Source organism: Rhynchophorus ferrugineus, unplaced genomic scaffold (assembly GCF_030347505.1).
Source record: "Rhynchophorus ferrugineus isolate W39M unplaced genomic scaffold, kcgeb_rfMv2 rfM2, whole genome shotgun sequence".
NCBI lineage: Eukaryota > Metazoa > Arthropoda > Insecta > Coleoptera > Curculionidae > Rhynchophorus > Rhynchophorus ferrugineus.
In genome coordinates this window covers 38,894,881-38,966,969 of record NW_027472581.1, presented here as the reverse complement: position 1 = coordinate 38,966,969, position 72,089 = coordinate 38,894,881, and the positions used below count along the sequence as shown (strand labels likewise).

Genomic DNA, 72,089 nt, shown 5'->3' with positions numbered 1-72,089 from the left:
TGCTTTGCTTCCGCCGGGAGTCGAAAATGCGGCCAACGCAGGTTAGCTGAACACTCTAACCACCACACTATAGAGGGAGTTGCATGCAATAATTCTAGGGCTTCTCTATGATATCGTTAAATATAATTAAATAGTGCTTAAAAAGCAAACTGAATGGCTTTTGCACTGAACGACTTTCGTAAGCAAACCCTTACTAAAAACTCCTCAGAAACTCCACCATCAGATCCTGACTTGGTTCCTATAGGACCTCTGAAGTGCATTCATTCGAATAAAAAAATTATTTTGAAAACCGGTCCGTAATTGACGGACAACTTAAAAACTATATAAAAACATATACAGTCGAAAATAGAACCTCCTTCTCTTTTGAAGTCGGCTAAAAATAAGCAAAATATTGCTTTTAAAATTACGCAATATTAATATTATAAGTAATAATTTAATAATTAATTCCTATTATATTATAAAATATAACCATGAACTGTTCAAGGGATTTGCTATAAAAGTATACAAATAAATATTCTAGCTTTGCTCAATTAACATCAACACACAACAACTGGCTTTTATTCAGTGAATCTATAAATAAATTTCATGCTCTACGAGCTCGCTCTAACATAATTTAATATCTCTTTTATCTTTGGAAACTGCTCGACAATTACACACTCATTAATCGAATCTGTCCGCTGTTTAAAGTGTCCGCAAAGATAGGGTGCGAATAGAGCGCGGTGTCCATTTCATTTTTGCTACATTTTATCGTATCACCTCGCAGTGTCGTTAATAGAAACGTGCTAACGTATATCGGGTGCTTTTGACCGATTACGGAGGGAAGGCATCCATGCAGAAGAACGTGTCTGTGACCCAGTTTCTTTCACTCTACTCTTTTCATTCCTTGAAAAATGTATTAAATAATTTTGAATATTTTATTTATTATTTAAAAGTGGATATGATATTTAGTCATTCGAATTAATGGATTCGTTTCGTTCGAGAATCGTTTCACATATTTTAATTTTTTAATATTTGAGAACAACTAGAAATGAAAGGAATCTAGATATGGTTAATAAGGTGCACGTTGTAACGATATGTAAACTAGATAATTAATCTAAAGCGTTACAAGAATAATCTGAATTTTACGGTTGTAGGTGGGGTTACCAATGCCAATTTGTCAAATTTTCCCAAAACTGGGTAGAAAAATTTGTTGATTCCCCAAAAGTTTCTTTCAATATTACTTTAAGAAATGAAATAAAGCTTCAACCGTTTAAATAACGTATAATTGTTATCTTTTCATAATATGAAATAATGTTATAAATTATAACTTTACACTTTCTTCCATATTTTCTCCCAAGACATTTTGCTTGATGGTTTAAAAGTCGTGACGGTTCCCTGTTTTTAAGTGTTAACTGTTTTTGCGTTTTTAAGATGAACACCTTATCTCAATACTTAATAACTTTCAAAATTATCTTAATGAATTCCGAGTCTATGATGATTAAATTCTAGCATAGCATTCACTCCCCACTCGTCATCTAATGCTTGTGCTGTCACGGTTTTATGAAGCACTAAAAATCGCTTCAGCCCTTGTAGCAATGATTTAATCTATATCTGTTTAAATTCTGATCAAGATATAGCGGTAATAAAAGAAAATAAAGGATGGCTTAAATGATATCGCTTGGTAGTGTTTAACGTCAACATAATATAAAATGTTTCTTCAATCATCTCATCTTTTTTCAAGTTTATCATATCTTCCCTAGAATATTCGTCTAAACCTAGAAAATGTAGAAAATTTTCATAAAGTTAGCAGACAATGTTTTAAAATGATTTTCGACCTCTAGCTTGGTTTGGTAAAAAAGGATGTTTCTGATTAAAACAAGGTTTAATACCTTATCATTAATAGTTTTAATCCATTCTAAATATACCATAGTGATTATTTATTCTTGATATTATATTTATATCATAAATATTACTTTTAAATCACCGCTTTTCTCCGCATTATGGCAAGGTTCAATAAATCAAATAAATCACCATGAGATTATCCACAGATTAGAGAATTCCCAAAAAGTTGGCAATGCTGATGCTAGGGACCCATACAAGCTAAATTCCTTCCCATCTCATGAACTGACGCCAGTTAACAATCGCTGAGCACCAACTCACCACATTCACCACATTTCAATTCAACAACCAATGTGTTGAAAAGTGTAGAAGAGCATACACATGCTTATTCTCTTCCTTTATTTTTCTCTTTTCCTTGAGTAAATTAATTTGCGACGGCTTATTTTGCTTTAAAATATCGAATGAAACTGTTTAAATAAAACATGAAAAATTAATAATTTGAAATATAAAATATTTTTAACAAAAAAATAGAAACGACTTCAAAAATTAATAAGGAACTCACTAAAAAGTAAAAAATAATCAAACTTAGATTTTTCACACAAAGAAGCGTTTAAAAAAATGTATATACATAATAATCGTTATAATAACCAAGTAGAAATAAACAAAAACCCTATCTAATATACGTATTTTATATTCTACTATAAACATAATTTAGCTTAGTACCTACCTAAACCTATATATCTATTTAAAATGTTATTTTAACCACTACTAACTAACCACTTTAAAGTCGGTACGAGCAACAAATTAGATTTCTTTTGTTCGCAATAACTTTCGTATTGTTTGGAATCGTCCCCGACTTCCACCTGATTAGTTGGTAGTAGTTAAAATAATATTGTAAATAGATAAGTGGGTTTAGGTAGGTATTAAGCTATATTAGAATATAAAATACGTGTTAAAGATAATAGGTTAAATAAGGTTTTTATTTATTTATATTTAGTTATTATAATTATTATTATGTACATATTTTATTTTAAAACTTTTTTTGTGTTGGAAATCTAAGTTTGATTATTTTTTACTTTTGAGAGAGCTTTTTATTATTTCTTGAAGTCGGTTCAATTTTTTTGTTCAAAATATTTTATTTTTTCTTTTTACTGTTAGGTATTTGCTCAATTAATTACGCAGTTATTTTGTTAAGTATTACAATGGGTAGGCCAAATAAAGGTGCAGCTCGTATGAGGAAAAAGGGGAATAAAGAAACAATAATTGAAAATAAGGAACGTTTCAGGCCCCGGAGTCCGCTACCTAGTCTAGGTGATTTGACACATGTTCTAACTAAACTAGAATAAAAAGTAATTGTCCCCACCGGGAAATGAACGTGCGACCTTCGTCAGGGACCTGAGCTCTCTAACCATTACACCATAGAAACAGTTGTCTGCTATATTTGGAGCAAGACTCAAACTTCGAGCAAGAATAAAAAAACAAACTGAATGGTTATTGCACTGAACGACTTTCCGATTTTCCGTCACATTAGCTCAGCAATAACATTATACACAAACATCTAATTATTTTAAATAAAAAATATGTGAGAATTTAGTACGTGCTTTTGAAATTTGAGGGTTTCCCTCGATTTTCGCTCCTTCCATCCATTAGATCATGACTTGATTCCAATGGGGCCACCTCAGAAGTGGACTCTTTCGAATAAAAAAAGAATTTTGAAAATCCACATTTAAAAAATATATATATACAGCCAAACATAGAACCTGCTCCTTTTTCGAAGTCGGTTAATAAATAGGTACTAAAACCCATCACGTTAACTGTTTGTTTAGACAACTTTGCTAAAGTAGTAAAAGCTTTGTTTGTATTCTAAGATTTTGTGTTTCATAAAAAATTAAGTGTTGATCTAACGAAGATTATGCTGATTTGAATCTTATTTGATTATGATAATTATTTTATATCTATTCCTTTCTACAAATGCTTTCGCCTGGCTTTGGGGATAGATGCGTTTTGATTTAACTATTCTTCCGAACATTGGTAGCATTTAAGCAAGCCAATAGATTTGAACGTTGTCGGAGAGGGTGGAATTCATACGGAATTTCGAGTAAAGATGTTCGAGGAAGAACGTCCATAATTTATCTGACAGTAATGTTTTGGGTATATTAGTTTATTAGTAATAATAACCTTAAGTCGGCTCTGTGTGTTGAATCAGTTCTGGAGACATAACAAGTCAATTGAAAAGTTCCCGACCTGAGACATAGATAGCGCTACTGGAATTAAATTCATATATTTTTTAGTTAGCCCTAATCCTCAAAAGATGCGTGTATAAATTCGACAGCTGTCGGATCATTAGTTGGTGAATTATATCATTTTGAGTGAAGCAACTTTTGTTATTGTGAAAAAAATAGAACAGACGCAAACATTAAAAAAAATCCACAAAATGATTTTGAATGACCGCAAAATTGAAATTGAATAAAATAGCAGACACTCTAAAGATATCAACTGAATGTGTACATCATAACATTCACGAATATTTGGGTACGAGAAATCTCTGTACAGTGGGTGCAGCGCGAGCTCACTTTTGACCAAAAACAACAACTAGTTGATGATTCGGAGCAGTGTTTGAAGATGATCAAGCGTAATAAACCCGAGTTTTTTGCGTCGATATGTAACAATGGATGAAACATGGCTCCATCATTTCACTCCAAAGTCCAACTGACAGTCGTCCGAGTGGACTGCACACGATGAACCCGCTCCAAAGTGTGGGAAAACGCAACAGTCAGTTAGCAAGGTCATGGCGTCTGTATTTTGTATTGCGCATGGAATAATTTTCATTGACTACCTTGGGAAAGGAAGTTCCATCAAGTGCGACTATTACATAGCATTATCAGATGCAAAAACCCATGAAATGGGTTTCGAATTGCTTCCTCCTCCAGCGTATTCTCCATAACTGGCCCCCAGCGACCTTTTCCTAAGACGCGATCGCCGAAACGGAGTCCTATTTTGACCAATTGTACTACAAATATGGTATCGAAAAGTTGGTAATGGTATCGAACCCTTAAATATGTTTAATAAAAAAAACTAATTTAGCCAAAAAAATGTGTTTTATTACGGTCGGCCGGGGACCTTTCAATTGACCTGTTAGACTTGCAAAATATATATTGCGTATACTACTGGCCCTATAGTATACTGCTCCTAGCAGGTGTTTGTATAATATATATATATTTGCTAGACATTGCGAGTTTGCTGTTTCTAGTGATGTAGGTATAATGTTGTTTTGTGAGTCCATCTGCCTGATTGCTGATTGAGAAAGACAAAGATATATGGCTTTTTGTAGTCAGAAGATCGCCACTCTTCGATTCTCAACTGCGAAAATAGTATGAAATTCTTATGATGGCAGCGAAAGGCTTGAATTTTCCAAGCTGTTATAGTTTGATATGGATGCTATCGAAAGAAAAGTTACTAGTTATGATGACAGGATTCAACCCGCCACATATATTAATAAGCTATCTATCGAAAAAGAAGAACAAGAATACTAAGTAAGGGTTCATTTACTTCGTCATTTACCCACTACCTCTTTCCTGGTATCACACTTATCTCCTATAAAATGCCACCACATTTTCCCTTGTTATACTTTACATTAGCCATTTTATATTTCAACAACGACATAAAGAACTATGCAAAATTTATTTATCCAGCTCTAGTATCAAAATACCATTTTAGAAAGATAATAGAACAAACTTAATGGTGTAATTTCTTATCTAACGACAAAAGTTATTGAATAACATGTTATTATAGGAATAATCTTCAGTGTTATAGCATCAAATTTCGACTATATCTATAGTTTGTCAACTTTAGTATTATTCATACAAAATCCTTGAGGACATTTTGTTTGCAAATTAAAACCATTTGACTTGCGGAAGAATGATGATAACATAAAATTACCAACAAGGGATACTTATAAACGTTAATGAAATATATATAGTTGTAAGTCTTAAAAGTTATTGGTGAAAGGTGAAATGTAACTGTTTAAAAATCAGAAACAATTAAAAAAATGTATTAATTTTCTTACAAAGATATGTTCTTTTTCATTTACACGGAACACATATAACTAGTTTCCACTATGACAGAGTAATATTTTCTTAAAAATGTTGTTCCTAATATGTTATTATTAACTATCGGATAGATGTACTTCTTCTGATGTAAAATAGTGTAAACAGTTTAGAGTTAATATATATTACTATTAAATGTGTCAAATCGTAATATAAACCGAATCACTCTGAATCCTATAGTTCACAGGAATTTCACCACAATCTGAACTGCGTTGCCAGTGCGAAGAATTTATGAAAGGTGATTTTCAAAGCATGGATGTTTTCTGATTGTAACGTTAGTAATTGTAAGGGTGTCTTTGAGCATCTTTAGTTTACTTTTTGAGCTTCCCTAAACTACGGAAGAGAATGTTTCGATTATCGATTGTCAATCCCACGTTCACCTCTCTTCCTTCTTTCGAAATATATTTCTCTTCTTGATAGGTAAGTTGATTGAATTAAATGAAAGAAAGATATTTATTGAACAACGATCCCAAACAAAACTGTCGGCTTAATTCCATTCATGAATTAAATCTTTTCCTGTATAGATTTCACTAATCAATCAATCACCATTTTGAGTTCTAATCAAGAAGTTTGGAAAGACCATTACATTATAACGACAAGCACAAATCAAGTACTCCTCATTTTCCGATTAACTTCTTTTTTTGTAAAATACTCCAGCTGAACAAAACCAAAACAGTAGATAAATGGACAATAATATTTTGCAAAATGCGTACCTAAACAATTCTCCCCGCTCGTCCCTGATTTACGCTTAATTACACCCATTCTACAACTTTCTGCTAATTAGCTTTGCGCCGAGAAAACAACTAAATAACCGGGACTTAAAAGATAAAATAATAGCTTTAATTTTATGATTAGGGCATTAAAAATGACGGAGCTTGGGTATAATAAATATCATTTTTGTATTAACCCTTTAGCCCGGCGTTTACGTAAATATTTATGCAGATTATTTACGAGGCTTTTGTTACCTTCATCGACATAATTGCTGATTATAACATAACGCGGTTTGTTATGATGTATGTTTTGTCCAAGTAAGGTAATATATAGGAAAACAATGTCAATAATTAATCGCAATTTTTTTCCTTATTTATAGTTCCACAACAATTAAAGCCAATGTGTTGTCCATCTTCTAGACTGTTGAGAGTCTTCCATAATACTTGAAGTTATAATTTATTACCTTCCATTTTACAGTTCGCACACCGAGATCCAAATACATATAACAGGTCAATTGAAAACTCACCGGCCTACCATAGAAAAACACATTTTTTTGGCAAAATAATTTTTTTATTCAACATAATTCCCTTCAAGGGTGATACACTGATTATAGCGACCCTCCAACTCTTCGATACCATTTTTGTAGTACGATTTGTCCTTTGCTTTAAAACAGGAGCCAGTTTCGGCGATCACCTGTTCATTCGAAGAAAAATTTTTCCCAGCGAGCATTCTTTTGAGACCTGGGAACAGGAAATAGTCGTTGGAGGTCAGATCTGGAGAATACTGTAGATGAGGAAGCATTTCGAGGCCCAATTCATGGATTTTTGCAATCGTTTTCATTGACCTGTGACACGGTGCATTGTCTTGGTGAAGCTCCACTTTTTTTCTTCAAATGCGGCTCCTTTTTGGCGATTTCGTCCTTCAAACAGTCTAATGTAATAGTAACTGTTGCTGGTCCTTGCCTTTTCAAGGTAGTTAATGAAAATTTTTCCATGCGCATCCCAAAATACAGACGCCATAACCTTGCCAGCCGACTGTTGCGTTTTCCCACGCTTTGGAGCGGGTTGGATCGATTGGACTTCGGAGTAAAATGATGGAGCTATGTTTCATCCATTGTCACATATCGACGCAAAAACTCGGGTGTATTACGCTTGATCATCTTCAAACACTCCGAATCATCAACTCGTCTCTGTTTTTGATCAAAAGTGAGCTCACGCAGCACCCACTTTGCACAGAGGCTGTGTGCCCCTGGTTAGTTACTCCATTAGTTAGTGGATGAAACACAGTACTCGGGAGTCAGCAAAGGTACTGGCTTTCTCTTTACTTGTTAATTAATCACAATCATTTTTGTTGAAAAGAAATTCCAATTCTGTTATTTGAATAATTTTTTGTATTAATATAATTTGAATTATTTTTAAAGGAGAGCTTATTACTAAAGAACATTTAATTCTCTCTCCACACAACGTTTTGCAAGATAATTTTTTTAACAAGTAACAGAATACATACATTTTATTGAATCATGCCTATTAAATTATTCATATTTAAAATTGAGAACGGTTAAAATTGGGTGGTGGAAAGGATTTTAATTAGGAATGTTGATGACATGTGAATGCTGATGTTTTTGGGATCACATTGTATCAGATACGGAAGAAAATATTAAGTTTTGCACATAAAATTCTTAATTTAATTGTGAGTAATTGAAATATAATGTCAATTTTGAGATTTTCCATTTTATAATAACTTTAGTAGGTAAAGTAAAAAATTTGGGATCCACAATTTTTTGTCGTCACCGTCAGATTCGGATCCTCAAAAACTTTAAATTTTTCATTTCAGGAACGAATGCTGATGAAGTTCTCGATGAATATGTCAAAATCAATTCGGAAGTGCCACAATTGTGGATGTGCATCCCCTAATACTCCTAATCTTGATCGATGCTACTAACGGGCGGGAATGATTGCTCATTCGTACACCGCAGTCTTCTGAGAATAGCATTTCCATTCACCCGAAATTCAATTGCTGCAAACCAGAACAACATTATTATGAAATAATCTAAAAAAGGGAAGACAAACTTAGTTTGTATATATATTAGATATTTAAGGAACAATAGAAATTTGTCATACATTAGATTTTTAGTATATCGAAAAATTTGAAAATCATTAAATTATCGGTAAATAGGGTAATTAATATCACTTTAAACGAGATATTTGTTATTTTGTAGCTCTATTGGGAGCATGGATTGAGAGCAACACAAACACATGGAGCAATCATAAAAAATATATTTCCATTACAAATAAAATTTATGGTAACAGAGTTTTATGTAAATATAACTTAAAAAATGATCCATGTGATGTATTACTTCAAACACGTAATGTTTCAAATTCATCAACATTTCAAAAAAAGCGTATTACGTCATTTTAAATATATATCCCTCTTTATAGTTGCGTGAAGAGCCTTTCAAATCCCCTTAATGCATTATTCTCTTAAAATAAAATTTAAAGGAGTTATAAACTTCTCCATTTATCAGAAGTCTTAAAACGCGTCCCTCTAATATTCAAGGTAAAAGGGTGTAAACGATTGTGAAATCAAGTGTAAAAAATGCGCAACGAAGGGACTCTGAATGTTTGCTGGTTGATTGAATATTTTCATAGGAAGAAGATCCGCGATTTAGACGTTAACATTTACGACATGTATTCGACGATATTTTATTTACCGACATCTGTATAAAAAATGAATTCTATATGAATATAACATAAAAATAAATATTCTGATAATGTTAACTTTTAATAAAGGATACGAACATTTACTAAGTTATGCTATGAATTATGCAGCACATATAGGAAAGGAGAATTAACCAAAATGTAATATATATTGCAATGATCTGGAAAATGGTACACTCGCAGCCGTAGTTCACGCCATATTAAAAAAGGATATCAAAACGAAGAGTTCATCATAACTTATATATAGGGAAAGTACCTAACGATTAACAATAATATTTTTTTAAATTTCATTTTAAATAAACTATTTTTTACTAAAATCTAACACTACTAACTAATTCAACCACCTAACCGATGCAAGGGGACCTGTTTAGAAATGAGAAAATTTATGCATCTATATTAAAACAGTATAATATAATTGCTGCATTACTTATAATTTTCCACAAACTAAAATATATATTATTATCACACAAGGGCCTTAACCTATATATCTAGTGATTGTACATAGCTGGCATTCTATAAGCACAAAAATTGGGGAAATCACACAAGGCTTTACTTAACTAGCACAGGATGGATATTGCTTTGATGTGTTGATTAATCCCTTCCCTTAATAAGTCCCTTAAGCCTGCAATAATCATTGACATAAAGATATATTCTGATATATTTCATAAAGAAAAGATTTCTATTCATTTTATTTCATTTTTTTGGTATATAATCAGATCTTCTGAGTTCACGTAGAGAACTCACATTCACCTTTCTCTCTATAAAGAATACAAGCTTCGGCAGTCTACACATTTTCTTCCAATTTGAAGAATCCTCAATTTTAATAATTTTTTATTTTCTGAAACCGTTTCTTCTTTCGAATTTTAGCTCTAACTATTTTCTTTTTGGATAATATTTTAACTCTACACTTCTGAACACATTCGTTTTTTCTTGCTGTAAAGCCTAGCTGTAAAACACAGCCTAATAACCACCACTTAGCAAGCGTGTCGGTAATTAATTTCCGATTTTGTCGCAAGATGACATTTTATTTACAATGTTATTTTAGGTAAAATGTATTTTTTCAAAATACTGGCCATTTTATTCTGTACATTTTGTATTGCGTAGCGGAGTTTCACTAATAATTTTTGTTCTTATAATTACCTGTCATTATTGTGGTAGGTATCCATTTTCCATAATTAAATTATTCCACGTTCAACTTTTCTGTCAGTGGTTTTGAGTTTGTGTTAGGTTATCTAATAAGTACAGCTATTTTGCATTTTCAAATGTTTTCGGCTTACCAGGCCATTCATTATCTTGAACGTTTAAATCACCATCCTAAATTGTCGAAACCACGTTTCACAAGTTCTTAAGGTTGGACCATGCTTACTCTATCAGCAAATGATGATTTTCAGCGGTTCAGTTCCAGTTTTTCATTCTATGAAACAAGAAAATTACGCCTGCGACTGACTTTTGCATGCACAAAACTCACTATTTTACTCGTACAATTATGAGTTTGATATCAGTAGAATAAAATTAAAGGTGTATCAAATTATATAATTAAAAAGTAGTATTTATTACATTGTTACTAGTCGTTGGCGACTAATCTTTTCAATGTCTTAAATCTAGATATACATCTAGAAGGATCCAACTTCTGGTGTCCAATCCAAGTCTCTGGTGTAATAATGTCCATGTATTAACACTGCATTTTTTTGTTTTTGTTTCTGATTTATGTTACTACGATATTAACATGCGAGTAAAGTCTGTACTCATGTCTCATTACAATTCTTTTGTTTTCTTGTGACATGACTGTCGATTGGTGCAAATATGAGGTTGCACTAAAATTTCAAATCAGTTAGTCATACAGCGCTGTCAAAACAAGGTTCTTCGATTAATTACCAATGCCTATCGCTATGTAACCAATGAAGAACTGCACGATGACCTGGAAATCAAATGGATTTGCAAAGTTATGCAGGATTCCGCCTTGAAACATGAAGGAAGATTACTAGATCATACTAACGTGGAAACAATACAACTGCTGGACAGCGCGCAGGATATCAGGAGATTGAAACGAACAAAACCATACTTGTGTGAACATTTAGTGTGTAATATTAGTGTAAACTATAGCTATAAGTTAATAATTAATAAATAATTATAATTTTATAATTGAGGAATACATACTGATGTATTTTCTCGCACTCGTCTTGCTTGTTAATTAATCCAAGTACATAGGAAAAGTAGTAATACATTAATTGTAATTAATTTTGTACTAAGCGTATCTAATAAAAAAAATGACTGTCGATATCCGAAAGTATCGGTGTAAATAATCAGTCCTGTAGTATATCGATGCACCTAAAATACTTCGTTCTGGAAAACTTGCATTTATATTAATTTTGCGGAGCATATCCATAATTTAATCCCATATGTCTCTATAGGTTTCAACGCTTGGAGAACAGCAATTTATTATGTACCGATAATCGTGATTTTCTTCCAATTAATCTAAAATTTTCGTATTTTTTGGAATTAAAATTGAAATGAAAATAAAAGTTTTTTCTCTTTCTGTTTTACATGTTTCTTCCAGCGAAGTTTTTCATCAAGGTTCATTCCGAGATACTTAGTGTTGTTGCTATATGGAATGATAGTGTTGTTTATTGCTATTAGTGCTTGTGAAGTCTAATTATACGCGATGGTACAAATACAAATTTACTTTCGTTAATTTTTAATTTCCATCCATAATTGCAAATTCTATATCATCATCGCATACTTATGGCTAGTGAGTTATTTTACAAAAATCGAATATACATATATATATATATATATATATATATATATATATATATATATATATATATATATATATATATATATATACTTGGGATAAAGCGTAACATTCGAATGAGTTAATATTTAATAAATTTAATCCTTATTAATAAAAATATAGTTACAGCAATATATCACGTATATATAACAGTTACACAAACTCTCCATTATAGCCAGTAATGTCAGGCTACTTTATTAGTATAACAGTTCTAGGTTGACGGTTACATATATATATATATATATATATATATATATATATATATATATTATATTGTAATATATATTGTTTGTATAATATATAGTGTATGTAATATATATATTGTAATTGTGATTGTTATAAATAATATATAAAAATGGACAAGAAAAAATTTACATGCACATAGATCCACCCATAGCATAAACGATGTTGCTTATCCAATAGTGTTCTAATAGAAATTAAAAATTATAATAGCGTAAGTATTTATCATCACTTCTTGATTGAGAAATATCGTGTGGACTTAAATTAACCACTAATAAGAAGACCTAGTATCATAGCTTAACATAGTTAAAACATTTAAAAAAAACTATCATTTACTGAAAAACTATTATAATATGTGTGATTGTAATTCAATCGTTGATTTAATACTTTCGAAGAATGATTGTGTTTCTTGTAAACTATATAAAACATAAAATTAACTCAAGAATTTGAATATCTATATAACTTTTTAAAATACTTATTTTTTGGTTACAGTTAGAAAAATTTATTTTCCCTTTTGTCTCTTTCCGAAGCCAAACAATAAATAATCCAGCCCAAAGTCGTTTATCTTCATTCGTTTATACAAACGTTTTCTTTTTCTGTATAGCGAGCCCATTAGGCAACAATTCTTTTTATTCTTTCACGGACTTTACGAATTTTGAGACAAATATTGATAGCGCTGAGCCAAATTTGGCTTTGTTCAATTTATACGGTTCTCTCGATGATTTAAAGAAAAATTTAAACATGTGACAAAAACTTTAAATAACTGCATCATTTTTTGAAGTATTGGAGTTTTTATAATGTTACATTTTGTATACTCTACTTTTCATCCATTCTCCCATATATTTACATTATCCATTATTCACACTTTGTACATATACACTATTATATACATTTAATTACAAGGTGTCCAATAGGAAAGTTTACATTTTAAGTCTAGATTGCAAGGAAATATTAAAACGAACTTGCGGTAATGATCTACGGGTAAAAATGTTGTTCCCACATGCTCAAGGCAAACGTGTTTGTACTATTGAAACATATTTTAAAAGTGCTGAATTCTAGTGAATTTTCCCATTCACTAAAACAAACAATACTTAATTAAAATTACCACTTAGTTCTTGGTCTTCTGGGTGTGTTGTATTGCTTGGTTCTTATCTGTTCTTGTCTGTTTCAATAGAATTTGTGATACAATACTTTCAATTTATTTTGTTGGAAAAAAATATTATTACCTCTAACTTTGTGGATTTTCTAATACCGTCTGAACAAATTTTGTGGATTTCAATATTGACCGTATATGGCCATATTTTATTGTTCGATGGGTTAATGTAATGGATCTGCGAATAAATACACATAATGCATTTAATTAAATTATATCTCCATCATAATGAGAGATATTATCATGGTTAAGGAAGTAATGTTCGAATTACAATCTATAATCATCCGGTCTAAAACGCAAAAAAAACAAACTTTCCTCCTGCAAGTTTCATGTTGAAGCTCATAAGAGATTTCATTGACTATAGTTTTATTTTCGTTCAAAAGCATATCTGGGCGAAACCAGGATCCTAGAAAAATAGTACATGCTATTTAAATCTTTATATACAAGAACATAACACTTCATTTCATTTTTACATTTAAACTAATAATTTTACTGCGAATGTTCTAAAAATATTGTTATAAAAATGTTCGTTGACTATGAGATACCTTCAGTATTAGTATTGAATAAACCAATACCGGGGCCTACTCTTACAGTTTCAACTAAAAAACATTAACACGAACCAGTTCGGCCTTATTAATTATATCAAGGTCATCCAATGTTCATTCAATTTTGAAGAAAAGTTTAATATCTATCGATAAAACTTTAATTATGACATGTTTTTATGAAGATTAAGTTTGGTTTAAGAAAAAACTTTTGCTGTACGAATCGTGGAAATCAGTTGGTGGTACCGCAGACTAAGTAATGTAATTTTCATTGACGAAATCCATTTAAACAAGCAAGTTAGCAATAGCAATAACTGCAGTCATTGGATTGTACAATTTTGTTTTTCCTAGAAAAGAAATAAAATATAATTGTGAATATGGCGAACTATGTAAATGTTTTCAAAATTCCTTTCTACAATTTTTTTTACCCAGCAATCCCCAACATTTATGAAAACGAATTAATTAATTGTTTACGTAATAATCAAAGAGCGTATGGAAAAAATAACCGCTCTACAATCAAGTGAATATTAGGTCAAGGAAACGACAATCCCGATATAATAATACAATCATATTTAATTTCTCTGAGGTAAAAGTGATGTGATTATGAGATACAAATGACTAGAACTTTGAGAAAATGGGCGCTAGACTTTTGGTATATGACAATATTTTTTTAGATTTAAAAGAATAATTTTTTAAAATATATTCAAACATTTTCATTTCAAAATGGATTCTATTTTTTTTCTGTCGCCAAAGTTTAATTTTTTTTTATTAATAATCACGGGGTTTTTCATTATGATTTCTTTCGATCTAGCCAAATTCAAGTCGTTTGAATGAAACTATTCTTTCTTTCATCAGAATATATATTCTTTTTCGCTTGATTTAATGCTGAAATATATAAGCAACAACGAAAAAAAAAAGAGATGCGAGAGAAACAATAAAGAAATGACTGTTAAATGTTGGCTGATATTATTTGAGAGAGATTACGATATTATTTGATCATTAGTGTACTTAATCTATATATTAACAAGCTAAGCCAAACCTTTTCTCCCCTTTGTAAGAATATAACGAGCACACAGTGAGATTTCATAAAGTTAAAATTTATGCTGAAATGCTTATAGAGCTAAAATTTATATATAATATGTACTAAAAATAAGAATTTTTTAAATTTATTAAGCAATATGGTTGACATGTTTGTTTTACTTTAGATTATTCCAGTATTATAGGAAAAATGAAAAAATAAATATAGGTTAAAATTAAAAAAGTATTGTAAATGGTATAAGACCGTAGAAAGTTTTTCTATTTATATATCCATTATGTCAAAAGCTATTTTCAGCTGTGACAATAAAAAACTACATATACTAAGGTTTATCCTGAAATTGATTAGCAAAATTTGAAAATCAACCACTCGCCATTGTAATCGTAAATTACTCATTGTAAATTTTCTCGCCCATTTTAGTTTCCACAAGCTCTTTCAGGTTTCAGTAATTACTTTAAATAATAAACACATTTTATATAAATATTTAATGTCTGAAGATGCCTTTATATATTTTGTATATATGTTACAAATGTTGTAACAGCATCAAGTTTTGACTATATTAGGCGCAGAAGTTGTATTGAGAGTTTAAAATATAACCTTAGATAGACAGATAGACATAATAAATGCTAATATTTAGGAAATACATTGACCATTACCTGTAAAATATTATTTCAAAAATGCTTTAAAAAATGCAAAAATGCCGAAAATGCCATTTTTATACGATACGTATTCCTGTAGTATATTTTTACAGTATGTGTTCTTTAGTTAAAGTAAACAATCGGATATTTTCAAAAGGAATATTTCCTACTTTATACAGAGTTCGAAATATTAATGATGTTTAATAAAGTTTAAAGAATATAATAAAATATTAAAAAACTACAAATCCAAAAAGTTACAGGCTGATAAACTGGGGGCTCTTATTGACATTTCCGAATTTTAGTGCGAAGTGCTAGGTGTAGCAAAAAACACATTTAAAGTTTTGCTTTTCAATTCAAAAATAATTTAAATTTTGAAAAATTCTCTTAGGACCTTATTCTTAAAGGTTTAAGCTATGAAAATATGGAAAAAAATCGAATTATCAAATTATTAGACTGGAATAATAACCCCTAATATAATGTGCTTCACAGGGGCCACCCAATGTCCTGAGTTACTGTCTAGAAATTTTTTTATTTTTCATATCTGACAATTCTTAATTAACAGAAAAACTATCGCAGTATAGTGAGCAATTTTTATATATTTGGAAACATTGCTTTGGAAGTTTGAAACCAATATGGACAAATAAATCGCAATATTTTCGTAAACTTAATGTTAACTGATTCATTAGCGAAACAACATTAATCATAATTAATTTACAATGTAGAAGTACCACAGACAAATACTAATTTCATTATGATTAATGTCCAAATATAAGTTCCTAGAAACACTTATAAAATTAATTATACATCTGTGGTTGTAACACAACAAATTACCGTTCAAAATAAATAAATAACTGAAGCGGATCGCCCCGATGTTGTCTTGTACGTCTCTGACTAAAAAAAGGGAATTAATGGAAGCTTTATAAATTGCTCTTCAAACTTTTCGGAATGGCTCCGAAAATGCCGTTAGCAAATTGACGAGGAAAATTGTTGTAAGGGCCGTAGAATCCGAGCCGTTCTCGATGGAATAAATGTCGTTTATCATGCATAAGTCACGGGTGGAATCCAAATTTCTATTACTGGAAAATGCAAACAACGTTTTGAAGTGACGAACTAATGTAATGTATTTCGGTACGCAAATGTTCAGTCATCAACGGAGAAATATTGCCTTGGGTAATACTTGAATAAATATAACATTTTCTCAAGAAGCAAAATTTAGTTATTTAATAACTTAATAACTTATAAACTCGGCATCAAGCCAAGTTTTTGCTTCAACTGTATATTTTCCCTTCAAAAAGCAATATTTTATCAACACTCGAAATTCCTTTTTATCCATTTTTTTCACAATAACAAAACTTGCTTGAGTCAAAATGTTATAATTCACAAACGAATGATCTGACAGCTGTCAAATTTATACACGCATTTGAGGGTTAGGGCTAACTAAAAAACATATGGATATATTCTAGTAGCGCCATATATGTGTCAGGCCGTTGACTTTTCAATTGACCTGTTAAAATGGTTTTGACATTTTTCTACATAAAACAATGGTGATTAGTATTAATGATTTATTTAATACACATAGACGCTAATCATGGACCTATCATCAAACCCTTTAAGAAAGCTGTGATTACTGTCATATCCCATTTGTCGGTTTTTAATTCAAGTCAAAACGATAAAAATGCCTTCAACACAAATTGACAAAAAATATTATTTCGAAACCCTTCAACATCACGGATTTATGCCTGTCACATGAAAAAACAGTTCGGTTGCGTATTCGGTTGCAAAATGTATTGAGTTAATCCAGGAAAAACATCCACATCTACACCTAAGCTGTATATTCAAGTATTGTTGTGCTTATGGTGAAATCAGCAAAATGCAATGATTTACTAAATGTTAAATGCGAATGTACGAATGTGTACTGACATCAATAAAGCAAACCATAGGACTATGTTTGCAGATCAGATCAATAATGTAGGGTCCTCAAGTTCTCCTGTATCTCCAAATAAGAAGTTCTGCTGTACCCAGCGTCTGACGCACTGATCAGATATAGCGCCTTCTGAGCATGACTTGACCGTTATGTGATTTCGAAATGTTGAAAAAGTGCCAAAAAGGGATTTAATTCTAACGAACATTGTATTTTTAACACGATATCGCCATGTTGCCAGAAAGATAAGAAAAACTTTAAGAAAATTATGGGAAATAATTTGGAATAATATTGTGTCAGTGTTTATCAGTAAACATCTCATTAAAGCGAAAATGTGGTCAGAGTACATGCAGGCACCTAATAAATTATTAATAAGAAGAAAATCAATAATTTAATAATGGTCGTTCGAATAATACTCTTTCTTCTTGCCGCTAGTTATGTCTAGAATTAAATTAAATAATTTAAAAAATAATAATTTAAAAAACTAAATAGTCCAATTAATTAATTTAATTAACATTTATTGTGAAATATGAAATGTGAGAATAGAATGTCGAATTGCTGGTATACGAGTAGATTGCAGTGTAAACTTTATAAACAAATACAATGAAATGGATGAAATAAAAATGAGAAGACTTGTCTGGTGATTATACAAGAAGCAGGGTTCATTCAATAATTTTAAAATTTAGTTTCACATGTTTTGATATAGCATATGTAAGCGAATATTGTTATGTTTTAAATCACTCGATTGTTTTTAATTGCACAAAGCCCTTCTCTTTCCAATATATGGCTAAAATTCAATAATTGCAATCGGTAATGGTCTCTTTTCGTATTATAAATGAAATAAAATAGCTCATAATAAGCTACAACCTGTTAATAGAACCAAATGCAAAATAAAAGTTTTTAAATCGTTCTTAATTTTATTAAATATTTTTAATATATTTGATAAAGATTTAATGATTTTGTAGACTGACTTGGCATAACTTCTGATGTCAGTTATTTTACTTTATTTAAATTATTTTACCTTATGCCGTTAAATCGCATTTAACTGAAGAATTAAATGCGAATATAAAATTAAATATATTTAAAATCAGGTCATAAAAGACCAGATCAGCATAGTTCATTAGTATATCATAAAGATAACTTTTGATACTTAACGGTATATATCCGGCAAAAGCACTAACCCCTTAATCTGAATATAAAACGCATATATGAAGGCCCTTTATATATAACACAAAGGCCTTCAAAATGATACCTTTTAAGACTGTGAAAGACCTTTTCGGATTGCACTAAGGGTAATATATCGACACAATCTGGAAGGAGCTACGATATATTACTATCCTAGAATAAAATAAAAGAATATTTTCCATTATTTAACGCCACTTTAAACTACTGGCGATCACGAACTTTCGTGCGCTTCTGTAATATTTTAAATAGATTTTATATATGGAAAATAGAAACGTTTTACTAGAATTGAGAGTAAACTACATACTAACATATTTAAAACCTTCTTTAAACATTCCTTAATAAAAATCATTAATTTATATAGAACGTTTTTGAATTAACAATGTATAACCATTTTAGGCTATAAACTAACTGTATAATCTAACACATACGTTTTTTTTAATAAAAAGAATTTTGAAATTTCTGAAAGCCAGAATACTTGAATGGTTAAAAATTTACTATACCTAATTTTAAAGGTTTTGGTAATTAAATTTTATTCCGGGGTATATTTGGGACCTTTAATAATTAAAAGCCATAAAATATTTAGAAAATTAAACCTTTATGGCAATGTAACATAAAATGCAACATGTAACATAAAATAAAATATGAATATAATTAATTAGATTTTAAAGAAAATGTACATGTACACGGAGCAAAATTTATAATTTTTAGCCCACGATTGGTGACATTTAAAGCCGCATTCCAATACGATTTAGTTTCATTGTTTAAATGTATTTCATTATGGGACTTCTTCAATTTGAATTCCAGAATATCAGCCAAAATATTACACATATTGCCTAGACAGTTTTCCTTAACGATCAACATAAAATAATAAACAACGCCATCTATTATCAATTAAAAAACTTATTAAACGACATATTAAATGTTAATATTAAATGCCGCAGCTGAAACTTTAAAATATGCTGTTTGTAATGACATGGGAAGAATCTCGTTATGGAAGCAGCACATTAAAAAGAAAAGAAACGAGCGGAAGGATGTTTCGCGAAAATCAACATAATTAAAATTGTAAGTGTATACACCGAAACCTTTAAGTTACCTTAAGTGCATGATACAAGTCTCACTTAGGAAAACAAGAGTTTCGCAAAGAGGCACGATGAGATACTCTCATGTTAATACCAAAATATTTGAACAACCATTACAATTATTGTATAAAATTCGAGCAGAACTCAGACTCAAGAAAGTCAAATCATTTGATCTTGTACAGTGAAGTTAAGTGTATTTTATATAGTGTTAATTAATACATGAACATGAACATGCCGTCTTGGATGGCGCTGTGGTCAGGGCTACAAATAAGCCCTCTTGCTGTTTCAATAAACGATAGTTAGATTTCTGTTTGGATATGGTAGTAATTTTATGTTTGTGATTGTTTATAATTGCGACTGTTCATAAGACAAGATTGCAGAATCATGACAAGACAAGAAAAATAATCTCAGTCACTCCAGTGACCGATCTACCGCGCCCATATTAAGCAGTAGGACCATTCCATAGAAAAGCTGGTTGGTAAAAAGGAGACGAACTTTTTTGTGAACTTGAACATTACTAGTAGACACAAAATAAGGTAATGTGTTCTCCTAGATGAACAGAAGGTTGTGAAAATATACATTTACTGCCTCTAAATTTCTTCAGTGGATGCCAGGCGGTTTACAGCAACAAATTCCTTTAAATTTGGGATCAAGGGGTAAAGCCTCAGGGTATCAAATTTGAGAAATAGTGGATTGGCTAATATATCTTATCCCAAATCTCCACGTTTTGTGATCTGTCTTCCTCCAAATTCGACAGTTTCAGGTCTCTTCTCGCGTACTTTGCTGGTTAGAACGCATCAACTAATATTCTCCATTCATTGCTCTAGCATTCTCAAGGTAATTAGTTAACAAAACTCCTTTCGCATCACAAAATACAGTACATGCCCAACATATACGATAGACTTTGTTTTCTTTTCGCTTTTTTAGCGTTCAACCTGCTACGACTGCTATTTACCTTTCGGCGTGTCCATAATGTACTGAAAAAATCGTTTTTGAGTATTTGCTTCTGATTTTTCTCATTCTTCTGGTTTACCCATAGCTTCAGCTATCACATGCACCTTCATTCCCTTATCGTCAGACATGATATTATACGCTTTTCCATTATTTCCAGTGTGCTTACAATTTTTCTCCGTGAACTTTTATCAAATTCGTATGAATTTTTTTAGGGGTTAATCCATCCAAAACGAAAATTTTTCTCAGCGTCCAATGTTGCAATTTATCCGTTTTAACGAAAAAACACGAAAGACACTTTCTGCAAAAATGTGTATGGACGAACTATTTGAGATCATAAATTGAAACTTGTTATAATAAATAATATGAGCAAGCAGTCTTGAAACATAAATTTGGTAACCGGAACAGCTTCTTAATTCCAGTCAGAGAAATTTTCACATTCCCCGCATATATTAGGTTATAGTAAACAAATATTTAATATTTACACTAAAATAGGCTAACTTTAATTTGATCGTATAATTTAATTAATTATTTGAATAAGAATATAACTGCACCTGAATATTAAACGTTTTTACGTTTCTAAATACTATATGTTAATAAATGTATGGTGCAAATGTTTAAGAGGTCATTCTGAGTTAATGTTCATAATAAAGCGCACTTTAATTAGCGCATTTCTCGACGTTGCTTTGCGTGTGCTAATTTTTTAGCCTGTAAAGGAGTGGGTGAGAAGTTATAAATGTCTACAGAGATTTCTAAAGCGGATATTAAACACGTAGAAGATATAAACCAGAACGAAAATAGTATTAAGCTAATTTTAGACGTTGACAAAATGGTATTATACTTAATTTAATGTATAAATAGTACGGTTATTAAATAAATGTTTGAAGTTTTATCGTCATCAGAACGTCTATAGCATATATTAGCAGAAAAACATAATGTCAGAAATGTTATTGTTACCTTCTAATATCTATTTTTAACAATTTCCTGACAATTTAATCAATATATCAATATATCAACTCAAGAAAGTAGAGAGAATTGCTACTCATTTTTATTTAAATTTTATAATTGACGTAACAAATTTTATTCAAATGTCTGTAATTGTTAAAATGCTTAACACCGATATGTTAAAGTCGAATTCGTAGCGTTTAAAATTTCTTATAGTGGTTACTACACAATTGAAGTGACATTACACGATATAGCTTTGAATGCTGGACGAATGAAAATATTTTCAATAGATGAAGAAAAAAGAATACTACCTAATACAATGATTTCAATTAAACTCGAAATACTTAGTTTGAAAAAAATTAGTGTCATTATTCGACTTCGAATAAGAAGGAGGATATATATATACTATATATATATATATATATATATATATATATATATATATATATATATATATATATATATATATATATATATATATATATATATTTAATGTATGTTCGCTAATTTCCCCGTAAATTGTGATATGGTTCCAACAGATCCATATCAGGATCTGTTGGGAGGAATGGGGGAAATTTTTATATATTTGTTATCTAAAATAATCAGATATTGGTGTATAATGTTAATGCTGAGCTGATGTGACGGAAAATCGGAAGTCGTTCAGTACAAAAGCCATTGAGTTTACTTTTTAAGCACTAACTATAGGATATAAGACCTCGTAGAAATATTGTAGACAACTGCTTCTATGGTGTCCTATGGTGGTTAAAGCTTTTAGCTCCCAAATGGAGTGTGCGGGTTCACGACGAGGACAATAACTTTTTGTTGTTGTTTAGTTAGAACATTTGTCAAATCCCTTAGGTTAGGTAGCGGACCCCGGGACCTGAAGCGCTCCTTATTTTCAATCATTGTTTCTTTATTCCTATTTTTCCATACTGGCCTCATCTTTACTTGGCCTACCCATTGTAGTATTAAATAGAATAACTGCGTAATGTATTGGATAAATATCTAACCTTAAAAGGAGAAAAAAAATTTTTTTGACATTTTTGACAAAACATCTTAATATAAAATACGTTCATAATAATTGTTGTAATAACTATATAAAAATAAACAGAGACCTTATTTAACCTATCTACTGCACATATTTTATATTCTATACTATATACTATACTATACTATATACTATACTATACTATATACTATACTATACTATATATACTATATACAGACAATTTAGCTTAATCCCTACCTAAACCTATTTTTCCATTTACAATATTTTTTTAATTACTATCAACTGACTAACACTTTCAAGTCGTTGGCGAGCCCAAAACAATATAAAAATAATAATATAATTTTGTGACATATACAAAAAAATTAATTAATTATAAAAATATTAATTATATATTATATAAATTAATAATATAACTGGGTTATTGGAATATTTTTTAATTTTTAGTGAGCTCCTTATTTATATTTTGAAGTCAGTTCAACGTTTTTGTTAAAAATATTTTTGTTTGCTTCCTGCTACCAAATACTTAATGATTAAGCTTCTATAATCAAATCAAATGAGTTTAGAAACAGTTAAACTGACAACTTTTCGAGGTAGAACATATAAGAGGAAACTCTCAATGATTGAACTAGTTTTTATATTTTAAAAAACTAGGCGCACTTGTCAACGATTCATATCGAATAAAAAAGTTCTTTTCCAAATGCTTACATCGAAGAAAAAGTTAGAGAATTGGTTGAAAAATATACAGTAAAAGGAACAGTTCATAACATCGTTCGTTTCCCTTTTTTAACTTATTAAACCACTTTCATATCCGTTCTCGTATTTTCCGTTTTGATGAATCTATCTGGTTACTATTTATCATTTTTAAAGAGGGACTGCAGAGTTAAATCATTCAATGACGGAATGAAAATCTACAGAATGGATTATTAAAGTATCTGTGGACCTGTAAATATCTTGGAATTCGATACTTGTTGTATCTGCGGATAAAACCACAATACTTTGACATTAGCAGAATACATGTGTTTTTTTTTTAATTATTGGTAATGATTCCAAGATATTGCTACATAATAAATGTTCTATAATCCTCCTCTCTTATTTGCAGTTTGAGTTATTTCTAATATCTTAATAATATTAGTTGAGGATATGTAAATTTCGGGTTATCCAATTTATAATAATAGGTAACCAATGAAGTCATCCTCTAGCAATTTGATGTTAACGATGCACCAGGCCTTGGTCTAGCAAGTGTTGAAAGTCGAAGAAATTATTAAAATTATTAAACAATGATCAAAGGAGACAGATATTTTTCCTTTCACTATATTAACCATAAAACAGATGAATAAAACAAGAAACACACAATAGTACAAATTAATTGCATCGAACTTTAATTTCTGGTATTTCTAATTACTGCTTAAAAGAAACGAAATCGAGCAATTTTTAAAATGAATTAACATGGGCGACAAACAGTAAATGAAGCACGACACCAAACATGAAAAAATATCGTGATTGAAGAATTTACTTGTGGAGAAGGTTGAGGAAAAACCTCACAATCATGCCTCATGAGTTTTTCGAGCTTGGCCAAACCATTAATTCGACACTCTACAGCTCACAACTAATGCAGTTGAAGTAAGCTATTAAAAGATGGCTCGAATTCATCAATAGGATATATATATATATATATATATATATATATATATATATATCACTTTCATAAATATCACTTCATAAATATTTCGTGATTTAGAATATCGCACCTTCTTCGCAAAATCGATATAAGAGTCACGCACTGTAATATTGAAATTTATTAAAAATTAGCTCTACCATGCATTGCTAAGCTCGGTTCAGCTGAAGTAAAAATAAATAAAGAATCGCATATCGCTAATTGCTTATTGTCATAATTATATATATATTCTTCACAATTTGATATCAATAGAGAAAAATACATATCATGCTTACTTTCCTTAAAAAGTAGACTTTAGTGTATAACCTTTTCGATTTGATTTGTTTCGTTATTTTGTTTGAAGCGACCAACAGAAATTACCTATCATATTGATATTCTATCGTCCCTGGTATCGTTCCTTCATTTCGCTTATGTCCTGAGAAAACTGCTCTCGTACAGAGAGTCAGATCGTTCAGAGCAGAGATCACCTAAGTTTGTACGAAAATATCAAGTTTGTGATGCAAGAACTACACATCAGGCAGATAAAATAAAAAAAAAGTACTTTATCATATCAGTTACTCTTGGCATCCCATGAAGATCCGGTCACAGCATTAATAAACCTACAAACCCACATGGAGCAAATACAATTATGGTTGAAGACATGGCGCATTAAAGTTAATGAAACAAAATCCACCCATGTAACGTTTACCCTGCGTAGAAGAACATGTCCACCAGTGAATATCAATCATCGTCAACTCCCCCAAGCAGACCAAGTTAAATATTTTGGTATGCACTTAGATCGATGCCTAACCTGGAAGAAGCACATACTCTATAAAAGAAAACAACTTCGACTGAAATTATATCAAATATATTGGTTCATCGGGCGCAAATCCAAGTTACCATTAGACAACAAGGTGTTGCTGTATGAGTCTATACTAAAGCCTATTTGGTCATATGGAATCCAACTATGGGGTACCGCTAGCAAATCTAATATATCCTTCATTCAACGGTTCCAACATAAAGTGTTGCGTGCCATTGTTGATGCTCCGTACTATATTTCAAATAAAGTGATACAACGCGATATACCTCTAGAACCTATAACAAGTGTAATTGCGCGTGTTTGTGTGAATTACTTCGAAAGAGTGTCAGTGCATCCCCATGTACTCGCTAATTAGCTAAATATGCGACGTGATAGTGAAGTGCGTAGACTAAAACGTTTAACACCACCTGATCTGATTACTGGACACATATAAACTTTAGAATAAGACTAATTAATTAAGATAATATTTTATACAGAAGATCGCTTAATGAAGTGATTTTCTGCATGCCATGTAAATATAATATAGACATAAGAAATACTTATTGCCTATAGGGCAGATTGTGGAATAACAAAGAGTAAAAATAAAAAATAATAATGATAAAATATCTGTTACGATAGTTTCATAGTTAGATGAGTAAACATGCCCAAAAACCTAGTCAAAATTTCTTTAAATTCTATACAAGCATGCTTTCTCTTTCTACTTATCGTTGAACTAGTAACTTAGAACTAGAAATCGATTTACGAATATTAGATATAACCAAAATCCTTAAATTTCCAGTTTAGCTGCCCAATATTTAAAACATAATCATGTTTTGGCAAAGTTTGTAGAGATTGTAGAATTGAGTTTAATTTAAGTATAACGTTAGTTGGAAAATCTTTTAGTATTCTTCTAAAATCATTTGCAAAATGTTGTTGTTGCCGGTTGGCTGTGTACTTAATATTGCCTAGAATTTGGTTAAAAATTAACAAAATTACAAACAAATTAATTTGTTATAAATCAGTCTTTCATATGAACTGTATGAGCAACAAACAATGTAACATGTATTTTTCCATCGATATTAATGTTAATATCCTTACACTTTAAGTAACAACTTGATTAATTGAAGCTAATGTGATTTTTTAATTAATTTCGGTTTTAGAGATAGCATTACTGGGCAATTAAATTTATTCATTGCTGGGATATGTATTTTTTGGAAACAAGGAATTACATGTTCAACCTTTATGACGACTTTGTAGTAATTCATACTTAAAATACATATACGTAAAATATACCCAAAAATATGAAATTTGCTTTAAAATATGCTCCAATCTCAAATAAAAATTATATAAAACATTAATTTGTGTTTAATTTATAGATTAAGTAAAAAATATAATTATTAATAGTTTATATTTCATATAAGATGGAGAATGAAATAGAAACATCAATTCCAAAACTAAATGCTTTAATTAGTTGTCTAGAGTTCAATCATATATTAATAGGTTTTGCAAAAAATATGCAAAAAAATTGCATGTTTTCAAAATTGTTATTCAATAAGGTTTTCATTATTGATGTAACGAATATGAGATAATGTCTAACAGAACTGCTTAAAGAGTCTATTTATTACAACGCAATATTCATTTGGATTGTTTTTCAAGTGAAGTATTAAATATTACATTTATTTTTTAAGCTTCTCTTAAACTAATTTAATTCTTAATTAAAAATTGCTAAATTGACGAACTTATATATATATATATATATATATATATATATATATATATATATATATATATATATATATATATATAATTAAGAGATTCATATATATATATATATATATATATATATATATATAATTAAGAGATTCATATATATATATATATATATATATATATATATATATAATAAAATCGAGTGCTGATCAAATACAGGAAATACTATAACGTCAGTCGAAAACAACAATAGGAGAAGTGTTAGATCCGATAATAAATGGACTGTACCATAAATCAAGAGCATCTAATGTTTTTCTAGCAACATCCATCTTGAATTTTCTTTTACGAGATTTCAACTACTACGTTAGTTTTTAATAAATAAAGTTATATAGCATGGCTGATGCGACCCTGGTTATTTAATACAAAACCATATGTTTAGTCCAACTGTGAGAGTAATGAGTGAAATATTTAAAATTAAGAGATTCATTTATATTACAAAATATTTTTAACAAAAAAATTGAACCGACTTCAAGACATAAATAAGGAACTCACTAAAAAGTAAAAAATAATCAAACTTAGATTTTTAACACAAAAAATATTTTAAAATAAAATATGTATATAATAATCGTTGTAATAACTAAATAAAAATAAACAAAAACCTTATTTAACCTATCTGCTACACGTATTTTATATTCTAATATATACACACATTTTAGCTTAGCACCTACCTAAACCTATTTATCTATTTACAATATTATTATAAATACTACCAACTGACTACTTTGAAGTTAGTGATGAGCAACAAATCAGATTAGTTTTAGTTCGTAAAATAATTTTAAGAGCCCAACCGAACCCAAACAGTTATATTAATTTAGATTTACTTTGTTGGTAATTTATTTTTTGTATATGTCACAAAACTATATTATTAATTTTGTATTGTTTCAGCTCGGCAATAATATTATACACAACTATCTGATTAATTTAGATAAAAATATGTGAAAACTTTGTACGTGCCTTTTGTGTGCCTTTGAAATTTGAGGCGTCCGCCGATTCAAACCACTGTCCCGACTGGCAATTGATCCACTTAGAAATAATCCTAAGAGCCAGCCTGGACACTGGCGTGAGTTTTTCATGCCGGATTTTATGTTCCTGTCAAATAGGCAATTAAAATAACAAACATAAATTTACAACCATTCTTCAGCAATACTCAAACCCAACAATATCGCAACAATAGGAGGCCTGCCCTGTCACTTTGACCACTGTGCCAAATAAGCTGGCTGAATTCTGAATTCAGACTTATCTATAATTAGAGTTAAAGAAAATATCTGGATGGTTGTCCAATTTTCTTCAAAAGTTAGAATACAATGTAACTCTGTGGTATGATATAGGAAGAAAATAGTGAGCTATTACTGTATATGACATCTCATAATATTCGTACTTTCGAATCGTGATTGTTGGAAATATATGGGAGCCGCAAGTTCCTGTACGAATTGAATAGACGAAACCACCTCAACAAAAGTTGCAACCAACAACCAACCAACAAATATTGAAATTAACCAACTGCTTCCAATTAGGAACTGGATATCTGAATATATACAATTTTTTGTATATGACATTTTTTGGTCTTGCTTTTGTGGATTCGCGAATTAACCGGGCCGATAGGTAACTCTGCGATAGGGTTCAGTATTGTTAAACTTACTTTAAATATTTTTCCATCATAATAACTTATAGGAACAAAATCAATAACTGGGTATTATTTTGATCTTGATTTATCCAAATAAAAAGCCAATGTTCCAGCATTACAACCTCTGTTGGATTCGCTAGTATATATATTTAGAATACTTTTATGTTAATTAAATGCATATTTTAATATCACCCAATGTATTGGTATAGTGATAGGACTGATGAAAGTTACTGACTGAAAACTGTTAAATTATTGAACTATCTTTATTATATATGGTCCTTAAATGATCTAAATTAGATTAACGTTAATGATAACTATTTGAATATTTAAATTAACATATTAATTAATTGATATCAAGCCTTACATGTGAAGTACAAACCTTTAAATAGTTGTAATCATGTTGGTACTGTGGCCGAAATTCGAACACAATATGTTAAACTAAGCATGCTTCTCTTATAATACACTAAGGAGGATAATTTAAAAATAGATGCTACTAAAACTTGTGTTCACAGATTTTTCAATATAAGAAGAAAGCTATTTGAAATATAATATTAATCAAAATAATAAATGTCTGTATATTAAAACACATTAAAATATATGTAAACTATCTCAAGAACTAACACTCTCTGATATATTTAAAATTTCATTTAATTAAATTTAATTGCCATTAACATTCAAGAATCAACAAAGTATTAATAAGGGTAAATTGAACATTAACCACTGAAAATTATAGTAAAGTATCATAAGTAAGATTATATTCAGAGCTGGAATAATTTCGGAAAATAAGTATACATGATCTTTCTTTAATTTTATATTATAAACATAAGTATGGAATAATAAATAAAGTAATAAATGTTTGTATAATAAAATAGAGAATATATGAAATGAACAATTTTGAAATTGATATTTGACTTTAATATTTATATTAAAACATTAACGAAAATAATTAGGTAGTTTATTTTTTACAATTTAGAAGATCTGGAGAATACCGTGGATGAGGAAGTAATTCGAAGCCTAATTCATGGATTTTGCCATCGTTTTCACTGATTTGTGACACGGTACATTGTTTTGGTGAAGAAGAACTTTCTTTTCCTTCAAATGCGGCCGTTTTTCGTCGATTTCGTGCTTCAAACGGTCCAATAACGCTATATAATAGTCACTGTTGACGGTCCTTCCTTTTTCAAGGTAGTCAATGAAAATTATTCCATTTGCATCCCAAAATACAGACGCCATAACCTTGCCAGCCGACTGTTGCGTTTTCCCTCGCTTTGGAGCAGGTTCATCACGTGGAGTCCACTCGGATGACTGTCGATTGGACTTCTGAGTGATCGAGCCATGTTTCATTCATTGTCCATATCGACGCAAAAACTCGGGTTTATTACGCTTGATAATCTTCAAACACTACTCCGAATCATCAAGCCGTCGTTATTTTTGGTCAAAAGTGCGCTCGCGTGGCACCCACTTTGCACAGAGATTTCTCATACCCAAATATTCGTGAATGATATGATGTACACGTTCAGTTGATATCTTTATAGTGTCTGCTATTTCATTCAATTTCAATTTTTTGGATTTTTTAAATGTTTTCGTCGGTAACAACATCTTTTGGGCTTCCACTTAGCATAGCGGTCCTTGATGGTTGATTTTCCTGGGGTAGTATCCGAAAACTCGGCATCAAGCCAAGTTTTTGCTGCAACTGAAATTTTTCGCTTCAAAAACCAATATTTTATCAACATGCCAAATTCCTTTTTATCCTTTTTTTTTCACAATAACAAAAGTTGCATCACTCAAAATGCTATAATTGACAAACTAATGCTCCGACAGCTGTCAAATTTATACACTCATCTTTTGAGGGTTAGGTCTAACTAGAAAACATATGGATTTAATTCTAGTAGCGCCATCTATGTGTCAGGCCGGGGACTTTTCATTGACCTGTTACATTTCAATACATCGATACTATAGTGCATTTAGTAACAAATATTTAAGAAATCTCAAAATGCGATGTAATTAGAATATTTTATTAAATTCACAGTCTTTACCAAACTGTGCGTATGAATAGAACACGAAATCGATACCTATTATACGAAACATGAGGAAATTCCTGACCGTAACGAAAACAAAGTTTTTCGGCATCTCCCTTACCACTACACGTATGACAAGCTATTAAGGGAGTGCGGTTTAGAGATAATTCGGACGCGGCCTGCGGCTCGTCCTAACTAACACTTCTGATTAGTTCCGCAAATTTTCATAGCGGGAGCTGTTATTAATCTCTGCATGAACTTTCGGATGTTATAAAGTGTAGACAAGGGAGCGTCATTTGACACTTCACACGGGACTTGTGCGAGAACAAATTTAAAATGTCATCCATTAATATTTATATGACAGCTCATTACCATACCTCTCAAAATAAATATAAACATATTTTGCATAAGAGTAGTCATCGAGGTAATAATTGAATTACATAATTAACATAGAATGTAAATTTTGAAACTGATTAATAGTTGAAAGTGTTGATTGGGTTGGAAAAATAATAACGTTTTATAAATAAAAGCGGCTGACATTTCGTACATACGGATTGCATCTAGAGAGTGGCAACTTTGATACTAATGTTCTCATCATTAAGCCATCCTATTTAAGTAGATGTCTATCAGAGCTAAGAGATCCTGCTTGTTTCATGGCTCGTTTAATTTAAAAAAATAGATGGTATGCTAGATAGGATTGGTATCATGGTCTAGATTATTTTAGTACTTATAAAATTCAAAACTCCCTTGATGTTTTTTATCTTTTTATCAAAATAATCTTGTGTAGTGGCTAAAGTCTCGAAATTATTGAAATGAATGATGTAACCAATGTTCATCCTATGCACTTCATACTGACGAAGACCTTTTATACACTTTTTTAGCGCCTACTTGTGGCTGGGAATTGAGACACCTTCTATTGTGGTTAGAATATAAGTTGAATATTGTGTTTTAGTATGTTTTCTGCGGTACCATTTTCAAAGTTATATGTTGTTTCTTGAAGGAATGGAATAAACTAATCATGTTTCTCTTATAATACACTAAAGAGGATAATTTAAAAATAGATGCTACTAAAAGTTGTGTTCATAGACTTTTAGAATAAGAACAGAATATAAGATAAGAAAGCTATTTGAAATATAACATTATTCAAAATAATAAATGTCTGTATATTAAAACACATTAAAATATATGTAAACTGTATAAGGATTGCATCTAGAGAGTGGCAACTTTGATACGAATGTTCTCATAATTAAGCCATCCTATTTAAGTAGATGTCTATCAGAGCTAAGAGATCCTGCTTGTTTCATGGCTCGTTTAATTTAAAAAAATAGATGGTATGCTAGATAGGATTGGTATCATTGTCTAGATTATCTTAGTACTTATAAAATTCAAAACTCCCTTGATGTTTTTTATCTTTTTATCAAAATAATCTTGTGTAGTGGCTAAAGTCTCAAAATTATTGAAATGAATGATGTAACCAGTGTTCATCCTATGCACTTCATACTGACGAAGGCCTTTTATACACTTTTTTAGCGCATACTTGTGGTTGGGAATTGAGACACCTTCTATTGTGGTTTGAATATAAGTTGGATATTGTGTTTTAGTATTTTTCCTGCGATACCCTTTTCAAAGTTATATCTTATTTCTTACTTTAATTATAGTTAAATCCGTTTTTAAGAAAAACACATCTGAGATGATTAAGTTCATATAAGGTCTTATAAATAAATCAATGTAGAACAGATAATTTTTGGAATGGATGACGACGTGACGGGGCTTGGTATTATCTGTCTCTATGTGATTATTTCCTGTAAACCTGTTATCCTAGGTTGACCATGGTTTTATCATCTACATCAAAAGTGAAAAAAAACTGGGGATTGTTTTAGATTTCTATAGCGTATTGATGATTAATATAAATGAGGTTAATCAGGAACTGGTTCAGTCGTGTCGTCTATATGTCCAAACAAAACAAAAAGTTTTAGTGGGAGCCTTGATATTTGTTCACAACATTTCAAAAGTCATCTGAAATTTTATGACGGCTAGTTTTAGAAGGAAATTTTTGGTCAATATACATGGCTCCAATCCGGAAGCCAATATTATAATATAATTCTGATATAAGTAATTTTCTGATCATTTCAGTTTAGTTCCAGCGCATTTTATATTTTAATACTTATTAAAACCTCACCACTGTTTATCACGAATTAGCTTCTAGAGTCTGTTTATACTATTAGCGCCAAAAAGTTCCAAATATAACATATAATGTGCCTCTATTTTTGTCTCCAAAATCTATTACAGTTTTAAATGTATGTTTTAATTATACATATACCATATATACCATACCTCTCAAAATAAATATAAACATATTTTGCATAAGAGTAGTCATCGAGGTAATGATTGAATTACATAATTAACGTAGGATTTAAGTTTTAAAACTGTATTAATAGTTGAAAGGGTTGATTGGGTTAGAAAAATAATAACATTTGATTTTTGAATTATTGGCTTAGGTGTTCTGCAAATAAAACCAGCTGACATTTCGTACATACGGATTGCATCTAGAGAGTGGCAACTTTGATACTAATGTTCTCATCATTAAGCCGTCCTATTTAATTCCTATGCACTTCATACTGACGAAGACCTTTTATACACTTTTTTAGCGCATACTTGTGGTTGGGAATTGAGACACCTTCTATTGTGGTTTGAATATAAGTTGGATTGTGTTTTAGTATGTTTCCTGCGGTACCCTTTTCAAAGTTATATGTTATTTCTTGAAGGAATGGGGTAGGCTTTTATTCTTCTGGTCATTTGGAAGATCTTGCTTTAATTATAATTAAATCCGTTTTTAAGAAAAACACGTCCGAGATAATTAAGTTCATACAACGAAGGTCTTATAAAGAGATCAATGTAGAACAGATAATTTTTGGTTCAGTCGTGTCATCTATATGTCCAAACAAAATAAAAAGTTTTAGTGGGAGCCTTGGGATTTGTTCATAACATTTCAAAAAGTCATTTGAAATTTTATGAAGGCTAGTTTGAAAAGGAAATTTTTGGTCAATATACGTGGCTCCAATCCGGAAGCCAATATTATAATATAATTCAGATATAAGTAATTTTCTGATCATTTCAGTTTAATTCCAGCTCATTTTATATTTTAATGCTTATTAAAACCTCAATTAGCTTCTAGAGTCTATTTATACTGCGCCAAAAAGTTCCAAATATAACGTATAATGCGCCTCAATTTTTGTCTCCAAAATCTATTACAGTTCTAAATGTATCTTTTAATTATATATTATCATGTATATATATATATATATATATATATATATATATATTATATTTGTTATGCTCTTAGCATTCCACATCTGGCCAGTGGGCAATGAATATTTGATGAGATAAGGTTGGATGGTAGTAAACTTTTTACGCTTCTTTCAGAGTACTTTGCACTGGATCTTCGGATCACACTCGTTGTGGTGTCCAGGGGGATATCGCGCTCAATTAGCTTGTTACTGGCATAATATTGGGCGTCAACGATGGCATATATAATTCTTTATTTTAGAATCTCTGAAGAATGGCTAATAATTAAATAAATAAAATGGCTAAGTTGCTGGTTGTCACATGGGCTTAACCTTCGTATAAATCTTAAGTTGTTTATGCTTTATTAGTACATATTCCTTCCATTTTAAGCGCCGATCCAGGAGCATGCCCAGATATTTAACATTATCTGCTTGCCGGAGTAAATGATTGCTAAGATTTACCGGAGGAGAAGTCCTTCTACGCAGGGTCAATGTCAGGTGAGTAGATTTCGTTTTATTCATCTTGAAACTCCATATTTTCAACCACAAATGAATTTTGTTGAGATGAAATTAGAGGTTCCTAGTAGATGATATTGGATCTTGAAAGACGTGAGATCAACAGCATATGTTGCCACAGTAGTGGTTTTTGATGTACGGCGCGTCAGCTGTAAACAGTATAGAGGAACAATGGTTTAAGGACACTGCCATGAGGAGCAACTGAATATATTGGATAGTTCAGTGTTTCACAATATCTGTCTGTGAGATACGCCTTTAATAGTTGATAGTGCGGATGGGGTCCAGCGTGTCACTCTTTATCAAAAGCTTGAAAACTACTGAGGAATGCAGCCGAGCAATATATTTTTTCGTTAAAGTTTTTATTTGTTTGATTGACTAATCTAAGTGCTAGGGAAGTAGATTAGAGGTGGCATTAAAAATAAATGTTATTCACTTGAAGCGCTTTTGAGACAGTTCTTGTAAAATTATTCGAGTTATTAAATATATACCAGGATATTTTTTGGTATTAGTTTCGTTTATTTTGTTCGTTTGGCTTCGCCAACAGTATTTTTTTCGTGTGGTGAATCCCTTTTATATGAAGTGTTAAGAGAGTCAGTTTCCTAATTGTTAGTTGTTGCAGATTATGATGTTTGGGCCTTTTGATGATTCTTGTTCTTTTTCAGGTTAGTTGACGTTAGGTTTTCTAAATATTTTATCTATTTTTTGGTTTTGTTCAGTATTAAATAGCTCCTTAATTTTTTTTTGATTTGTTATAATTTTCAAAGAAAATAAAAGAAACTACGCAGAGATCTAGTGCAAGAACCAGGAGAACCGAGGAGAACTTAATATGTTAAATCATGTCTAAACACAGATTTTTTAAAGTACTTGAAGTTCTGTAGTTGCACATGCTTATAACATTGTAAAGCTATTACTAAAACGAACTTCTATATCCTAATATCCTAGGAATATCCTTTATTAAATGTATATAAAAGAGAAAAATAAAATATTTTCACCCAAAAATTGAACCGACTTCAAAAAATAAATAAGGGGCTCATTAAAAATTAAAGTATTAGCGTAAAAAACATTTTCATATAAAATATGTACGTAGTAATCGTTAAAATATCTATACAAAAATAAACAGAAACCTTATTTAACCTATCTACTACACGCATTTTATATTCTACTTTATACACACAAATTAGCTTAATACCTACCTAAAGCTATTTATCTCTTTACAATATTATAATTATTAACAATTTAAAATTATTATTAACAATATATTATTACAATATTATTAACTATTATTAACTGACCACACTGAAGTCGGTGCCGAGCACAAATAATACAAAAATAATAATATAATTTTGTGACAAAAATTAAATTACCAACAAAACAAATCTAAATTAGTATAACTGCTTGTTTACTGCACCGACATCGATGTAGTCAGTTGGCAGTAGTTAGAATAACATTGTAAATGTATAAATAGGTTTAGGTGGGTATTAAACCAAATTGTGTGTATATAGCAGAATATAAAATACATGTAGTTAGTAGGTTAAATAGGGATATGGTTTTTTTATATAGTTATTACAACGATTATTATCTACATATTTTATATTAAAATGTTTTTTTGTGTTAAAAATCTAAGTTTGATTATTTTTTAATTTTTACTGAGCTCCTTATTTATTTTCTGCAGTCAGTTCAAATTTTGTGTTAAATATATTTTATAATCTCTCTCTATAGTATATTATTATTATTAATTAATATTGTTTGGATTTTTTATCATCTAATCAATTTATATTGCAATTGAAATACGTGGTACAGCACAGCCCGATCTTAAACATTTGGTACAGTTCCTAATTTTTGTCGAACGCAGACATTTCTTATTAATCGTCGGATCTTGCGGCGTTCAGTTTCGTAAACGAATTCCTATTTCGAAAACTGCCAGGAGCATAAACCTTTGGCCATCGATTCCGCTTTATGGAGGCACAACAGATTTTTATTGCCGAACGAGCTCGGCAGGCCTGCGACCGGGAAAACATACAAATGGTGTATGCCTGATAGTCATTTGTTTTGCGGAAACTCAAGACCACCTGTGAAATTTTACTGCGGGCCCGTTATCTTTCGACCGGCGTTTGTTTTGCCACGTCGGATCGGGGAGTTAAATTTGTTGTACGGGTTGTTTTATGGATATGCGACATGACATTATTTTTCGAATCGGGTGCTATGAAAGTAACCCTGCTGATATATGGGATGTAAAATACTCGGCTATAAATTATGGTTATATACATTCATATACAAGGATTATATGTTTGAATAAAATAAATTACGCAAATGTTTGGATAGTGTCAATCGGATATCATCAACTTTGCTGCATTCAACTGCAATGTTTATATAATCGACATCATATCATAATATTATATTAATTTTTATTTTGGAGGTTTATTCTGGAACAATTGCCTTTTCATTATGGGCAAATCCAAATACTATCAACTACTGAAGCTAATTTATTACTTGCAACTACATTTGACGACAAGAGTCTAATGATAATCTATATAAAATCTAAATAATAACTCTAATATAATAAATTTAATATGGGCAGCCTTTTATAAACCTATTATATAAAATAATAAATATAATTTATCAATAATACACACAAATGTGGGTACAATAAACTATTTTACATCCACCTATGAGGTAGAGTTTTAGGAACAAATATTTTTGTGTTGCCATTTATCTTCAAAATCACACAATAATATATACCTTTGATACACTTAAACATACCAGACCGATTACACTCGAAAAAAGTGATTATATTTTTAATAAGATACAACAAAAAAAACGAGAATTTAGTTCTTTTTTCAATATTATGTTTCCAAACCTCAAAATCTTCAAGAGACAGTATGATAAGCAAGATTATTTTGATAGCCATAATCATATTTATCTGAACTTTTGCTTTCGAATAGTCAATCATGCCTAAAATAGATGAATTAATTCTAATGAATTAATTGATATCAATGAATTAATGATAATATAATAATTCTTGTAAATGGTGTCGAAAAGCCTGGCGGAAACTGTTGAAGTTTACCGAATACCGACTGGGATTATCTAGAAATAACTACTTTTATTCTGGGTGCATAGTCTAATTTGCAGCATTCCTAGCTGTAGATTGTCATCGAATAATGAAATATTTAGCTGTAGTTATATGACCTTTTTTCAAGATGACAGTAATAGTACTAATATAAATTATATAGTATAAACAAAAGTATAGTGTGTATACACATTCATACTGTGCACTGGGGTAAAATCTCAAAAGTATTGTTTTAAAACAGTGTAAAAAAATTAAATAGGTTGTAGAGAGGTGGTTATATAATTATAATTTCCGATGCCATCATTCAAATAAACAATTCACATTTAACATATGAGTTTGAACATGTGCAAGTAATCACTACAAACAATATATCAATTAACAATCTAATACAAGTAATCTTTAGTTATATTAGTTATATTATTTATAGAATAGTTTATATTATTTCTTGAGATGACGTAAGTTTGAAACTTGATACTACTTTCTGTTCGAGCTTATTACTATCTTTTGGTAACTACTTTATTGGTTTGGTGTCATAACTTTAATATATTATCTGTTGATATAATATATATAATTTAGTAATATGAATTACTTTGTTCTTAATTTTAACTGTAGTCTAAATCAGCCAATGCGCGTCGTCAAAATGTATGACGTCAGCAAGTCCCAATATTGCCATATTAACGTAGAAGGTTGCTTCAGAACGTTTGCTGGTTTATAAACTCTGATTATTATCAATAATACTTTGAGGAATTTTGTTGACATTTAACAACAAGTCGCGCTGAGTTTAAAGCAAATTTTATATTTTTACAAATTGCATTTTGCAGTATGAGGTCATCTATTGCATTATATATAATATAATATTATATTATATATAAAATATTATATTATATATATATATATATATATATATATATATATATATATATATATTATATTATATCATATAAAATATCAACATTTATGACGTCAGCACGTCCCAATATTGCCGCATTAACGTAAATTTTTGCTTTAGAACGTTTGCTGGTTTGTAACCTCTGATTATTATCACTAATACTTTGAGGAATTTTGTAGACATTTGAAAACAATGTCCACTAGTTCCAACTAATTCCACTAGTTCCAACACAAATAAAATTTTATAGATAAATTCGGTTACATGTTCCAAAGCACCAACATTGTGTTTTTGTTTGAACTAGGGTAAAATGAGAAGGAAAAAGTCGCTCTGAGTTTAAAACAAATTTTATATTTTGACAAACTGGATTTTGCAGTATATTGGAGGTCATCTATTATATTATATATTATATAATATTATATATATATATATGTATATATATATATATATATATATACATATATATATGTATATATATATAATATAAATAAATATATATATATATATATATATATATATATATATATATATATATATATATATATATATATCGCATCATTATTACTTTCGTTAATAAAGAGTAAATGTTTGTTAAATGTATTTTGTTTTTAAGAAATTTGAGATAAATTAACGCTTTTTCCTTTCAGGTTTCCTTCAGCTGTTTGAAAATGCCGCCTTCATCCGGTACTGCCATACTCACAGCGCAACTCCTTCTAATTTTGACGTTTGCCTTACCGGCACTTCTCCAGACAGTTGTCAAAACAACCAAATGCAAAATTAGCGAATTTGCCTGCACCAACGGACGCTGTGTTCCCTCAAACCGTTATTGTGATAACAAAAACGATTGTGGCGATTCATCTGATGAACCTAGATACTGTACAAGTAGGTTTAAACATATTTATTACACTTTAAATTTCAGTTTCGTCACTTTAGACATATTTAAAAAAAAATTCGTTATTCGTGCAAATAATAAAATAGATGGTAATTTGATCGCCAATCGAAAAATTTGATTAGTTCCGTGATATACTACTGCAAAGAAAATATTTTCTGCTAAATTATTTGAAAATGCCTTACACAATGTTTACAATCTGATATATTTGATAAATCATACTTTATTATTATTAAGTTCATTAATTCCAGATCTAATAGTAAACTGAACATCCTTAATGCAACCAACAATTTCAAATAGATCGTTAGTTATTATATCTAGTTATGATATCTCCGTTAAACCATTAGGATTATCTCGACGGAGAAGAACTTAAACGACTATTCGAATTTGCGAGGAATTAACAAAACAGTATTTAGAATCCTGAAGAATTCCCTGGTTAAGCTTTTATCCCAGGTCTTATCACATTATTAGTATAACGGGTGACTGTTTCGGTAGCCTTATGCTGCTGATATTTCACAATCTGATTCAGCAACTGTTTAATCCAGGCTTTCCGGTAAATTCCTGCGTAAAGAGATAGTGGTGATAATACGATACTGGTCGTACTATGTTGCACATAATGAAAATATATTTTTTTACGTCGTCTATATAATTATGAATATAGTAACGATAAGCCAAAACGTATTTTATTTTCATTTAAACCTAATTTTTAGCCGATTTATCAAATATTACATCTAATTTAGTAATTAGAGATAATAAGAAACTTCCTTTTAAGAATCAAATGTTATCGTCATTAATTTATTACTTGATGTAATTTAGTTCAACAACCTGTTACGCTTTCTATTACATGAATATTAAGTTTACTACTAATTGAGTCAGATTTTTAAAGCGTTTGGTTCTTAAAGATGTTAGTAAGGCTTCGTCGGTTTGACCTACTTCTTAGTGTCAACAGAAACGCTTCTATTGTGTTGCTAACAATTTACCGATAATACAGCAATCCCTAAATGCTATTAAGAGTTCAGGGCGTTATGAATTGATTTATTTTTTATTTTTACTTTCAGCTCTTTACAGTTATATTAAACCGAAATAAATATATAAATGCTTTTTCGATTTTATATTAAAAATTAATTATGAATAAATTTTATTTAAATCTTTTAATTTAATATAAAAATCATTTAATTGGAAAAAATTAAAGCTAAGTATTAAGCTAATTGTTATATCCATAGAATTCTTATTTGATTAAAATTCGATATATTGTTTATTTAGGTTTAAATGATTATTAGGAAATCTGCCACCTATTAAATATAATACAAATTGACAACAAAGTTGATTATAAAATACAAAATTATACGTATTATTAAATATTAAAAGTTTTCTAAGGAACCTATCATAGGACGGTTAAGAAATTAAGAGGACAAAAAAGAAACAAAAATTCGCCTATTCGTTAAAAAACGAGAGATTGGCAAAAATATATCAAGAATAAATGAAATTATTTGTTGAATGCTTATCAAGTTATAGTCTCAATAACCTAAAAGGAAATTGCTAACAAAATTCTGGGAAACCTCATTGCCAAAAAGGCGCCAGACTACCTTTCAAGAAATGGCCAATTATTTAAATAGCTGTCAAAAAGAAGGCATAATAGAACTGAAATCTGATACCAGTCATATTCAGACAGAAAATGTTCTTAAAAACGATCAAACTAATTATTGTAGACAAATAACTCATGTAAACTCATCTGTTTGGATTTAGAAGTAATTATTTGACTATTGATTAATAGTAAACAAGAAATATTTGAAATGAAAAATAAATTTGTACAGCTGTATTTCTAGAAAAAACAGGCCAATTGAAAAGTCCCCGTCCTGACACATCGATGACGTTACTATAATTAAATCCATATGTTTTTAGTCAGTCCTAACCTTCAAAAGATGGGTGTATAAATTTGACAGCTGTCGAATCATTAGTTTTTGAATTATAGCTTTTTGAGAGAAGCAACTTTTGTTATTACGAAAAAAAATGGATAAAAAGGAATTTCGCGTGTTGAAAAAATATTGATTTTTGAAGGGAAAAAATACAGTTGAAGCAAAAACTTGGTTTGATGCCGAGTTTCCGGCCACTGCCCTAGGGAAATCAACCATCAAGGATTGGTATGTTAATTTTATACGTAGTAAAATGAGCATAGAAGACGGTGAACGCAGTGCACGCCCCAAAGAGGGTGTTACTGACGAAAACATTTAAAAAATCTACAAAATGATTTTAAATTATCGTAAATTGATACTCAATGAAATAGCAGACACTCTAAAGATATCAACTGAACGTGTACATCATGTTATTTACGAATATTTAGGTATGAGAAAGGCCTTTGCAAAGTGGGTACCGCGTTTCGAGCTCACTCTCAACGACATGTTGATGATTCGCAATAGTGTTTGAAGATGATCAAGCGTAATAAACCCAACTTTTTGCATCGATATGTGACAATGGATGAAACTTGGCTCCACCATTTCACTCCGAAATCCAATCGACAGTCATCCGAGTGGACTGCATACGATGAACCCGCTCCAAAGCGTGGGAAAACCAACAGTCGGATGGCAAGTTTATGGCGTCTGTATTTTGGGATACGTATGGAATAATTTTCATTGACTATCTTGAAAAAGGAAGGACCATCAACGGCGACTATTACATAGCATTATTGGACCGCTTAAAAAACGAAATTACCGAAAAACATTCGCATTTGAAGAAAAAGAAAGTGCTGCTTCACCAAGACAATGCACCGTGTCAAACATCCATGAATTGGATTTCGAATGGCTTCCTCATCCACCGCATTCTCCAGATCTGACCCCCCGTGACCATTTCCTGTTCTCAGATCTCAAAATAATGCTCGATGGGAAGAAATGTTCATCGAATGATGAGGTGATCGACGAAACTGAGGCCTATTTTGAAGCAAAGGACAAATCCTACTACAAAAATGGTATCCAAAAGTTCGAGGGTCGCTATAATCAGTGTATCACCCTTGAAGGGAATTATGTTGAATAAAAAAATCTAATTTTGCCAAAAAAATGTGTTTTTCTATGGTAAGTCCAAGACTTTTCAATTGACCTGTTAGTGCAAGACTTCAATAAAGCATGGGATAAGAGTCTGCAATTGAAGTTAGCAAATAAGTTACCTAGGTAAGTAGGCTTCTTCTTCTTCTTCTTGTCATCGTCATTAGAGAACAAAATACAATGATGAAGTTTCAGAATTAAAATCCATCTCTGCAGAGGCACCACAAGATACTGGCCAATATTGTAACTGTCCTATAATAGTAATATATTTAAATGTGTAAATCTTTCGTATATGAATAGTTACAGACATTAATAACATCACAGTTGTAAAAACATTGCATTATCACGTTATTACATTTAATATTAATACCAATTGCGCCTAAAAATTGCTAATTAAATTAAATCTCATGAAATCTGCCCATGTAAATTTCTCTTATAAAAAGACAGATACATACCAGTGATAACTTTTTTTTAGATAGACTAACTTTATATGCAAACACAGCAAAATGCGCGAAATTTTGTATAATGGTAAAAAATTTAGTGATTACTTACGATAATTTGAAACATGCACAAATAATTCCAGAGTCAATATAATATTAACATATCAAAGTAAATTTCTTGAAAGTATTGACTACACTCCATGGTAGATTAAAATGAGGATATATACAACAATCTATATACCTACGATAAGTGAATAAATTTGATGGCACTAAGTATTGTAATAGAACACGAGTTTAATAAAGATACAGTGTTACAATTACTCGACAGCAGTGAACTTATTCGAAAACTACATAATAGAAAAGCTATAGTTAAGTTAAATTATGGATGAGAAAGTGTCAAGCTTTAAACATATATGGAGTAGACTTATGGGAGTATACCGATCAAGCGTTGTTTAAAAGGTTGGATTTGAGACTGTAGATCTGGACGTAAACGACATTATAAATACAAAATTACTAATGTGAAAACGATCATAATATATGTGCCGTGTGGGTGTAATAATGAAATCAAAATAGAATTCAACCTCTATTACTATATCTTGTCTAAAAAAAGTCTAGCCTCACTTAGTTTCCAAAATGTTAAATTTTGTATAATTTACTATGGCCACGAATTAATTTCTAATAGTGACATCATAAGGGTATGTTATAATTTTAGAAAGATTTAATTGCCGATAGTTTGAGTTTAAAATAGATGCAAACAACCTGTCTTCGTTGTTGAAGAATATCTTTAAAATTATGAATATCACATTATCCTATTCGCTATAGCACATTCTCAACTTGATTGTAGTTATTCAATTAGTAACGAGTTCATTAAACCTTTTTTAACTAATTTATATTTTCACGTACTTATTTACTATATCAGGCTTAAAAAAATTTCGAAGCTGGCTTGATGGCGCAGTGGTAAAGGTGACAGGATGGTCCTCCTATTGTTGCGATAGCCGCGGGTTCGAACCCTGTTGGGGTAAATTTAGTCGTAAATTTATATTTGTGATTGTTGAAAATTTGTGATAGTCCTAGGAAAGAGTGTAAAATCCAACAAGGAAAATGATCCCAGTCACGCCAGTAACCAGGCTGGGTAAGACTGGATGTCTTCTGGGATGATTTATAAAGTTGGTCACTCGCCAGTCGGTAGGCCTAATGCTGAGGACCGTGGTTCGGAGCCTACGTTAAACTGTAGGTCCAGTCCAGATAAACCCATAGTTGGTAAAAGGAGAAACAAAGTTTCGAGAAATAAGTTTTAGATACCTTCTTTTATGAGATTTGATTTTTTTACGATAACTGGCAATATCTGATATTTGACTAAATATCAGATATTTGACTAAATATCAGATATCATGGAATAAATTGATTCGGTATTTGTAATAAAGACATAATGGTTAACACAAACATGATTTTAATGCCGTGTTAATGTTTTGATGTCCGTTAAGTAAAATATTCACTATTACAGGTAAGATAGTGATTCCAATAAACGAGACTAAATGGTGTTTGTTCATCAAACATCCAAACAAATTTGGTCAACAAATATGATTCTTTTTTCAAAAATAAATATGCTAAAAATTATATAAGCTGCTTATAATGTCGTGTTATATATGTGTTATTTTTATTTTTAAAATCTATAAAATGTTAAAATGTAAAAATAATAAAATTATCATAATTGTTTTGTCTATGACTCACCAATTCTATGTTAGGATTATTTAGTTTAAAACCCAAGACCCATATACTACAGCAATAGGTATAAATATTGTGGTGCCTTATATTTCGGAATTTCTTATCAAAAACTATTAAAGAACTTATCACAGTTTGCAGTAATGCTCTCAAAATATATTTTCATATGAAAATATTTAAAATAGTTTGTACATAAGAGTTTATATCTATTTCTGTTTCAACAACTAAGTTGCAGGATTTATAAATTACTAGCTGATACCCGCTCGCCTCCCTGACCACAGGATAAAAGTTGATTATTTCAAAATTTTAATTTCAAAACAGTAATAAAGATTCATTCAAACTTTTAATATATTGATTGCATATAATATAGCTAATGCCTGTTTAGTTGAGCGTAACATAAATCAAGTATTACTTCTGGATTGGAGACTTTGAAAATAAAATATTACCTTTTGTTCCGAAAGGGTTATTTGAAAACATGCATTATATTTACGAACCGTATATAGAAAATGTTATGAGAGCAGATCCTGACGGTTAGGAAGATAATTGGCAAGTTAAAATTCTAAATAATAAGAATTTTACTACCATTACAACACATTTCTAAATGTCTGTTTCTTAATTTTAAATCACGAAACCAAAAACAGGGCAACCAATTTCTTGTACTTACAATTTAATCATTTGAATACTTAACTTAAATTTTTCAATGTAGTTCACAACGACATTAGCTATATTTACAAAGAGTTTCTTTATTTTCTCTCAATGTACTTCATGATGACTCTATAAGGTATATCTTCTAGTAGCTTCTCTCTTTAATTGCTTATTCTTAACTGTCCTTTTAATTCCCTTCCTTTTTATGCTTTCTTTTTTCTTATGTGAGTAAATATGTGAAATATTTAAGTAGTAATTAATATGACTAATGATAAGCAGTCTAATCTCGAGTTTGAGGGTATATGAATGTATTTTGCTTGCTTCAGCTGATATGTAAGAATACGTGTTATCATATTAAATTTGTTCTATGTTTTTTTAATTTATTTATTATATTGTTACTATTCGTTGCCGACTAAGAAACAATTTATCTTTACAGTTACTTAAATTTAGTGATATATCTAGAACGACTCACCAACCCTATTTTCCTATTAAACGCACCCCACTACAGTACTCTATACAAGATTAAATGGTTTGATTCTTTTGAGTCTGTGTCTGGTGTTATCCAAGAGTTGTATTACTTCCATACTGACATCATCATGGAGTATCTCATCATGTCTCCTCGCGAAAATCAAGATATTTCTTGAGTGACAGTCGGTATCTGAAAGTCTAGGTGTAAGTAAACAGGCCTGCAGTGTCTAGGTGTACCTATAATACTTTTCTGGACTTTATTCTAGAAAATGTTTATTGTATTTGTATCAATTTTCGCGGAGCATCCCGATATTTGAATTCCGTATGTCCATATAAGTTTCAATACCATAATATATACTGACAATTGTAATTTTCTTCCTATTAATCAATATATTTTCTTATAGTTGAACTCCAGTTCTTTTCTTTCTTTTTTGATATTTCTGTTAGCAGGTGTTACGAAAAGATTCATTCCGAGATACTTAGCGTTCTTGCTATATGAAATGAAATTATTATTTATTGTTATTTGTGCTTGTGTGATTTGATTGTACGTGAACTGCACATTCACACATTTTCGTTAATTTTAATTTTCACGGTTTGGGTCCAATCATTTATATTGTCAGTAGTAGCTATCGTGATTATTTTCCATACATTCATACGCATACATAGTGTAGGTAAATAATTGGCTCCCATTGTGGTACTTTTTTAGTGTAGTATTTGACCTCTTGTTTAACTCTAAACATTCTGGCTCTAATGTAAGATTTTAATAGTTTAATGTGTTGCTTTGGTAAAATTTTCTCTAACTTATAAACTAGAACGATATGAATATGACAGTCTAAGAATATAGTTGAACATACCATTTTACCTCCATAGTCTTTTTTAATGACTTTTCTCTTGTCTTTATCTCTTATTCTATGCACCTGGTCAATAGGGGAATTTTTGTTAATAAATCCAATCTGGTGTGTAAGTATTAGGTTCTTTTCATCAGCAGTTTTTCAAATACCTTAGATATTGGTCCATAGGTATTATTTCATTTGGACCATAAGTTGAATTAATGGTGTTCCCACTAATATGCGACAGCCAATTTGTAGTTCCCAATAAAAATCTACATATTACCAAGAATAATCAATAATGTATGGACGTTGTAAAGAAGTTTTCAACTTATTCTATTTATAGCCGAGATTAACCTTTCCTTTATACCTTTCATTTGCTTTCTTTAAAGTTTCTTAATTGTAACTTCTTAGTGCTGTTTAAGTTCCATTTTTAACGCAGATATGTAAATACAAAAAAATATAGAATGACAGTTCCATTGCCGATACATAAGAATTTTCTTTAGTTTGCAAATAAAAGCAACCAATTTAAATATAAATGCCTTATCACGGAGTCTTTATTATGGAAATGACGCCAGCGGGGGGCACTCAACTTTTCTTTTTCGGTAATTTTTATTCGGCGGAGAATTTTCTCTTTTTTGTCCAGTTAATGTACCCAACAAAATTAGTTTAGGAACATTGATTTTTTCTTTTATCCGGCCAGATGTTACCTCCCACGCTTAAATTAAACAATCTTCTTTGTTTGTTAATCCTCTATCCAAATTTGAATTTGGAGACTTTTTTTATTAAGTTGGATTACTTGTATGTTAGTGTACTGAGGAGTACTTTATTTACACATGTTCCCAAAAATAATATTATGAAGGAAAATATTGCATATTACAAATTGTAGCTCTGCTTCAATTTGTTAAAAACAATGTTAAAACAAAATACATTAGGCGCTTGCATATATTCTAACCCTTTTTAAATTTTAGAAATGTATTTATTGAGATATATTGATTAAGCAATATATTTTCTGTTTACAATAATTTTCTACAATCTTCCTTGCCAGCTAACTCTCCAATCATGGATTCTCGCGTTCTTCAGAAATTCATTCATTCATTCAAATTCATTCGTTCTCGCGTTTCTTCAGAATTTTACAACCGTATGCCAGCCAAGCTATGCTGTATCGATCTGAACAAATAGTAACCAGAAGGCATTATGTCTAGTGAACACATTGAGTGCGATAGAATTTGATATTTGAGCTGCTGCTGAGAATATCCTTCAACTCTTGCAACATGTAACTGAGCTTCTTCATGCAAGAAGATCATTTTTAGCCTGTTTGTTTGTTAGTTACTCGATAATGTTGGTCTCTTTTGCATGAATATGTCAATCAGTTTATTCATTTTATATAGTTGGACATCTGGAATAAGAATTTTAACAAACTTTTCATTGCCAACCGCAATACGCTGCATAAAATTGTTCCTTTTTTGTTTAGCAAGCAATAAAATAACAATGTTGAAACGCATGTGAACGGCATTTATATTTCTTATACTCTCTAGAATTTCCCTATTTTTATAAGTTATCTCATCACATGTACATATTTGACAACAATTGATCCATCAACTGCTAAGTTGTCTGAAAGTTCTTGAAACATTTTGGCTCGATTGTCGTTCATTACGTAGTAATTCATTGACTTGAGACATTTTTGGGCTTCCAAGCTACTCCTTTCATTGACGTTGAAATCCGCACATATACATCGCTAAAACCACAATCGATGACTAGGATGCGATATAACAGCTTCACTGTAAATGTTTAAAAGTATATAGCTCCTTTTTTACTAATATTTGGTGCTGATCAAAATACCCGTACATGCAAGTGCTTAATATAAACACACTTTTTATATAAACAACATGAAACAGAACTATTTTATAGCTGTCTATTAATTGTTATACTAAAATATAGTACATGCTTCTGAAAGTCTGAATTTAATGTATGTATAATAGTTGTGTTTATATAAATGCAAAGGCGTATTAATAGAAATACGAAATGTACGAACCCAAAATTGAAATATTGGTCTTAAGGTATACTTGTCTGAATCAAGTGATCGAGCAAACGACTTAAAAAAATGTTGAGGTAATTAACATGTATAGATAATGAACTTGATTAAATCTGAATTATGTATTTTCCTTTTTCGCATTTAACTAAGGCATATGCTTCTAGTCAAGAGTGTTGGAATATACTATAAGCCACAAATAAAAGAAATATTTGAACAACTTTCATGATGTTTATAAGATTCTCCATCATAAGGATTAAAATAATTTTAAGAAAAAATTGAATGTACTTAAGAAATAAATACGGAACTCAATAAAAAGTGAAAAATAATCAAACTTAGAAATACACTAATACTAATAATTTTACTAACTAAATAAAAATAAACAAAAACCTTATTAACCTATCTACCCCACGTATTTTATTTTCTACTATATACACATAATTTAGCTTAATACCTATCTAAGCCTATTTATTTATTTACAATGTTATTTTAACTATGAACTAATCACTTTGAAGTCACTACGAGCAACAAATTAGATATGTTTTGTTCGTAATTTAATTTTGTGTATAAGTCATAAAATTATATTATTATTTTTGTATTGCTTGGGCTTGGCACAGACTTTAAAATGATCATATGTCGCAGTAATCTTTGAAAATTGAGTGTTTCCCTCGATTTCTCCGTATTCCATCATCGGATCCTGTCTCGGTTCTAAGTGCACTCTTTTGAATAAGAAGAGAATTTTGAAAATTGGCGCATAACTGACAGAGAAATCGGTGAACATACATAAAAAATATACAGTCAAACATAAAACCTCCTTTTTATGAAAATAGAAAGTATAATTGGGACTACACTAAATAAACAATATCTTAAATTTCACTTTATAACTATTAGGGTTTTTATCATTAGTGTTGTTATTATCTATGGTCGTTGTTAAAATATTTTACATGTTCACTGTGATACCAGATTGTGTTTCAAAAATATATCTATTTTTTATTCGCTGTCTACAATTTAGTACAAAGGAAAGAAACGTTTTTCCTTCTAATCTTTCACAAATCACACGTTAACTCAAAAATATACTTTTACCTTTATACACATATTCAATCCTCTAGATAATTAGCGATGTTGCACACCAAATCAAAGAATACCTAATTTGTTTTTGTTTTAGACATTGAACTAATGCGTAGTTTTTTTTCAGGCAAAGGATAATTTCCCAAAAATATATTATTATAGAATTGTTGATCGCTGGCCATAATCTTTTACATAAACAACTCTTACATAAACTAAGACCCATGTAAGTAATGTTGATTGTTCGTCCTGTTCACCCATGATTCTCTACACCTGAATTACTGTAAACATCTATTTTTCAATACAATAATTCTAAATATTCTGAGTAAATATTTAGATATTCATTTCGAAAGAGTTCATCTTAAATTTCAACAAAAATAATAACTGACAGCCATATGCTCACATTTAAGTATTATATATGAACTATCACGAAGAAAAATATTACTCCGCTTGATCGTACGGTTTTCCCGAACAACGACCAGGATTTTCTTCTTGTACAAAATTTACGTGATCCATTGGAAAAATATCAAGCGAAGGAGCAACATTTCTCATTCTTTCGCTTATGTTAGGATATATAGCAGCTTATAGTGTTCACTCAGAGGGTCTCCAGAAACAAAACATCAGGAAACTGAAAAATGTATGCCTGTTTCTACCGAACATGTTAGAAATAAAATATTTATAGAGCTGTAAATATTTAAATCCAACTAGGCGTAGCTTATCCAACTTTTATAGAGGTATTTGTAGGAAAAATAAAACGACATTACCTCTTAGATTTCCCCAAATTAATTCTAAGATTATGTTATTTTTCTTGCTTTTTCTCATATTTTATGAATGCAAATTAAATAAGTATCACCCTTGATACAATGCAGACTTCAAAATAGTTTTTAAATGTTGTTTTTGAAATAGTTTCTAAAGCCTATTTCGATTCGTTTTTAACATAAAATAATTTAAAAAAGGGTTCTAAAATACTTGATGTTAGTTCTCTAGTTTGAGAATAGTTAGTCCAAGTCCTAGAAAGCCAAGGTTAACGTACAGCGATTATAAAATGCTATATTTTGAATATTTTATTAAAAAGCGAAATACGAATGTCGTACAAAAAATTATGTAAGGTGAGCCCACCAGTCCCGCCACTATTTTGATTTAACACTAAGGTGGGGCAAAAGATTCGCAACTACTTCAATTGCGTGCAATCTTGGTTATATGTAAATGTCCATATATTATTGTGGATAAATATACGCCACAAGAACGAGCTGAAATAGTGACAATATTTAGTCAATGGCAGTGGGACTTTGCCCCACCTTATATTATATACATAATTCCCACGTTTTGGGACTTTATATAAATAACTTAAAACATTTTAGTAATATTTTTATCAACATTTAAGTGCCACTGATTAAATTCAAAATGAAGAACCCCACATTTTTTGTTTGTTAATATGTTTTTCTCAATTTCTAACATCAAAGAAAGTAATATGTATAAAAGGTAAAATGATAATATATAAAAAACTTTTCTAGAATATATTATTATTTCTTTGCATAATAATTTTAATATAAAAAATAATTAAGAAATAATAATGATGACAACTGAAACATCAAAAAGTGTTTTTTTTTTAATTTACATAGTGATAGTTACTTAACAATTACAATACAATAACATTTAACAATTTCACATAAAATCAACATTGTATGCCGACTATAATTGTAATACTTTATCGGTTTCAACTACGTTACGTGATCATAACAATGGAATTGTTGATGGTCCTGCTTTAAATGATAATAAACTTTATACGAGTCCATATACTTTTGTGCTAAATTCTTAAAATAGCATACAGCACGCGATTTTATTATTTTAAAAGTTTTAAAAGATTTTTTACACGAATTTAAGTTAATTAAGTTTATTTAATAAAGTAATCTAAAATTAGTTTCATTGCTGATACGCGCAAAGTGTGCGTGGGAAAAATTCATTAGTAACATTGTGTTTTTTTAATAGATCGTTCAGTTTTAATAGAAATAAGTTATTATTTAAAATAAAGTTACTTAAGACATTTTTTCGAAAATATTTTTAAAATATACCCTATTTACACGGATATCAATCGCTAATTGTATTAGTAATTGTATTTAACATTTGGTTTTTTGCGAGATTTTCATTGAAACATTTTATAATCACACATCAAAAGATTCATTCGACTCTAGCTTATTAATAATTATAATAAAGAATGTAATATTTTTATAATTTAAAAATCGTATCATATGACAATAAAATACGATACTTTCAATTAGTGTTGGGAACTATCGACTAAAAACAGTCGATAGTCGCAAAACAGTCGAAACAGTCGATAATCAAAAAACTAGCGACTTAAAATAGTATTTATTATTTTCAGTCAAATGCACGGTTCGACTATTTTATTCAATTCGTTATGTCAAACGATGTACGAATCCTTTCCTCTATAAATTGTGAGAGACTAAAGGACGGAGATAATTGCTTGAGGTGGTTAGTTTTGTATATATTTTATATATGGTTACATTTTTCAACGGTAGTATAAGCGAGAATGAGATATAGAAATTCCTTTACGAATTAACTTTAAAAAAGAAAAGGAAAAAAATTATTACTGAATACTATTATAATAATAATATATAACATGCAATTTATAATTTAATTTTAAATGAAGTAGAATGTTCTATGGATCTGTAAAAAGGAATGGAATTTTTCTATGGAATGGAATAATACCCCACAAATATTTTATTGTATTTTTAATTTATTAATTACTATTTGTAAATAATATACTATAATAAATATAGACAACATAATAGAACTTAAACAAAACCTAAATACTAAAGATTACAGTAACCATAAATACTATATAAAAATTAAACATATACCTAAACATAGAAAAATAGAAAAATAACTAATCCGAATGAAATGATAAACTGCTTTATTTATTATTGAACCGAAACATTTTTTAACAAAAATCGGGAGAGTAATCGAAATATTACCTATTTTTGCTACAAAAACAAAGTATTTTACTATTTATCATTCCCAATTTTAATCCTTTTTACCCTATTACATTAACAATCTTGATAAATATCGTAACGAAATGCTATAATATTAATATGCAATATATTGTTATTTACAAGAAAACTACCAAAACGATCATAAAACTACATATAATATATAAAAATCTATGTAGGCATAAATTGAGTACATTTTTGTCAAGGTTGTGGCTAGGACGTTAGAGCCAAAACGTTAAAAATCAGTCGAAAGAAACAATTAGAACTAAAAATAGTAACTAAAAGTACGACTTAAACAGTCTATAGTAAATAGTAACAAAATCAGTGGACCGAAAATAGCCACTGAAAACAGTCGACTGAAACAGTCACTGGTAAAAAGTAGTCAATTACTAAACAGTCAATTGTCAAATTTCGATAGTTCCCAACACTTAAATTATAATTAAATAGTTGCAAACTAATAATGCTTTTTTTAACAGAGAAGGTGGTATTTTGGCCAAAGTTACCAAAATTATTATTATGAGTGCTTATAACATTTCTCTGACATATAAATCTTTATAACTTCTATAAGATACTCTCTACTTTTTTACGTCAATTTTTAATTACAAAACACTATCTTAAACTATTATTATCTAATAAATTAAACAAACATTAATGAAGAAATGAATATTCAAGTAATATATTTTATTGTCATAAGTGGGCATATTTACATTTTTTTATTTAGTTCCTTCGTTGCTTTGTTTTCTTGTCATGTTATTGTGATATCATTGTATGTCTCCCTAATACTACCTTAGTATCCTCTGGAGGCCTAATACACCTTACGAACATTTGAATATCCAAGTAATGTACTTTATTTTCATAAGTGGGCATATTTACATATTTATATCTAGTTCCTTCGTAGCTGTGTTTTCTTGTCATGTTATTGTGATATCATTGTATGTCTCCCTAATACTACCTTAGTATCCTCTGGAGGCCTAATACAACTTACGAACAATTGAATATCCAAGTAATGTACTTTATTTTCATAAGTGGGCATATTTACATTTTTATATCTAGTTCCTTCGTTGCTGTGTTTTCTTGTCATGTTATTGTGATATCATTGTATGTCTCCCTAATACTACCTTAGTATCCTCTGGAGGCCTAATACACCTTACGAACATTTGAATATCCAAGTAATGTATTTTATTTTCATAAGTGGGCATATTTACATATTTATATCTAGTTCCTTCGTTGCTGTGTTTTCTTGTCATGTTATTATGATATCATTGTATGTCTCCCTAATACTACCTTAGTATCCTCTGGAGGCCTAATACACCTTACGAACATTTGAATATCCAAGTAATGTATTTTATTTTCATAAGTGGGCATATTTACATATTTATATCTAGTTCCTTCGTTGCTGTGTTTTCTTGTCATGTTATTATGATATCATTGTATGTCTCCCTAATACTACCTTAGTATCCTCTGGAGGCCTAATACACCTTACGAACATTTGCATATCCAAGTAATGTATTTTATTTTCATAAGTGGGCATATTTACATATTTATATCTAGTTCCTTCGTTGCTGTGTTTTCTTATCATGTTATTATGATATCATTGTATGTCTCCCTAATACTACCTTAGTATCCTCTGGAGGCCTAATACACCTTACGAACATTTGAATATCCAAGTAATGTATTTTATTTTCATAAGTGGGCATATTTACATATTTATATCTAGTTCCTTCGTTGCTGTGTTTTCTTGTCATGTTATTATGATATCATTGTATGTCTCCCTAATACTACCTTAGTATCCTCTGGAGGCCTAATACACCTTACGAACATTTGAATATCCAAGTAATGTATTTTATTTTCATAAGTGGGCATATTTACATATTTATATCTAGTTCCTTCGTTGCTGTGTTTTCTTGTCATGTTATTATGATATCATTGTATGTCTCCCTAATACTACCTTAGTATCCTCTGGAGGCCTAATACACCTTACGAACATTTGCATATCCAAGTAATGTATTTTATTTTCATAAGTGGGCATATTTACATATTTATATCTAGTTCCTTCGTTGCTGTGTTTTCTTGTCATGTTATTATGATATCATTGTATGTCTCCCTAGTACTACCTTAGTATCCTCTGGAGGCCTAATACACCTTACGAACATTTGAATATCCAAGTAATGTATTTTATTTTCATAAGTGGGCATATTTACATATTTATATCTAGTTCCTTCGTTGCTGTGTTTTCTTGTCATGTTATTATGATATCATTGTATGTCTCCCTAATACTACCTTAGTATCCTCTGGAGGCCTAATACACCTTACGAACATTTGAATATCCAAGTAATGTATTTTATTTTCATAAGTGGGCATATTTACATATTTATATCTAGTTCCTTCGTTGCTGTGTTTTCTTGTCATGTTATTGTGATATCATTGTATGTCTCCCTATTACTACTTTAGTATCCCCTGGAGGCCTAATACACCTTATGAAAAAATGAATATTCAAGTAATGTATTTTATTTTTATAAGTGGGCATATTTACATATTTATATCTAGTTCCTTCGTTGCTGTGTTTTCTTGTCATGTTATTGTGATATCATTGTATGTCTCCCTATTACTACTTTAGTATCCCCTGGAGGCCTAATACACCTTATGAAGGAATGAATATTCAAGTAATGTATTTTATTTTTATAAGTGGGCATATTTACATATTTATATCTAGTTCCTTCGTTGCTGTGTTTTCTTGTCATATTATTATGATATCATTGTATGTCTCCCTAATACTACCTTAGTATCCTCTGGAGGCCTAATACACCTTACGAACATTTGCATATCCAAGTAATGTATTTTATTTTCATAAGTGGGCATATTTACATATTTATATCTAGTTCCTTCGTTGCTGTGTTTTCTTGTCATGTTATTATGATATCATTGTATGTCTCCCTAGTACTACCTTAGTATCCTCTGGAGGCCTAATACACCTTACGAACATTTGAATATCCAAGTAATGTATTTTATTTTCATAAGTGGGCATATTTACATATTTATATCTAGTTCCTTCGTTGCTGTGTTTTCTTGTCATATTATTATGATATCATTGTATGTCTAACTAATAGTACCTTAGTATCCTCTGGAGGCCTAATACACCTTACGAACATTTGAATATCCAAGTAATGTATTTTATTTTTATAAGTGGGCATATTTACATATTTATATCTAGTTCCTTCGTTGCTGTGTTTTCTTGTCATATTATTATGATATCATTGTATGTCTCCCTAATACTACCTTAGTATCCTCTGGAGGCCTAATACACCTTACGAACATTTGCATATCCAAGTAATGTATTTTATTTTCATAAGTGGGCATATTTACATATTTATATCTAGTTCCTTCGTTGCTGTGTTTTCTTGTTATGTTATTATGATATCATTGTATGTCTCCCTAATACTACCTTAGTATCCTCTGGAGGCCTAATACACCTTACGAACATTTGAATATCCAAGTAATGTATTTTATTTTCATAAGTGGGCATATTTACATATTTATATCTAGTTCCTTCGTTGCTGTGTTTTCTTGTCATGTTATTATGATATCATTGTATGTCTCCCTAATACTACCTTAGTAACCTCTGGAGGCCTAATACACCTTACGAACATTTGCATATTCAAGTAATGTATTTTATTTTCATAAGTGGGCATATTTACATATTTATATCTAGTTCCTTCGTTGCTGTGTTTTCTTGTCATGTTATTATGATATCATTGTATGTCTCCCTAGTACTACCTTAGTATCCTCTGGAGGCCTAATACACCTTACGAACATTTGAATATCCAAGTAATGTATTTTATTTTCATAAGTGGGCATATCTACATATTTATATCTAGTTCCTTCGTTGCTGTGTTTTCTTGTCATGTTATTATGATATCATAGTATGTCTCCCTAATACTACCTTAGTATCCTCTGGAGGCCTAATACACCTTACGAACATTTGAATATCCAAGTAAAGTATTTTATTTTCATAAGTGGGCATATTTACATATTTATATCTAGTTCCTTCGTTGCTGTGTTTTCTTGTCATGTTATTATGATATCATTGTATGTCTCCCTAATACTACCTTAGTATCCTCTGGAGGCCTAATACACCTTACGAACATTTACATATCCAAGTAATGTATTTTATTTTCATAAGTGGGCATATTTACATATTTATATCTAGTTCCTTCGTTGCTGTGTTTTCTTGTCATGTTATTATGATATCATTGTATGTCTCCCTAATACTACCTTAGTATCCTCTGGAGGCCTAATACACCTTACGAACATTTGAATATCCAAGTAATGTATTTTATTTTCATAAGTGGGCATATTTACATATTTATATCTAGTTCCTTCGTTGCTGTGTTTTCTTGTCATGTTATTATGATATCATTGTATGTCTCCCTAATACTACCTTAGTATCCTCTGGAGGCCTAATACACCTTACGAACATTTGAATATCCAAGTAATGTATTTTATTTTCATAAGTGGGCATATTTACATATTTATATCTAGTTCCTTCGTTGCTGTGTTTTCTTGTCATGTTATTGTGATATCATTGTATGTCTCCCTATTACTACTTTAGTATCCCCTGGAGGCCTAATACACCTTATGAAGAAATGAATATTCAAGTAATGTATTTTATTTTTATAAGTGGGCATATTTACATATTTATATCTAGTTCCTTCGTTGCTGTGTTTTCTTGTCATGTTATTGTGATATCATTGTATGTCTCCCTATTACTACTTTAGTATCCCCTGGAGGCCTAATACACCTTATGAAGAAATGAATATTCAAGTAATGTATTTTATTTTTATAAGTGGGCATATTTACATATTTATATCTAGTTCCTTCGTTGCTGTGTTTTCTTGTCATGTTATTATGATATCATTGTATGTCTCCCTAATACTACCTTAGTATCCTCTGGAGGCCTAATACACCTTACGAACATTTGAATATCCAAGTAATGTATTTTATTTTCATAAGTGGGCATATTTACATATTTATATCTAGTTCCTTCGTTGCTGTGTTTTCTTGTCATGTTATTGTGATATCATTGTATGTCTCCCTATTACTACTTTAGTATCCCCTGGAGGCCTAATACACCTTATGAAGAAATGAATATTCAAGTAATGTATTTTATTTTTATAAGTGGGCATATTTACATATTTATATCTAGTTCCTTCGTTGCTGTGTTTTCTTGTCATGTTATTATGATATCATTGTATGTCTCCCTAATACTACCTTAGTATCCTCTGGAGGCCTAATACACCTTACGAACATTTGAATATCCAAGTAAAGTATTTTATTTTCATAAGTGGGCATATTTACATATTTATATCTAGTTCCTTCGTTGCTGTGTTTTCTTGTCATGTTATTATGATATCATTGTATGTCTCCCTAATACTACCTTAGTATCCTCTGGAGGCCTAATACACCTTACGAACATTTACATATCCAAGTAATGTATTTTATTTTTATAAGTGGGCATATTTACATATTTATATCTAGTTCCTTCGTTGCTGTGTTTTCTTGTCATGTTATTATGATATCATTGTATGTCTCCCTAATACTACCTTAGTATCCTCTGGAGGCCTAATACACCTTACGAACATTTGAATATCCAAGTAATGTATTTTATTTTCATAAGTGGGCATATTTACATATTTATATCTAGTTCCTTCGTTGCTGTGTTTTCTTGTCATGTTATTATGATATCATTGTATGTCTCCCTAATACTACCTTAGTATCCTCTGGAGGCCTAATACACCTTACGAACATTTGAATATCCAAGTAATGTATTTTATTTTCATAAGTGGGCATATTTACATATTTATATCTAGTTCCTTCGTTGCTGTGTTTTCTTGTCATGTTATTGTGATATCATTGTATGTCTCCCTATTACTACTTTAGTATCCCCTGGAGGCCTAATACACCTTATGAAGAAATGAATATTCAAGTAATGTATTTTATTTTTATAAGTGGGCATATTTACATATTTATATCTAGTTCCTTCGTTGCTGTGTTTTCTTGTCATGTTATTGTGATATCATTGTATGTCTCCCTATTACTACTTTAGTATCCCCTGGAGGCCTAATACACCTTATGAAGAAATGAATATTCAAGTAATGTATTTTATTTTTATAAGTGGGCATATTTACATATTTATATCTAGTTCCTTCGTTGCTGTGTTTTCTTGTCATGTTATTATGATATCATTGTATGTCTCCCTAATACTACCTTAGTATCCTCTGGAGGCCTAATACACCTTACGAACATTTGAATATCCAAGTAATGTATTTTATTTTCATAAGTGGGCATATTTACATATTTATATCTAGTTCCTTCGTTGCTGTGTTTTCTTGTCATGTTATTGTGATATCATTGTATGTCTCCCTATTACTACTTTAGTATCCCCTGGAGGCCTAATACACCTTATGAAGAAATGAATATTCAAGTAATGTATTTTATTTTTATAAGTGGGCATATTTACATATTTATATCTAGTTCCTTCGTTGCTGTGTTTTCTTGTCATGTTATTATGATATCATTGTATGTCTCCCTAATACTACCTTAGTATCCTCTGGAGGCCTAATACACCTTACGAACATTTGAATATCCAAGTAATGTATTTTATTTTCATAAGTGGGCATATTTACATATTTATATCTAGTTCCTTCGTTGCTGTGTTTTCTTGTCATGTTATTGTGATATCATTGTATGTCTCCCTATTACTACTTTAGTATCCCCTGGAGGCCTAATACACCTTATGAAGAAATGAATATTCAAGTAATGTATTTTATTTTTATAAGTGGGCATATTTACATATTTATATCTAGTTCCTTCGTTGCTGTGTTTTCTTGTCATGTTATTATGATATCATTGTATGTCTCCCTAATACTACCTTGGTATCCTCTGGAGGCCTAATACACCTTACGAACATTTGAATATCCAAGTAATGTATTTTATTTTCATAAGTGGGCATATTTACATATTTATATCTAGTTCCTTCGTTGCTGTGTTTTCTTGTCATGTTATTGTGATATCTTAATATGTCTCCCTAATACTACCTTAGTATCCTCTGGAGGCCTAATACACCTTACGAACATTTGAATATCCAAGTAATGTATTTTATTTTCATAAGTGGGCATATTTACATATTTATATCTAGTTCCTTCGTTGCTGTGTTTTCTTGTCATATTATTATGATATCATTGTATGTCTAACTAATAGTACCTTAGTATCCTCTGGAGGCCTAATACACCTTACGAACATTTGCATATCCAAGTAATGTATTTTATTTTCATAAGTGGGCATATTTACATATTTATATCTAGTTCCTTCGTTGCTGTGTTTTCTTGTCATGTTATTGTGATATCATAGTATGTCTCCCTAATACTACCTTAGTATCCTCTGGAGGCCTAATACACCTTACGAATATTTGAATATCCAAGTAATGTATTTTATTTTCATAAGTGGGCATATTTACATATTTATATCTAGTTCCTTCGTTGCTGTGTTTTCTTGTCATATTATTATGATATCATTGTATGTCTCCCTAATAGTACCTTAGTATCCTCTGGACGCCTAATACACCTTACGAACATTTGAATATCCAAGTAATGTATTTTATTTTCATAAGTGGGCATATTTACATATTTATATCAAGTTCCTTCGTTGCTGTGTTTTCTTGTCAAGTCATTCTGATATCATTATATGTCTCCCTATTACTACTTTAGTATCCCCTGGAGGCCTAATACACCTTATGAACAAATGAATATTCAAGTAAAGTATTTTATTTTATAAGTGGGCATATTTACGTTTTTATATATAGTTCCTTCGTTGCTATGTTTTCTTGTCAAGTCATTCTGATATCATTGTATGTTTCCCTATTACTAGTTCCGTAATTTTTTCTTAATAAAATCAGATTTATTCACTGTGTTCTCCCAAATGCATTTGCTATATCTGCATATTCTATATCTCTTCGTCTTGGTATTGTCAGCATTGGATCATAATCCAATTCTAAATCACTGATCATGTGCTCTTACATGGTGACATAATTCATCGTTCAATACAATCCTTTCCACATATCCAAACAGTTCTTACTTGTATATTTTTCTAGACCTGCATGTCAACAATTCGATTTAATTGAATATGCAGTGATAGGGAAGAAGACCTCACATGGCCATTGTTCAGCCAACTAGTTTGCACATTTTTTCAGACCAATGATCTTTATCTACTAAAATACTACTCTCTGGAAAAATCTAAACCGAAAAAAAATTAGTTAGCATGTAGTAGATAATAAGAAAAAAAATTATTTCACTTTAAAATAGTGGAATAAAACACTCGCTGGGTTATTTTCAAATAAAATATAGCCGGCTTGGTTGGCGCAGTGCTAAAGGCGACAGGACGGTCCTTCTACTGTTGCGATAGTCGCGGTTTCGAAACCTACTGGGGCATGGTCGTAAATATACATTTGCGATTGTTTAATATTTGTGATTGTCCTTAGGCACGAGTGCGAAATTCGATGATTTCTAAGTTGGACACTCGCCACTCGGTAGGCTTAATGCCGAGGACCTAGGTTCAGAGCACCCGTTAAACTGAAGGTCCAGTCCACATAAACCCTCGTTGGTAAGAAGGAGACGAAGAATGCTGCATTGCATTCACCATCTTTCATAAAAAGCCATGAATTAATTCAAACATCTAGTATTTGATATGAATATTCATCCTACACTGTTTGCAATTCTGCATCTTTATTAGCTCCAATTGACCTGAATGCTTTTCCATATTAGAATAAGTAATTCTGAATATACTAAATCAATATTTACATATTCAATTTCACATCGTAAGGTTTAACAAGTTAACGATAACTGACAACCATATGCCTATATTTGAGTATTATATATCATGTAGCATAGTACTGTTCAACCAAATAATGACCAATCAGGCTTTTCTTCTTGTAGAAAATTTACGTGATACCTTGGAATCAAGAGCAACCAATAGATCAGGAAATTAAAGAAGGTGTCTGTTTTTATCGAACAGATCCACAAACAAAAATTCCCTGCAATTTTTTTTGGTTTTTTATTACCTTTTTATTTCTTCATATTCACAAGAAGTAAGGCTGTCTCTCTATTTCCTTCTTTAAATATTCCAGCTGAGTTTCTGAAAATATTCCAGTATTAACTGATCTCATCGAAACTAACAAGGAACCAATTGAAATAAAATATTTTTACAAAAAAAAATTTAACCGATTTCAAAAAATTAATAAGCAACTCACTAAAATGTAAAAAATATTTGAAGGCTCGGCACCGATTTCAAACTGATTTTTAATTAGTTAATACAACGATTATTATGTACATATATTTTAAAACGTTTTTTTTTTTGTTAAAAATTTAAGTTTGATTATTTTTTACATTTTAGTTCTTTTTTTTTTGTATAAATATTTTATTTTTCTCTTTTTAGTATTAGATATTTGCTCAATAAAATATACAGTTATTTTATTAAGTATTACAATGGATATCGCAACTAAAGGTACAGCCCGTTTGAAGAAAAATAGAAATAAAGAAACAATGATTGAAAATAAGGAATGTTTCAGGCACTGGCGTCTATATCGTATATTCTAGGTGATTTGACAAATGTTCCAACCAAGCTAGAAAAAGAGAAAGTTGCTGCTCTGTTGGGAATTGAACCATCTATTACACCATAGTTCGTTTACCATAGAAGGTTCCAACTATTACACCATAGTTGCCTACCATGTTTGTACGACTTCTCATATGATATGGTTAGTGCTAAAAAACAAACTGAATGGCTTTTGCACAGAACTACTTCCAATTTTACGTCAAATCAGTTGAGCAATGACTTTTTATCAAAATAACTGTTTATTGTAGATAAAAAATATATAAAACGTTGTACGTGCCTTGAAATTTGAGGCTTTCTCTCGATTTACCCCCCTTCCCCCAACTGATCCTAACTTGGAGTTTACCAATAGGACCATCTTGGAAGGGCATTCTTTCGAATAAAAGAAGAATTTTGAAAATCGGTCTATAATTGAAGGAGTAATCAGCAAACATAAGTTTAAAACATATATACAGCCGAACCTCCTCCTTTTTCGAAATCAATTAATAATTATAAAATAGTATGAGATATTAAAATATATTAGTTTTTTATTTTCTTATCCCATTTTTTATATCTAAGTTAATAGCACTTAACACTTCCTATTTTAATGTTTCCAAGAATATTTGTATCGGTTTTGCAAAATGTAGATACCATAATGCGGATTTCGGCCATTTTCCGCACAGTACTCTGCTCAAACGTATCAATTTTAGTCGATAGTGATCCCCATTAATAGTTTTATCAAGTAATGTCTTCAAATACTCGTCTTCAATTTTTTTTAGCTGCCTTGAACGCTTTTTTGTCTTCGTTGACAAAAGTTCAGTATTCACATATTAATATCGATGGACCATCATTGTTATAAGTTTCACACAGAGACTCAAAATTCAGACACTTTCAACGCACTAAAAAGCGCTTGTTCAGACTTTGACAAAATGATACATACTGAAATGTGAAGCGTATCGGTGAGGTTTCAACCTGAATTTGGTAACAAATGTATTTCCAATCGCCGTCTCAAAAATGTACAATCTGTGGTAAATGCTCTAAAATTAATTTATAGACCGTAATTCGTCAACACAATTTTCAAATTAACATTTCACTAATAATTTATCTCTATCTATAATGTATCTTTGTATTGAAGCAATAATGATTATTTGTTCAAAAATACGTTTTACATACTTTTAAGTCTCTATGTTAAATATTCTGTGCATTAAGTGGTTATTTCTGAGGTCTAACAGGTACTTTATTTCATGAACAGTTCTATAAAGTTTTCTTTTAAAATTACAACTAGATCTAATAAAAAATGTTAATTAACTACACTTCTGTTAATCGATTGTAACCAGAAAAAATCATTAATTAAATTTAACTGGGGTGGTAACGCTAAATATTCGTATTGAATATTAATTAGATGCAAATGAGATTTAGTGTCTGAATTGAAATATTAAGGAAACAAAGGTATCTGAGCTCAATGGTACTCATTTCCATAATAAAGATCTGGCGACAAGATATTTGAATTAAAATTTATTGTGACTGTTTGCTCACCGGAAAAATAACTTAACAATTGCTTTCGGGTCTCCAAAACTGACATGTTTAATGTTTTATAATTTGCCTTTCATATGCAAATATTTACTAAACAATTAGTAGAAAGGGCAAGTTATGAAATACGAATTCATAACGGTTTAAATCTAAAATGTCTAGAAATTGTTTTGTTGGAAACATTTAAATGCAGATGTACTAAAACGAAGTGTTTTAGCTTTTGGTTACCTTTTGTTTTAGTTTTAGCTCATGGTGTTTTATCACAGTTTATTAAAACTTTAGTTGCTTAATTTTTAATACATGTTAACGAGTACTCCAACTGAGATCAATTTTTAATAAATAAAAAGTCTGTCTGAAGTTAAGTTTAGTTTTCAATTTTGTAAATATTAAATCTTTATGCTTAAAATAACTTCATAGAACTTGAGTTATTTTTATATAAACAATGTTAATTCCATCCCAGACTGTGTAACATCGATCAGAATAAGCTTCAATGCCAATTTTTAAACCCTCGGATTGTTATTCAGAATATTCGCCACTTATACACGAAATATATTCACATTCATTTTTAAGAAGTATTTTTCTTTGAAATCAAATTTCCGCTGTTTCATGGGATCTTGGAAAATCTGGGGAAAAGCCTTTGTTTATACTTCAATAATAAAGTATTGGAAGGACATGATGTAACATTTTACACCGTCTACTGTAAATTTTTAATATTGGGTTGGGAGTAGTTTGATGACGATTATATTAACAATAGATCAGCCCCGGACAAAAGAACTAACTTCAAAACTAATGCAGTATTTGTATTTAAAATGTTTTATTAGGAGTGAATATTATCTATAAAACAAAAATGTCTGAGAATGAAAGTGAAATATAAATTTAATAGAATTTGAATTTTAGAAATTACGGTAATTGGTCTAGGAATGTCGGCCGAGGATAGAAATATCGATATATCAATATAACGGATCTGCCAAAAAATATTGATACCTTTTAAATATTTTAAAACGTAATTCATGTACCAAAACTAGAGGTTAAATGTTTATAAAAAATATCTTTATTTTGATTTTTTAATATTTAAAGTCTTCTTTATACCAATGAGAATTGGTATACCTCTACGGTCCTCCGCATTAAGCCTACCGACTGGCAATTGACCAACCTAGAAAATATCCCAGAAGACATCCGGTCTTAACCAGCCTGGTCACTGGCATGACTGGCATCATTTTCCTTGTCGGATTTTGCACTCTTCCTTAGGAGAAGCACAAATAATATACAATCGCAAACATAAGTTTACCACCATAATGTTTCGGGTATTATCCCCAACAGGATTCGAACCCGCGACTATCGGAACCCTCCTGTCGCCTTTACCACTGCGCCAACCAAGCTGGCTAATTTTCTTTTGCTATCTAAAAATATCGGTCAACAAAAATATCAATATATCGATATTTCAGCATCTCTAAATCATCCTGCAGAGAGGGATTTGAGCCAATCTTCTCAGGAATCAGGAACAAAAAGACTATGTGTACTTCTAATAGACAGGAGTCTTTGCGTTTTACCCTCTTCAATGAAAAAATTAGTTACAATACGTAACCGAAACAAGATTATCGTGAACAGTAGGTTATTCAAGTGCGTAGTTAGAATAATAGTATACTATTTGTAACAATGATTGTAATACAAGAAAGCGCATAGTTTAAGCTACTTGTATAAATCAGGCAGTGAATATGAATAAAATGAGTCATATATCCGCCAAACCATTATAATTTTTAGTTTAAGTTTAGTTCAATAAATAATTGAAAGTATTTGTCATATTTACTTTATTAATCCAAAAAAAAACGCAATCAGACTTCAACAATTTTAACTAAATTTTCAATTTCAGAAATATTTCCTTCTCTAAATTAGAAGATTTGGAAGTAACATCTAGTAAACTAATTTATCTGTACTAGTTAATCTGTAACTATGAGTATAAAATTGTGCAAATCTAGCAACACTAAAATCGACGACAAAAATTATCGAAATACGTTCGTTCACGAAGAACTTTTTGTCTTATTGGTTTTTTTCCATGTGCAGGAAAAACGTTATTACTATAAATGCTATTATAAAAACACCAACACCGAATTATTATAGATGTAATTCTAGAAGAAAATTATCGAGTAGGTATAAACTCTCACAAAGAGACTTATTTAAATGTCATTGATAATATGGTACAGCTTAATTGATGGTACTTAGACTCTACAGACTATTATGCTGAACCCCATTACAGTAATTTTTAATACAACAATTTTGACAAGTAAAAAAAGATGTCTTCACTACCGATGCATTTATGATACCATTTTATAAATATATGCAACCTATGTCTTGGAATCTGCTTTCCGCGTTTTACTAAAATGATTACTTGAGGTGGTTACTCAATACTTATTAAAGTATTTCAACCGAAATATTTAACTGATATTATTGCAAACAATGATGAAATTTTAATTGAATTAGTTTATATCGAAGGCTGCCTTTTGGTTTCATATTGGCGAGGAGCATTTTCTTTTGCCTGCTCAGTTGGTGTTACTCGAGCTTAACCTAACTTAATATCGTTGAAATATATAATTACAGGTAATGTATGAGTAAAAACTGTGAAAAAGCAACTGCTTGTTGAATACTGACTTTGGTTGTGTGGTCTTATTAATGAGTGTACAGTAATATTCAGATAACTGAGCATTCATTCATTATCATGAAGTGAACCCACAGAAGTGTTTATTTGTATAAGGATGAAAGGATACTTCTATTTTAATTAAACGATTTTATTTCATGAATAATTGCTTTGATATGCCATCTCTTCAGCCACAGTTGTATTTTACTACGCGTGTTTGTGTTTGGAGGTTCTTTTATGCTGTTATTGTATCTTCGTGAGATACTAAGATGGCTGTGTCGTCTACATATGTTGCCACAGTACTGATCTTGTTTTATAGTGAAATGCCTATATGCGGATAAGATTTTTGTGACTGAAAATGTGGATAAGGAAGGAGTTTCTTGAGTTTAACCTGCAACTTTGCATACGATTAATTATCAAAAGCCTGAAATATGTCCAATAATACAGTCGATCAACAATTTTTGGCATTTAAGTCCATATTTCTTGTGTATATTCACTTGTTCAAGTGTTCCCTACCTATTATGAAATAAAAATTGATATTTTGGAATAACATTAATTTTTTTCTATTATAATATTAAGCCTCTTTATGTATAACATCTCAGAAACTTCCGAGATTATCGGTAGTAATCTTATAGGCCGTTAGGAAGTAGGATATAGATAATGAAAAGGTAGTAATTATTTTTAACATACTTAAAATATGTATTTTCAAATTATCAATCCTTCTTTGGTAAATACTTGGAGCAGTAAATGTATTTAAATTTAAAAACCTAAGTGCAAATTCTTATTAACAACATTCATACTATTATTAATATAAATTGAATAACATTATATAAGGTATACAAAAAATAATTGTAATAGTTTAGTTAATATATTAATAGTGTAATTGTAATAGTCAATCAATTTTAATTGTTTCAGGATGTAATCGCACATACTTTGGAGTTATTGGAAAAACCTATGATCTAGAACTGCATCGACCCAAGGAGGATAAAATTCCATTTGTTTGCCATCTGACGTTCACGGCGGGAAGTGGTGAATATGGCGACCTAATTCAGGTAAATATGTTCTGCACGCCACACGTTTGCAACATATATAACGTTACGGTATCACGTCATAACGCTCGAACGTCATCTACCTTAAATATACGACCAATTAATACCGGTTATTGGCCAATTTAAAGCGTACCAACATACAAAATTAAATCCATAAATTCGCTTGCAATTCAGAAGGGCTTATATTATTACTGCACCTTGCTTGAGAATTGACATTTTGATTTTTGGCTTCAAATTGTTACCGTAATATTCCGTGGGAAATTCTATTAACTTCGTCCATATGAAAAATTGACATTTTTGACAATTTATTGAATAGGCGAAATATTGAGCATTTAGATATATATGGTTTCAGGTAGAGAATAACAATTTTCTATAAATTGACGATAAATATGACGTCGTGCCATTGGTAAATTTAACTCGTTTTTTCTTGAAGGAATCGCTATAATATTATATTTACACATTTCACTTTGCTGCAACTATCTTTAGAGTTTTTATTTCTCTATTTATTGGTCGAATATTTCGACACTAACAGTCACTTTTTGAACAAAAAATCGACCTCATATTGTTTAATAGATAACACACATATAATCTATGTGAAAAGCTATAGTAAATGATTTTAAGCAAATTAAGATAAGTTTAAATTATAGGCTTGCCTATTTTTGCTTCTATTCTCAATTTTATTTCAACTGTTATTTTCTGGTATTTATTGTGCTAAAAGTTATCAGAAAACCTATATAAAGCTATATAAATAAACAAATATGATAATAAAAAGGAATGCCTTATTAAAACCTGTGAATAATAATATTGGGCTTTTATTTTTAAAATATCCGATGTATAAGAAGCTTTCAAGTACTTGTAGTATTCAATTACATCGCCTTTCAGAAATAACCTGAACATGAAATATTTTTAAAAAAGTGAAAATATTTATATTAGATATGGAATTTCATTAAATTTTTTTTTTATTATTATTAGCCATATAAATATGTTTCCGGGCTTTCTTGTTCTACAGTGTTCGATAAGGATTTATCCGAAACACAATAAAAATAAGCATTACATTAAATGCCACTCAATAGTGGATTTCTAAATATTTACAGATGATTGATTTGAGACTATTCATTATTCCAATATGTTATAAAGTAACTGGTAAACCATAAAAGTGTTATTTGTTATAAATTATTGGAATCATATAAAACCTTTATTAGAGAACATTGCTGTGCACACTGAGTAAACATATTAAAAAATATAAGTAAACGTATACCCAATATTAATAATAATCCCGTGAAATTGATTCACGCGCCATTTAAAACGTTACAATATCAATTCATAACAAACTGTACACGGTAACCTGGAATACGATAGAGCCTAAATAAATTATGAATATACAGCTACTATTCTAAAATTTAAAGCCAACTAACGTTCCAAATTAAATTCATAAATTTACCTGTAATTTCGAAGGGTACGTATGAACAAAGCAATGTTTTTAAAAAAACTTTAATTTAATTATTAAGAAGGTACATCGGTCGTTTAACTAAATAGTATTCTATTGGTTATTATAACCCCTTTTTTTCAATATATTATACTAAATATTATATATGAAGCAAGATGATTAATTTATCTTTAATAATTTATTTGTTAAATGAGGTACAATAATATGTTTTATTTTGTTATTTGTTTAACTAATTGTTAGTTTAACCTTTTGAATTCAAAAATTATCATGTTATTGATTATTAATGTATGAATAATGCAAATGTCCTCTGAATGTTTGAATAATGATAATTACACCTATGTGAATTAAAAAAAATTGTTAAGCCTTATAAGCCTTGTGTTGGACATTTATTTTTTAACTATTAAAGCGCTTGATATGGTTTTTTTAAAGTTATATTGTAATGTTTCTTTTTTACTTAACAAGAAGGCCTTTTAGCTTAACATTTCACCGTTTTAACAGAATTACAAATATGGGGAGTCAACAGTAGGTTTAGTTTCAGTTGTTACATAGTATAAATTAATTAAATGCAGTGAAAGTAAATTAATATGTCAAGTTTGTAATATGACAGACTTAGTAGCAAGAGAAAGAAATATTTCACTACGAGCTTGTCGCACAACTAAACCCGATAACAAGAAGGATCATCTCTGCCTTCTCTGTGTCTCCGATTTAATGATTTTAGTATCCGTACATACTGAATTTTGGCAGCATCTTTGTCGGATCCGTAATATAGATGTTAAACAATCTTATCTATATTTTAAGAAATTGTAAGGCTTTGAAAGTTGGAAATCACAGGACGATAAAGAAAAAAAAATATCGCTTAAAGAATTTCTTAGAAAACAAGCAGTCAAGAAGCTTATATACCACTGTATAAGGAGTTATCTTCAAGGTAGTATTTTCCATAAAATTATCGATATGATTATTATCTTACGAATGAATTTTAGGTAGGGTACGATAAGTCAAGAAGGGATACAGGCAAAAAATTAATTTGAGTCTGTCTATATAAGTTTTTTTTTGCAAAAAGCAAATGCAAGTAGCCAATATAAAACCCAGAGTAATATTCGACAATTGAATTTTGACAGGGTAATAGGATATTATATATTTAAGTAATTTCAATTAATCTTCCAGTTTATAGGCTTTGTAGAAGTGCAGGGAAATATTGCATACCATTATTCCTAAAAAGGTAGCTATTTGTGATTGTTGATAAGGAAAAGTATTCTGCCAAAATATCAAAGAAGAGGCCTAAGCAGAAATAAAAGAAAATAGTTATATATAATAAAAGGTATATACTAAAATAAAACACAAAATATTAACATCATTGAGTTTTTAGGTACTTGAGTTCTTAATTTCATCAATTATTGTGGTTTTTTTTAGACGGTAAGCGCTTTTTCTATGAGATATATTAACCGTGCCTTTATTTGGAAATTTTCTATTGCAGCTTTTATTGTATTGTAATTAATTAGTAATTAGTGTGAGAAGTATAAAGGACTGTATCTACAAGAAAGTTGTTATAAAATTTTATTTATATATAATTTGTAGTATACTTATGGCAGAGTTAAGGTTCATTGTAGAGAATATTCAGAGAATATTCAAATATTTGTAACAATGGGGACGCGCGCGTCAACGCAGTATAGCAATCAACCGGACCACGATGATTTTTAATGTATCCTCTGTACACATACGATGCGCACTGGTAAACGCAATCTCTGCGGCCATGCGGATGGGCCAGGTTCTGACCGAGGGAGTGAACGAGATATATCAAAATATCAGTTTACCTGAAATTCTCCATCAAAAATATCTTAGGCTAATAGAATGGGATCTAAATATAGGAAATTAGTTAGAATATATGGATGTCGCACTAAGTGGGGTAGCTGGCGCTTGTTCGCAAAGCGTTTAGTAGTTTCCTTTCTTAACGAATACCATTAATCAAATAACTTACTCATAAATATGTTATTAATAACCGTTAGCCACATAATGCATAGTCAGCATTCGGAGAAGATCGGACCTAATTGTTTTACAACACGCAGGAATTCGTTGTTGAAGCTACTCTGGTATAGGAAATCATTAAAATTTCATTTATTCATATCGTTATATCCATATTAATCTATATATTTTTAACTGATTATCATACCTATGAGAAAATTAGTTGATTTTGTCACAGATTAAGGAATTATTTTACTTTATTAGACAGGCATATTCAAACTAGTTTGAATTGCATGTTAATATATGCTCCTCAATGCAATAAAACGTCTGCCTGTCTTCTTGAAAACTATTTCTAACCATTAGTTATGAAATGTAAAGAATTTAAAATAACAAAATCTTTTATTTTATTAAACTATTTTACGAATGGAGCTAACAATTGTTGAAGGGCGAGCACAGAATGATACAGAGGGTTTAAATTTATTCTAATAAAAAGCCCTTATGTATATAAGTCTTATTTATGACTCCATTCAGTCTTAACATAAACACTACTTCTTTTAACTTAAACTTTTTGTTAACTAAATAGATAAATGTAGTATATATCAATGTGCTGCATGATTTGGTCAAAATAAAAGATTAATAAAGCAGATCATTCACTTTTTAGAGTGCACAAAAGCTGAAATAAAAATACCTAAATAATAATATGTTTAAAGTCGGAAATCCTTCAATAAATAATATCAAATGAATATTAAAATAGCATACATGGCTCCATGACTCAGATATACTGCGATATCATTATACTGTCATAAAACCACAGCATAAAGCTAAAGTGTCATGTAGGTCAAATAATATTCCAACTAGTATACAATATATAGGACTTAATGAGAGCAGATGCAGAAAATTATATTCATAAATCCTGCACATAAATTCCAATGTTATATATAAAAAAAGACGTTTCAATATCAACTATGTTTTTTGGCTATAAAAACAAATAATAAATATGTTATTATATATATCAATGTTAAATATAATATAGAGATTTATATATACTAGTCAGTGTTTTAAAATTATTTCCCCTTATTTTACAACAGTTCTTTTGAAATTCATTTATAGTATTTTTGGTCAAAAACTAGTGCAAAAAATAACGTAAGTGAAAAATGAAGTGCGTGAAATAAACAATGTATTTATTTAATTTTTTTATCCTCTGGAGGTAAATAAAATAAAATATTAAAAATCGAAAAA

General features: G+C 30.2%; 1 protein-coding gene across 1 annotated transcript; it reads left to right on the top strand.

The window, feature by feature from the left end:
- Positions 1-34,438: 34,438 nt before the first annotated feature.
- Positions 34,439-67,570, top strand: LOC143190835 (uncharacterized). Its single transcript, XM_076395401.1, has 3 exons — positions 34,439-34,492; positions 39,111-39,345; positions 67,311-67,570. Exons 1-3 carry the CDS (start codon positions 34,439-34,441, stop codon positions 67,568-67,570), a joined length of 549 nt encoding a protein of 182 aa, XP_076251516.1.
- The last annotated feature ends 4,519 nt before the right edge of the window (positions 67,571-72,089 follow it).

Coding starts and splice junctions, on each gene's coding strand:
- LOC143190835 (XM_076395401.1), top strand. CDS start 34,439: ATGATTGCTAAGATTTACCGGAGGAGAAGTCCTTCTACGCAGGGTCAA. Junction 34,493..39,110: donor CTACGCAGGGTCAATGTCAG/GTGAGTAGATTT, acceptor TTTTCCTTTCAG/GTTTCCTTCAGCTGTTTGAA. Junction 39,346..67,310: donor TGAACCTAGATACTGTACAA/GTAGGTTTAAAC, acceptor TAATTGTTTCAG/GATGTAATCGCACATACTTT.